The sequence below is a fragment of the Telopea speciosissima genome, chromosome 5 (genome assembly GCF_018873765.1).
Source record: "Telopea speciosissima isolate NSW1024214 ecotype Mountain lineage chromosome 5, Tspe_v1, whole genome shotgun sequence".
Classification (NCBI taxonomy): Eukaryota; Viridiplantae; Streptophyta; class Magnoliopsida; order Proteales; family Proteaceae; genus Telopea; species Telopea speciosissima.
In genome coordinates, this window is record NC_057920.1 from 10,376,147 (window position 1) to 10,428,411 (window position 52,265).

General features: G+C 37.3%; 3 protein-coding genes and 1 long non-coding RNA gene across 4 annotated transcripts; 2 read left to right on the forward strand and 2 right to left on the reverse strand.

Moving 5' to 3' along the window:
- Positions 1-475: 475 nt before the first annotated feature.
- On the reverse strand, positions 476-5,087 carry LOC122662301 (type IV inositol polyphosphate 5-phosphatase 11). Its single transcript, XM_043857890.1, has 8 exons — positions 5,022-5,087; positions 4,749-4,908; positions 4,480-4,610; positions 3,497-3,573; positions 3,282-3,407; positions 2,999-3,186; positions 976-1,113; positions 476-873 (listed from the first exon to the last, which is right to left on the reverse strand). Exons 1-8 carry the CDS (start codon positions 5,057-5,059, stop codon positions 685-687), a joined length of 1,047 nt encoding a protein of 348 aa, XP_043713825.1. The 5' UTR covers positions 5,060-5,087; the 3' UTR covers positions 476-684.
- A 3,398-nt stretch (positions 5,088-8,485) lies between these two features.
- Positions 8,486-13,576, reverse strand: LOC122662256 (BTB/POZ domain-containing protein At3g50780-like). The gene is made up of 4 exons (XM_043857839.1): positions 13,124-13,576; positions 13,025-13,089; positions 12,204-12,871; positions 8,486-9,728 (listed from the first exon to the last, which is right to left on the reverse strand). Exons 2-4 carry the CDS (start codon positions 13,029-13,031, stop codon positions 8,766-8,768), a joined length of 1,638 nt encoding a protein of 545 aa, XP_043713774.1. The 5' UTR covers positions 13,032-13,089; positions 13,124-13,576; the 3' UTR covers positions 8,486-8,765.
- Positions 13,577-23,125: 9,549 nt separating this feature from the next.
- On the forward strand, positions 23,126-24,336 carry LOC122662656. The gene has a single exon (XM_043858359.1). The coding sequence runs from the start codon at positions 23,202-23,204 to the stop codon at positions 24,294-24,296; it is 1,095 nt and encodes a 364-aa protein (XP_043714294.1). The 5' UTR covers positions 23,126-23,201; the 3' UTR covers positions 24,297-24,336.
- Positions 24,337-24,617: 281 nt separating this feature from the next.
- LOC122662657 lies at positions 24,618-26,006 on the forward strand. The gene is made up of 2 exons (XR_006333067.1): positions 24,618-25,314; positions 25,511-26,006. It is a non-coding gene; the product is annotated as an uncharacterized LOC122662657 (long non-coding RNA).
- Positions 26,007-52,265: the final 26,259 nt, after the last annotated feature.

Sequence of the window (52,265 nt, forward strand, 5' to 3'; positions counted from 1 at the left end):
ATTCACATTGCTCGATCTTCCACCTTAATTTTTGAGAATGGTGATATGGTGTCTATGAAACCACCATTCAGATCGGTTAGTTGTGTGGCTTTGGCTATATTTCTCTTCTTGCTTTCTACGTCCAATTCACTTTCTTAATTTGTATGTTTGTTAATTGTTACCAATTTATGCTTGGATCTTTGATTAGAAATACTCCACAATTCAAGGTTCAAGCTTTCATTTCAATGGATACTTTGCCTTTGCGGTAGCTACAGATTTCCACTGAAGAATTTTCTGTATTAATGACAAAATCTGTTTGAAAATTAGGGAAAGTTTGGAATAAGGCATAAAATTTTTCAAAAAGAACTTGTGGGATTGTACACACTCTGGGAATAAAAACATAATAACACTTCATGGATCTACAATATAATGCCGAAGACGCCATCTTAGTTTCATTGCTTGAAAACCTTTGTACTATGAGTATACATAGTGCTAATACAGAATCATACATTTGATTTTGAATAACATTTATAATATTTAAGGGGGGAAAATCCCTAAAATCAATAAAATAACTGAGTGGGCTGGATTGGACAGGTGAATAAGAAAACTAATGGTGTTGATTCATTTGAAGCACTGGGATTGATTCTCAGCTTCATGTCATCTGCTAGGAAAAAACAGAATGGAGAAGTAATTTCTATTTTGTATTTACAGAACTGCTTTAATAGGGGTAGCTGATGGTAGTTTGTTTACTTTCAAGCATAGATGAGCTTTCACTGGTTTATGATCAGAACTATGGATGCCATCAATCGATTGGTAAGAGTGTAAAGTAGCCTCAATGTTACCAAACTTTTCAATCTTGTACAAGATTCTATCAGTCCATGATGGTACTCGTACCTGATAGTAACATTTAAGGAGAAGAAAACTCAGTTGATATAAAAACAGGGAATACTGTACAATGGAAAAACTATCTAAATACCTTAGAATAGTGAGAAGTACCTTGTAACTTGTATCGTAGTTGCTACTCCCAACATTATATTTGTATGTTGGCTTGAATGCTAGTGTCCCTTCAGAATATCCACTGAAAACTTGTCCTCGTTCAGCTTCTTGAAGGAGTTGATCATTACTTGTGAGCAGCTGAGTGTTCATTGTAAGTTTAGAAGATTAATACAAAAATAAAGCACTTGTTAATTAGTATTGAATACCAAGTTCACTGTATGATTGAGGCTAATGATCTACAAACCTAACTTCCACAAATGTTGCACAAGTAACTAAATTCAGTCTTATCCTAACTACTTCTGCCAGTGTTCCAAATTGGGACAAATTACAAATGCATCAATATCAACTGTTTATTCTTATGGATGGGGTAGAAGTTGGACCGGCATCCAACATGAATTCTAAAAACTATATACAATTGTACTGTTCATTCTGTTCATAATTTCTTCCATCTTTGTGCACAGCTATATTATTTGAGCAAGCGCATTAATGTAACAATATCTTGTTTTGCATAGAAGCCATCACTGGCACAAAGCTAGTGAATGACCAGTATAATCTATTTCTATGTGATCAATGTATAGATTCACTCCCATTTTATTCTATTATTAATCTTATGTTTCAATTTCCTACTAGGATGAAACGTGCTTGAGATTTAAATTTTCAATTGTGGTGGTGGAGATGAGATCTCAAACAATGAGATAGCTTTTATATATTTTACCTTTTCCATATGCCTTTCCTACCCATGGAACTTATATTAAGACAAACATGAGTGGTCTTTTAGCATTTTAGAAATTCTAGACGGAGATGGATCACCTTGGCCTTGAATTCTATACAAGCCTTTTGATTATTTAATAAAGATTTGATATTTAACTACACTTCCATTGAACTACTAGTTTCTTTTGCACCCTTTGGCTTTGACATGTTGATAAAAATAACTTTAACCTCTAGAAGGGTGGTGTGGTGCTTAAGCCGGTTTAAGGAAGCTCCCTTGAGCTCAGGAAGATAATGGAGGGAGAGGGTTAATTTTCTCTTAGTTTGAAGTCCTAGCTAATGGTGGAACTTTATCGTGGAATGCCTAGATCAATATCATGTACATTTCTCTATATTTTTTTGCATTGCACAATCGTTGTGGACATTTCACTGTGATGAATTATGTCTTTAGAATTCGTATTGTTGAGGGAAAAAATTTTGACTCCATTTTGAAAGCTTGATCAATGGTGGTCAGTTTGTTTGGTTATGTATAAGTTTATACAAGCAGTAACCTGAATGTGATTCTAGTGGTTAGAGCGCTAAATTTTCTCGAATTTTCTGCAGAGTTCATGGCCTGTGCATCCCACTATGTCCTCTGTCCTCAACTATCTAAGAAAATAATGAAAACCATATTTCTCTACTTTACCTATTCAACAAGGGCACTTCCAGAGAACCTAGACATTGCTTTATTCTTGAATGAATCAGGGTGCCAAAAGAATTACAATTGGGTAGAAGGAAAATTGGAACATGCTTTAAAAAGTATGCTGCAAAAAAGGCTAGTGTCTTTAACAGAAGAAATAAGAGATTAATAGTGGAAGAGAGTGGCTTTAAAAGAACAAGGGGAAGCTCAAAAACAAAACGTGAGTCAAGGAAGACTTGAAGACTTCATCTTACTAAAATATGGAACTCAATAACGTGGAATTCTGGAAAATGATTTGTGTAGCTAGCCTTAAATGGTCGAGACGGAAACTTTGTTCAAGTTGATTTAGTATTTTGTAAAGAGAAATTATTCAGAAAGTATATCGCTGGTGCTATCAAGGCTGACTAGTTATTAGCTTGTATTTGCATGAAGGTCCTTTAAATTCTAATGCATCTGTTTTAAAGGCTCTACATTGCATTTCCATGTCCATTCTAAAGCACTACTCTGTTCTCAAGTATCTGCTAATAAGGTTCATGACTTCCACTAGTTCATCATGTGGAAAGAAATAAAATAGAAAAGAAAAATAATATTTCCCATCACAAGAAAGGGAAACAGAAACAACACATAGAAACTTACCCTGTGAAGGTTTTTCTGAATCAGATTTCTAGCCGGCAGTGTGTCAATCCCATGTATTCTGTAGTTGAGATCCCCCATCCACACTGTGATTTGAGAGGCTCTTGCATAAGGGTTTTGGTTCTTGGAGAAGAGGGAGTGTGATATATGCCTGCATTGAGAATTCCTCTCTTCTACATTACGTGCATGAGCTGCATTGAGAATTCCTCTCTTCACTTATATGATTTCTTCAACCAGTAATAATTTGTTCTAGTGAAATGCATGTTATATCTTATATGGAACAGACCTGACAAATGACAAGATATGAACACCATTTTGATTCCTTTAAAACTGATACTGAGTGCAACAGCCCCCTTCTTTCTTCTAATTAATCCTCCAAATCCCCCAAGAGCTTGCTTGTCAGCCTTGATTTCTACAAATTAAATAACAGACGAATATCAAATGTTCGTTTTTGTTGGTAAGCATAGTGGCCATTAAAATGGAAATGGCAGAAAAATTCACCTTTAATTAAGAGGTCAGAGTCCTTCGGCCCAAACACAAATAATTGCAGAGATTGCATGATGGCTTTGCCTAGAAGGCTTGTGTGATTCAAGAGACATAAGAACCATAAGTTAGTGAGTATACTACTCGTAGGACTAGTGGATGGATAAGTTTAGTGATTCACATTTAGGTGGGATGACAAAGCAGCGGCTCCAAGGTTTTAAAAACCCCGAATTGGGATCCGGATTGGTCCGGTCAATTTCGATCCGGATTGGATTGTAATCGGTCAAGATTGGTGAGGAATTGGTCAGCATAGACCCAAAGTAGCCCTAACCCTAGATTTTGGAGTGGGATCAGCTAATCCAGATCGGCCCAATCCTAATTGACCGATTCCATCCCGGTTTTTATAACCCTGCTGCTTAGATGTTTAATTAGCATTTAAAACTTGGAAGGATCGATTTGATAGTCAGAGACATCCATTGTATTCGCTCAACTAGATTGACTAACGATCTCCTTTTATTTTTTTTAAAGGTATCATTGTGTCATTTTTTCTCTCCTCTAAGGGTGGCTGCTTCAGATTTGGTGAACCAGCCACAGATAATGAAGTTTTCCTCTAGCTGCCATAATCAATACTTGAAGCAATCCCTTATCAATCAATGCCTAACTCTGCCTAATCCACTGACTGTAGTGACCAGTGAGATACCATTATTAGAGTCAATTTTGGTAGTAGGTAACGCCAGAAATTTTTTTTGAAGGGATTTCAGAGTTTGAAGATTTATTCAAAATGTATAGCTAAAGTCTTTTGGGTTAGAGAAGATTTTTCTTGATCCAGAGAGTTGGAAACAATAATCTTAAGAGAATAGATTCCAGGTTTAGAATGCATTTGAAACCCGATTCTTCTCTATTTTCTCAAAGATACCTATAGGAAATTCAGAAGAAGAATGAGGAACATTCATGAAGAAACTTAACCATAGAGAGAAGGGAAAGGTTGGGTGATCTCATACCTATGGGTTTCAACTAGTTCTGCCTGCAACAATCGACCAATGTCGCATCGTGGGACTTCTTGCAGACCAATCACGAGTAGATCAAATTGCCTGTCAACACCCACGAGCTCTGCTAGATCCTGGTATGAGACCTTCTTCACATGCAAAAATCAAACAAAAATCTTCTCAGAAGAGATGGATATAGTCTTTAAGATTTCTATTTTGTACTTTAAAACCAATTGAAAGAAGAAAAAGAATTAGCAAAAATGAGTTTTTGATTTTGGTTGCACCTTCCCATTCATGTTCCATGTCACTATGCTCATGCAAAGAGATGAACTGCTTGAGAACTTGCAAAGCTGCTCCACTGCAACTGTCTTTATGCCTTGATGATGACTTGCAAGATGGGTGTTCATGGTCTGGAACGATGTCTTCTTCAATTTGGATCTTCTTCTGCAGAAATCAAAAAATTGTCATTCCCATTAAAACATGAACAACCTTGATACTGGCATCAAACATCTAACCGAAATGATCAATTAAAGGAAGAAGAAATGATGAATAAATACCCTCTGCTACGACTGGAACAGGAGTTGAAGCTCCCCATTGCCTAGTTAGTTATCTTGGGTAAATAGCGAAGCCATGGATAATGGGTTTTCGTTTTATATATGGACTTGATGGATGCCTTCTCTGAATTTTCTATTTTCTAAGGACTGATGATGAAAAGGCCAGTAGTGTCTCAAGAAAGAAATGAAATCTTCTGGAAAAATCAAAATTTGACCTTTGCAGTAGGTAGAGAAAATGAAAACTTCCATCACTGTTTACAGAGTCATAGCTAACAAAGTACATTGTTAAGTGAAACTCGTAGCAAATTACTCTACGCCCCATTACTGAATCAAACGTGGAGATCAAGTTCATGAGGGAAATACTTTTCGTTTATCAGTTTGGAACTGGATTTATTGACCTGTTTTAGGCTTTCATGAGTCAGGAAGGCAGGGTGGAGAAGCTTTGATCTGGCTGTGTTCGTCATAAATGGAGAGGACTTTTGTGTTTAATTGCATCATTGAATTGACTTTGTGTGTTAAGGTTGGGCTTTTTTGAATTGACCTATACTAACTACGATAGAGATCAATATCAGAGAGGTTTAATCAAAGTTGAAAATGACACAAGACTTTCTTGTCAACTGCAAGAATTTTGTATGATAAATTAGTTCAACAAGCAACTCTCCTCCGCCGTCTTCCTCATGGATCACTTTCCATGTCTCCACCTTCCATCTCCCCAAGTTTGGGGCTGTCACACCCTTGACTCTAATACCATTTGTTACGGATTCAGGTAGAACTCAGCTGGAAAGGGTGACCAAGTACCTATAAACCCCTCCCCCCCCCCCCCCCCCCGCCCCGGTACGTTTTCCATTCATTTTCGATGTGGAGTTATTTGTTTTACCTTCCGCGTGGAATCCCAACAGATATGGTCTATCCCACCAGATCGAGCCAAGTCCTGAGTAAGCATGACGGGAGCGGTGAGATCCTGAAGAATCTGAAATAAGTCGGCCTCTTCCACATTTCAATTATCCATTGCTATCCAAGAGTTTCCAAATCTCCCAAACAATAATAGTATGAGCAATGAAAGACCTATATTACTCTTATTATGTCAAACCAGGAGCACTTCAATCAACTCATGAAAGTCCAGACCCGGGCAAACAGTGGATAACAAATGGGGTGGGACCTTATACAATGGATTCCAGATGCTGTGCTTTGGTTGGTCAATAAAACATCAAAGTTTTTACTTACCCATGTCTTAAAGGTTAAACTATTGTGTCATCATCTGACCAGTCATCATATGTGCATGAACTGTGACAAAAGGCCTAACTACCAGACAACCGACTCTTGTCCCTCATTAGAATTTTCTGTTTGAACAGTTGCACACTTGCACCGTCTCTTGGGGCTGCTGATGACGATGCGTGTAAGTTACACATATGGCGCTTGGTCCTCCTGCGCCAACTAAATGGAGCATTCCCTTTTGCTGGGTAAGTGTAGGAGTGTAAATGAATAGCGAAATTCGTTTCCGTATCTGATAAGGACTATCCAAATCCGTTCGAAAGCTAAATGGATGCAGATACCGAAAAATTACATTTACATGTAAATGGATAAAATATCTGATCCGTATCCGTGTCTGTATTCATTAACACTATTCGAATCCGTCCGAAAGCTAATTGGATACGGATGCGGATATAGCACTATCCAAGCCGAATCCGATCCATTTACATCCTTAGTCAAGGCTTGGGAAATGCAATACAATTTTCTTTCCTTTTTTTTTCTATCAAATCTCCTCATTTTTTCTTGGGCAAGGGTAGGGGAATCTTCCATGCGCGTAGAGGAATCTCTTGCGCCACACAAATCAATGTTTGGGAATGAATTCCACAATATCATGGAAAGAAAAGAAACCCACACTGTCGACGTGGGATCTCTCTTCTTTTTCTTCTTTAAAGCAACTAGCCAAACTCATAATTTCATGCAATGTTCGTAATCTCAGATCGGATTGGCTGACTTTGGGTTGATTGGATCGGTTTCGACCAAGATCGATCTCAATACCGATTCGATCCACTTGTATGGATAAGAACAAAAAAATTATAAAAATTTTAGATTAAAGACAAAAGTGACATATTTGCCCAAGTTTGGGCGATCCAAATCGGATCCACAAACCTTGATTCCACGGGCTTAGCAAAATACCCACACAACTGAACACTCCAAAAAACTAACGTGATTTATGGAAGTTTCTATCTTGTGATTATATTATTTTGACAAAAGTCCCAATATACACAGTTTTCTCGGAGGTTCCTAGTGAGATTTGATCGCAAAATAGAGTAAAATTTAAAGGGGGATTGAAAACTCCCCACAACAACAGTGTATTATTACCCTCTCACATGGATTTTTAACTGTTTTCTCTCTCCTGTGGGCCTGTATGGATTATACTATTCCCCATGCCACCATTGGTGTGGCTTGAAAGATTCTCTCCCCCTCCCTCACAAACACAGACCTTGTGGAGAACTCTTCTTCAAAATTAATTACCGAATTTGGAAAATTTTGAAGTTAAACAATCATTACTATTAATAATTACAAAAAAAAATCTCCATTTTAATTTTGAGGTTCAACCTCATTAATACATCCCAAGATACCCTCTCGTCGTAGATCATGGTTTGAGGTATCGGATCGGATCGGCCAATTTTGGCCAGATTAGATTGGCCGATTTTGGCCGGATCGGATCGGTATCGGCTGAGACCGATCCCAATACCGATCCGATCCAACTGCATAGATAAGGGTAAAAATGTAAAAAAAATTTGTTTTTTTTATAAGAAAATAGGGACAAAAGTGTCATATTTATCCGAGTTTGGGCGATCCCGATCCAAATCGGCCGATCCAATCCAACCAATACCGAGATCACGAACCATGCCATAGATGCATTATATGCAAGTATTTAATTCAATCCTCTACTGTAGAAGTGTAAGCTCCACCAACCCAAAAAAGAAAAAGACAGAAAAACTGTTTGTAGCAGCTGGATATGTCTTAAATATGGCTCATACTTTGCCATGTTGGTTCACTGCTTACAGATTTCCAGATCCTCTCTCGTCACTGTCTGCAAGCTCTTGTGATTCTCCAGCTGAGATATTCACCCCCAAAAAAAGAAAAAATCTCCATCTGAGATAGAGCCCATCTTGTTTGATATTAAGGAGTTGACTTAGACTTTTGTCAGTTCTTTGTTGTTAATCATATTGTAAGATCTCAGAACTGCCGACAATGTTTTTAAATAGGCAACTACTCACCCCAGTCCTGGATTTTTGGATTCTCATGTTACCCCAGATCTAGTTCCTGCTGCTGTGTTGCATTTGATCCCCTTTGATTTGAATAGTTGAATGGATTAGCATTCTTTTACTCTTGCATGTTGGGCCACAGAGAGAGAGAGAGAGAGAGAGAGAGAGAGAGAGCTACAGATGCAGTTTTAGTTCTTGCTAGTAGCAATGCAAAGCCAGTTCACATGAAACAAGAAAGCCCATAATCCATTCCTGTCAACAGATTCCATAATTTTACAAGAAAGGAAATAAAAAAAGATTCCATTATAACAAGCAACTTGAATTACTCTGGTTTACCTTCAGAAAGATTTGCAACCTTTAGTTAATAGATGAGTAGAGACTGCAATTTCTTTATCTCTATTATCCTCTACACTCTGTTTTACTTCTCTTCATCTGCCACAATCACACTCTTCATACATTAGCAGAATCTTACAGATATCTATAACAATCGTATTTATTTGTTTTGCTATGTGGAAGTCATGGAGTTTTCTGACTGGAGCTGATTTTCCTCTTGTTCCATATAAGGCCTAATAAAAGTCCTCCTCCACCAGACCTCAAAGGCTCTATGAAGATTTGGGCAATTATCACCCACCTTCAAGAAACTACCCAACCATGCAAGTAAAATACTCTGCTGGTCTTCCAGTGGTAATGTCAGAATAGTTCGACCAATTCCTTCCTCCACCGACTTTTGATCAAATGATCTACAACCATGCTGTAACCAGTTGTAGTCGTCAATCAAAGGCTGTAACCATGTTTGTAATAATAGCAGTCGTGTATCCTTTGATGGAAGGATCTCCCCTCTCCCTATTCCGATGAATAACCTTGCTGTTATGCAGCTAACAAGATGGCGAGACACTGTTGGCAACCTTGAGTGAAGTGTTGCTAACTCTTGCTGGCTGGCCCACATCAGCACAAACTCATCGGCTGCTCGTCTGTCGGATAAAATCTCAACCAACCATAGAAGGTTATCAGCTTCTAAAGCTATCTGCTTCGCAACAGGACCTTTGCTGTCCATGGATTTATCAGTAAATCCTGGTTCTGCAGCTTGCCTGAACAGAAGCAACAGTGCATCCAAACAGTTTCTGCACAAGTTGTATGTGTTTCCATTGCAGACATCCTCTGAGCCGTCATTGACAGAAAGCTTGTTATTCTCCCTCAGGAGCCTCAGTACTAAAGATTTCATCTCACGCCGGCCTCTCTCCTCATTGCTCTTGAGGACCAGTTCCATTATATGGAGAAGTGTGTCACTGGGAGGGTTGGAGACATCAGAAGACACCCGTTTCAATACTGGGGTGACTCCTATACTACCGCTCTGGAGGCGTAGGACTGAGGAAACCACCTTTTCTTCTTCTTCCCCAACCCAAGGGACTGCTTCAAGATATTCCAAACATGACTGCATGCATGAATTGAACCCAAGTAATTCAGCGACCTGCAAAACATTTTTATTAAGATTGATTATGTGAAGTATATGTGTGGATATATTTCATGCTGTTCAGGTGTTCTAATTCAAACATTACACAGAAGAAACATTGTGTGATAGTATAGAGAGACCCTGCCACATAATAACTCCTTTAGCAGTATGAAGTATAAACCTATACTGGCAAATATGAGGAAGTTCCGACTGAGAAAAAGAGAGGACCTCAGAAGCAATGCCGGCATCACATTTAGCTTATTGAGTAAGTTCTTAAAATGTAAACCTAAACAATCAAACTCCAGAAGCATCTGTGCAGGTCAACCTTCTTCAATGGCATAAACATAATTACTAATTTGGAAATAGGCCAAGTGTGACAATCAACTCCCACATATTTACCTGATTCAGAAAACTGTCAACCACTGGATGTGATAATCAACTAGAAAATGGATCAGTGATCTAAGAGATAAAGGCGAAGTAAACCCTGTTGCTAGTTAGTAGTACAAAACTAGCGTAAGGGTCTCACTGGAAGGTGTTGCATGGATGTCATTGTCAGGGAAGCAGTCCTACCAGTCAGTGCAATCAGGTCTAGGATTAGATGAAACTTGCTCATGCAAAATCCACTACTCCATTCATTCTTGAACCCATTGTTTCACTATTGCAACATCCCCATCCTAACTTAGAGTGCATGAAAATCCCATTCCATCAAACTCATTTTTCCATGTATTAGGAAAAAAAGTCTCCTATCTCAGGTCAATCTAAAAAAGGGAAGGATCAGTGTGAAGTTGGGGACATATTTCCATAAAAATCAGAAAACAGAATACAAATGAATGTCTGCCCTTTTATGTTTCAGAAATAGCTTACAAAACTTGGTAGCTCAAAATTCAGCTCTTCTATGCTACATATAACATAAATCCTTGTCTCAGAAAATTAGTATGAACCTCTTGGCCTATCATTTATGGTAGTAGTTCATTTACAAAATTACTTCTCTTTCCATTTCGCTGATTGAAGGCATTTCATAATCAATTATCTTCTACATATAGGGAATTTAGTTACATCAAATATCTAAGTCATGATCTCCTGATTGATATGCATGATTTCTGCAGAAAAGACAAACTGCTGAGCTCTTGTAAAGCTTTCTAGGTTAGTTGTTTTCAGCAAATTTCTCCACTGATGTTTCCTCTGTAGAGTTTTCACTTCACCGTTCAACAGATAAGGTAATCTCTATGGACAGAATAAACAAGAAATTCAGGACCCACAATCCATCATTATCCACCACCCCTATTTTACATTGATACACTTTCTCTGCAACGAAATGATTTGGCAATTTCATTTGCACAACTTTTGTGTATACCTCTGCCTAAAAAATCAGGTCAACATGGAATTTTAAATAAGAATATTTCATGATTAGCTTATTCAAACTTGAGAGACACTATTTTGATGATCTAGAACAAATTAATAGTCTTCCCATTTCCAGAATCTAGTGTTAGCTTTGGTATACTTTAGAAATAAATCTTGAAACCACCGATTCACCAAACAATTTTAGTTTTTTATGAAAATGTATCCTCTATAAATAAGGTTAGCTCCAAAAGCATAACAGACTTTCCAATGTGCCCAACTGTAGAATACGTGAAAACTGTATTAGATGCATAGCCATATGGTATCGCCACACAATTAGTATACAGCATTACTAAGGGGAACATCCCCATCCATGGAGGGCCCCTTTGACCATTCTGCATTAAGAAGCAGTGCAACCATGTTAATTGGGGAAAAAATCCCTTTAACACTGCCATGCTCATGAGTTCAAAGATACACTGCCCGGGGGGGGGGGGGGGGGAATACAAGTGGTTTCCTCAGTATTTCTCATTAAACGCAAGAACTGCTGCAGCAATCCAAGGAGGGCCCCTTTGAATACACCCCATTAAGAATCAGGGCGATCATGTCAACAAGAAAAAAAGGATTGCCAGAATACTGACAAGGTTCAGAGTACAAGCATATCAAGGGGAGGACAAGGGATTAGGTTTGCATTATCAGTATTGTTATTTACATATAAGTACTGCAACATTCTTAGGGGATGGAATGCAGAATGAATGGAAAATATAAAAAATTAATGTCATATAAGTAATGGATAGGAATCACAGGTTGCCTGATGTTATACTGTGGGTTCAGTTTTTAGAAGTTTTAATCTGCAATTAATAGGTTAATACTGAAAGACTCACATTTGCCAAGCAGAATTCAGACAACTTCATAAAAATGAAATAATTTGAAGTAACCAGAATTTCTGGGAAAGAGAAGCAGAAAAATAATTCATATCAATCAAACAACAGTAAAGAAGAAAACTAATATTTTTTTCATATGAGAGGAAAGGACACCTACCAAATTAATGTGCAAATCAAACTTAGGTATACTGGAAAAGAACTTAAAGGTCATTACAGGAAACCAAAACATTTAAGATAAAGGAAGGGATCTACAGGCATGGTTCTCTTAGAATACCTTGAGAATACGGAGCACCCGTGAAACGCTTTGTTTGATCAACCTCCGCTTCATTTCTTTGCAATACATCAATCCCACGACCTCCACATAAATCTCCACATCTTCACAGTCATCAATTTCAAGGCAACGCAAAGGAGACTGTTGTTCGGAAAGCTTTTGAGCAAAAAAACTGCTATTTTCAACTAGTACATTCTTATGAACACTCATCTTCACAGAAAAGACCGGTTTTCCAGATAAGATCACCTTCAGATCACTGGTTCCAGGTTCTCCAAACTCAATTGCCAGCTTCCGCTGCAAATTCTCAACATTGGGTTTTGGTGCTCTCTCAGTAACCACAGATGGATTAAGACCAGCGGTATCTGAGATTAATGATCTTTGATCATCAGGAACAAATCTCATTCTTGATGGGTTAGTAGAGAGTTTCCTCTCAGTCAGGGAGGTTTGCTTCTTCTGAATGGGCACTTTGGGTGGAGGAGGGGAAGGTTTGGGTTTGGTCTGAGGATTTTGAGCTTTGAGGGTCTTCTGAAACACAACCGGAGAGGGACAACACCAAAATCCTTCTGGTGTTACAGCAATGGGCACACTTCTGATCCTGGTCTGACCCTGTTCTACTCTTGTAACTCTAAAATCGGCCATACTAGTACCAAAAGTGGAATTTAAAGCAGCTCAACTTCAAAGCAGCAACCAAAATTTAAATTTCAAGATACAGTTCTACTTCCTCTGCTACCACCAACCCGTGCTGTCTTGCAGTAAAATAAACAGTAAAGTCTCGAATGGAAGAATCTATGTTAAGAGAAAAAAAAAAAAAAAAAAAAATCTTCGAAACATCTACCTCAATCTCTGGAACCAGGAAATGGGTCTCTCAGAAGATGATAGGAAAACCATCCAAAACCGTGAAAAAGGAAATTATAACACTGATCTCTTATGCCCAAGTATGAAATGAGAATATAGAAACTCTTCATCTATGAAATGAGACTTCTTAAATACCCAACACGAAGGATCTTAAAATCTCAAAAACAACAAACACATTGAACACAAACTGGGTACTCTTCATCATGTCAAGCACCACATCTCGCTCTTTATCTGATGTTCCATTCTCTTCTTCCCCCTTATCACGAGTGTCTCAAATGATTAAATCGAGCTTCGATGTCAAGCATCAAGGAAACCAAAAAATAGGATTTGGACTAAGATATGATGACTGATGGGTTGTTTTGTAATCCTTGCAAAAGAGTAAAATCAGGGGGAAAACAAAAGGCACAGGTGTGCTGTGGGGTCGTTTAACTAACTTTATCTGCTTGGAATGTTGGTGCTTTAATGGGGAAAGTCTGAGGGACATGTCTCTCTCTCTCTCTCTCTCTCTCTCTTTCTCTCTTTCTCTCTCCTGCAAAAATTCCCTCGGTCATCGGTCCATGGCCTCCATTCTTCTTTTTTACTCTCTGTCTCTGTATTTTTTTCTTTTCTTGCCTTTTCTGTCCCAAGAGGGAACAGTTTTGAAAGAAATAAAGGTTACAGATCATACCAGCGTTTAAAAGATTGAGATCGGATCAGTAGATTTGAATTGGAATCGGAATCGGCTGGAGGCCGATCCTGATTCTGATCAATCTGTACTGGATATCTAGGGTTATGGTATTTTTGGTGTACAATTCTAACTTATTCCTGAACGATTCAGGTCTATTCCGATCTGGATTGGGGCTGATCCGGATCCCAATTCCATTCTTTTAAACCTTGATCATATGGAACTAAAATTTTATGAATAATTGATCCGAAGATTTCGCGTTCATATTTTAAGTTTCAACTGAATTTTTTCCAAATAATAAATGTGAATGGGGCAAACATACCATCTTCCTTTGAGTAATTCTAGGGGTTGTGCCGTAACGAATGAAATGAGAATAAATTTTTGGCAATTTAGTTCATTCTAGGAATTGGAGAATTTAGCTCGTCTCCAGGGAGCCCAGCATGCCCAAGATGTTGCAGCTATTGGACTGTGCCGCACACATCCCTAGGCATGCACCAAGATGTGTGCAGCATAGCTTGACCACTGGATGCCCCCTGACAGCATCCTAGGCGCTGGCCACTGAGCTCCCCAGAGACGATCTTGATCCGAGAATTAGATGGAATAATTATTCATGGAGGCAATTTCTCTTCATCCAAGGTGAAGGGAGAATCCCTTATAGGTTTGGGTAGACAGTTGAGAGGACATTACAAACTTCGTATGATAGGAGACAAAATAATTATCATCCTACATGGGTGTACTTTTCCTTCACGCACAGTGAGTGGAGTAAAAATTTCTTTATTGTTAATTACAAATTTTCAAGTTTAAACACTAACATTGCATTGCAATTTTAAAAAGGATTTGTGGTTCCTACACTTGGGTACGAGATCCAATCAACACCCCACCCCTCTTTTAATATAATCTATAGGGTAAGGAGGTCATTTTACAAGAAGAAGAGAGGGACAGACACAAGAATGCTGGCACGGAAGCCATGTGAACAGGAGTGTAGTTAGCCCACACATGAAGAATGAGAAAGTGTTTTTTTTTTTTTTTTTTTGGGGTAAAGAGAAAGAGTTGTTAAGGTTGGACAGAATTGATAGGTGTACTTTAGTGTATGAACAAAGAGGTATGTTGAGTAGATAGGACCTTTCTAAGGCACCCACTCCAAACTTTACTTAATAAAGAACATTATTTATTGTTTAGGCCCTCTAGTATTGATGAAAGTGATGAATTGTCCTAAGCTATTGCCCTATAAGAAGTTTAAAACTATCCCAAAATTTACATAAAGGCACCAATATTGGAGTAGTTGAGACTCAACCAACCTCACCAGTCCCCCTACCCTTTCCTAGTACCATAAAAAAATTTGTAGACAGCCATTGAAATATAAAATCTCTGAAAGCTAGACAGACACCTCATTCAGTCAAGTTGTAGGAGTGATATGGTAATTCTAGTCATTGGATATGTATAGAATTATGTAGACTGGTCACATGTCGAAGTTTAGATCCAAATTTTTTTTGGAATTAGATCCTGCTCTTTGTCCCCCCTCTTTACAGAAAATGGTCATATACCCTTCTATATATGTCCACAAATCCTATCAATAGTCGATGCACATTTTTTATAGTATTTGCAGGAGAAAGTTTTTCTCCACCAGACTGGAGGATTCTCCACACCATCCTAGGGTTCACAAACCCCTATTGGGTTTTAGAATGTTCCCTTAAAATTCCCTCCCAATACTCCCCACACACATCTAAATCTGCTGCGGTGAATGAGAATTCATTCACCGCGGCTGAAGGAAAACTCGGTCCTTGAACTTTGGAGAAAGTTTTAATGCTTTGTTTTGTTAAGTAGTTAATTTTGGTTGTTTTGGAACTTGACAGATGAGTAAGAAACCTTGGATCTACATATTCACAAAATTTTAGCTCCATCTAAATCTCCTACATGGAAAAATCGGTTGTTCCTAGGCTATTGCCTTCAAGAAACACGACTCTAATAGAAAAAAATGGTTTTTTTATTGTATCCATTAAATTGTCAAATAATTTGTAACCTTACTTTTTTTACCTTTATAATATAAAATACATTTTTTTTTTCAACGAGAGTAATAGTATTATTTCATATGTATACTCGAAAAATATATATGACAATGACTTAATGATATGTCATTTTCAAATCATTTTTGAAAACTTTTTTACACTCTCATCTTTAAAAGAACTTTGGGAATAAGACAAGGGGCAATTTAAAAAATGTGTCAAAGTTTAATTACACCAATAGAGGTGTTGTTCATACACTCCCAATAAAAAAAAATTCCCTTTAAAAGAGAGAGAGAAGATAAAAGTTTCTTTGCACAAGCATAATTAAGAAGGTATCCCTGAGTAGAAATGTGATCAATCTAACTATTAAATAGATTAAAAAAAAATTAAAAGCCTATACGTTAAATTTTGTGGCTTATCTCAACTTAATGGCTCACGATTTAATAGATTGTTTTTGTATGTACAGTTGTTAAATCAATGGATATCTACTTTAGCAAATCTAAGAGAGAGTGTGATGCATGAGTACAGATGATTTTGTATGGTTTGTGTTGTTATATAAGGTTGGTTTTGTCTCATATTAAGTAGACAGACTATGATTTGTTGTAGAAAATTAAACGGTTAGGAATAGAGAGTGTGATTAACGAGTAGTTAGTGAGGGTTTATTGGTTTTTTTCTTATTAGTATTAGGAAAAAAGATCTCTGTCAGGTTGTGTGACGTCTGTGCCCAAACACAGAGGATCAAAATGACAGCTTCAGCCCCTATGAAATACCAAAAAAAAAACCCACCCATGTTGATTCCCCTGCCTGTGCTCTCATTGACCAGTGAGAGACCATGACTATCCATCAAATTTAAAATTTTAATCATTATTCTCTACTGTTTTTGTTTTTTTTTTTTTGGTAGAATCATTATCTCTATTAAAAGAAAGGAAAAAGTATTCCCACGATGCCAAACTCTTTCAGAGTCTCTTTTCTCCTTGAAACTCTCTCTCCTCTATCCCTCTACCAATGAAACAAATCGAATTCTTACCATTGGTGTGGCTTATCCACTCTCGTATCGTAGGAAACCCTTTTTATAAAAGAAAATAAAACCATAGGTCAAAATAGAAGCTCATCACAATGTAATTAAACTCTCCAAGAGCTGGAATAGAGAAAAAGAAATATTACAAGTTGCCGTTTTAAAGTGGATGGAAGGATGTGTATGTGAATAATAGAAAGAAAGGGTGACACGAATTCACATAGAAACATAAATAATAGAGAGGATGGAAGCAATGAAGCATAGAACTAAACCAGCAAAACTTCTTTTGCATAATCATAGTTTCTTGACCCATGTGAGTGTGAATAATTGAAGCTACTAATGATACTCCCTTGTGAGTCATGGCTCATGCGGTCATGCCTGTGGCCCATGGAAAGACTTACAGAGACTAGAACATTGCCCCATCTCTTACTTACCAAAAGCAAAACCCAAAAAAAAGGAAAAGGGAAAGCACAAAAGTTAGATGATATGCAGGCCCGCACCATTAAAGTAGTGTCTCAAATGGGTCGCAAGTTACAGTTGCTCCACCCACCCATTGCCATGGCCTTCAAGTGTACTGGACAGCAGTCCCAGCACCAAAGGGGGGGGGGGTGTTTGGTTGAAATAAGTGTTGTTGTGATAAGCTTAATTGATTTATCCCAATATTTCTCTACCATAAAACTAAGACATCTTTGGTTCATATAAGAAATTCCAAACTATCTCAACTAAGGGTGTCAATTGTTTGGTTTGATTTGGTTTCAATCGGATTGAATCAGTTTTGTTCAGTTATTGGACTAAGTCTTAAAGGAAGTTTTTGGTTTTAGTGTGATTTAGTATGGTTTCTTATCGGTTTTTTGTTATTGGTTTTGTGATCAGAACACTATCATGTTCGGTCCAGTTTGGTTTTCGAGTTTACATGTATACATAAAGAAATTAATGGAAAATTCTAGTTTTTTTTTTGTTTTTCTGTTTTTCAGTTTCTTATGAGGATAATATCAATCCGGTCTCGATTTTTCATAAGATTTAGTTGGGTTTTCAGCTTCGATCAATCCAATTTGGTTTGGTTTCTACTGGTTCTATAAAAATCTAGCCCAAAAGCAAACCGGTATGGGTTTGGTTTGACATGTGCTGAACCAATCGGTTCGGGTGGTTCGACTTATTCATGCTGAACTTTGACATCCTTAACCCCAACTCTGACCTTTTTTTTTTTCCCCTTAAAATGAATGATGCATTTTATGAAATGCTTCCCAGGATGGTACAAAATTGGGATTAACCCAAAATGCGTGTCCAAACAGGGGAATCACAATGCGACCCACCAATTAGGCTTTGTGTGTAGCCAGGCCAGAGACTCCCAGAGAGAGACATGCGATTGGTTCTCTTTGTGTGACTCTCTCTCGATCTCTCTCTTTTTGTCTGCTCTCTATTTCCCTCTTAAGTGTGCGAGTATCTCCGATGACATTCATCATGGTTCTTGGATTTAGAGTGAGGAGTTCCTGTTGAAGGAAACCTGATGAGATTCCCATGGAATCATTCGAGAATGTGTTTTGATCGAAAGCTTTTGCATTAGACTTGTAATCTCACGTAATCGGGATCCTCATGTTACGTATTTGTTTTCTAACGAAGTAAAACCCTAACCCGAATTTGTTAACACAAGGAAAAAAAATATATTTAAAAAAAAAGGGTTTTACTTGGCTTGGTGTAATAATGGTTAGCACAACAGTGAGTGAGAGTTAATGATGAACCAATAGTTCAATCATAACATCATCTCACCTCACCAATGGTAAAGAGATTCTCTCTTCATCTAAGGTGAAAAACTTTATCCACAGGAAAACGTGGGTATTTCAACCTTGTAATTCATGATCAAGTAATCACATAAGCAATAATACATGGTAAGCAGGTAAAGATTTATTTTAGCATCATAAGTAGTTAAGTACATTAACTAAAAGAGTTTTGTCAATTTCCAATCACACCAAAGGGAATGAATGACTATATATACATGGGTAGATGGTTTCATTAGAAGGGAAAGATTAGACATCAATGCTCTTTTGAAGCAATAGCCAAGAAAATCCCCTACTACCAATTTAGACCACAATGGTCTAGAATTAGGTGGAACTTTTGACTTGGAATACATTTCCTCAAACTCCTAACAAACAAATTCAAACCCGAAATTAGTGTCCACACCCTTCCCCCAAAGGAAGTACGTTAGTGTCTCCATGTGTCTATCTCTCTCCTCCCACAATAGAGAGTAGATATATCATTTTATAAAAAGAAGGAGAGAGAAAGGTAAAGGGAGTTGCTAGCGTAAGCTATGCAGCCCGGCAACATTCTTTCTCCTAATATAGAAATATTCAATTATTTGTCATAATTAACAATAATGAATTTGAAAGATCAATTTCAATTTAATGACATATCTAGCATATGGTAGGTCAAATGATACTCAAATTTAATTGGAAAAATAGGCTTCGCCCTCCCATTCTCATGTTCCAAGGTAAAAATAAATGGATTATTTCTACCCAAAAAAAAAAATAAAAAATGGTTTATTACTACTTGTCAAAGTAAAGTAAAAGAAAATTAGTAGAGAAGGCTAATTTCTTAAAATATTTTAGCCTTTAAAAATACAAGATTAAAGGTGCAACATATATAGTATTGAATGTGACAACTCTGAATTTAGTATTGGATGTTTAAGAAATGACATGGATTGGTACATATCAAATTTTATAAAGAAATTCAATATATCTTCTCATCCATAGCTATACCCTCCCATGTATGTCCATGCACCTCACAATAGTCTATGACTAAATATATCCTCTCATCCATAGTCTCCGCTCCCTTTTTAGTACATTTCATATTTCATTCTATAAAAAATGAAAGTTATACCAAATGTTGTCGTAGTTTAGGGACCCTAAACGTTAGGTCTAACTTGGCGTGGACCTTTTCTTAGCCAAGTTTAGACTTGGCTAGCCTAATGTTGTTAATATCTTTTCTCATTTTATAAGTGAATGAGTGAGCGGAGTCGTTTTGCACAGCCAAGCAATACACCTACTTATAGCCATCATATGAAATTGTTCAAAAACTAAATGGCTTAAGTTGGTTTCTTATTAAGAGGTGGAATAGAGAGGTTTTTGGTAACATCCATGGTATGAAGTTGTCCCTCCTTACCCAGTTGCAAGAGGCTCAATCTCTGGAGCCTTCACCAATTATTCTTACCTTCTTTTCAAATTTGGAAATTCATCTTAAAAATTCTTTACAACAGTAAACCCTTTTTTGAAGCAAAAATCTAGGCACAAGTATATCTCTTGGGATAGAATACTAGTTATTTCCACTCTTTAACAAAGTGTGGACAAATAAATAACAAAATTCTTTGCATTAGTAATGTTTTACTTCATCCAATCCTATAGAACCATCATGTCTAGAGGGTCTCTTTTTTAATGCTTTAACCCCCAAGCAAAATGTTGTGGTCATTAACCTCTTTTCATTGAGGAAATTAAAGAAGTAGTTTTTTGTATGCGACCCTATAAAGCTCCAGGACCTGATGGTTTTCAAGTATATTTTTACTGAAAATGTTGAAACCTAGTTCATCAAGATATCTCTAAGTCAATATTAGATATTTTCCGCTTACGACATCCTTTCCCCCTAAGATTAATACTACATTGATTAAAAGCAACCAAGTGCCAATAAAATAGATCTTTATAGACCCATTAGCCTTTGTAGTGTAGTTTACAAAATAATATCCAAAACCTTAGCAAATAATTAAGGCCCCTCTATAGATTCATTTCACCTCTGCGCATTACTTTTGTCAAAGATAGATAAATTTTCGCCAATATCATTTTAACTCAAGAAATTTTGTTATAGCACTAATGGAATTATTAGGTTTTAAAAACCATTGGTGTGATTTACTCATACTTTGTGTTGTTTGCCAACTAAAAGTGAGGAATGTAATATTGTAGCATTGTTGCTCAAGTTATAATGGAATATGTTGAAAAATCCTTCTTTCTCTTTGTATTCAGGTTTTAAAGGCTAGGTGTTTTAGGGATTCAAATTTTTTGGAGGCTCCCACACCTACAATTTGCTCAAGATTTTGGAGGTGCATTCCATCTATTGGACCATTGTTGCAGTAGTTGCTTTGTAGGAGAGTTGGATCAGGCTCAAACATTAAAATCTGGTCTAACCTCATTCAAAGTTTTAAAATCCTTCGTTCAATTGAGAACAACTGCCTAGCGCAGTTGGTAGTAGTGTCGAGCGTAAGAACCCCCCCTATCAGGACCCTCCCCCTACCTCCATAGTATAGGTACCTATCTATAAAAATAAAAAAAAATCCCTAGCTCAATTCAAGCCAATTTAAATTACACTTAGGTTTTTTAAATCATTGATCTCTTGGTCACCCCCCGAACTGAATTTTTAAGATAAAACCCTTTTAAGGATCTAATTTGTGATAAGTTGACAAATGGGAATTTTCCAAGAGAGATATTAAACATATTTTATCAAATCCAAATCGAGAGTTAAACCTGATAATTAAACAAATGGGTTAGTTTTCCGTTTGTCAATCATTCAGACCATTACCTCCAGGCATCTCAATAAACACCCTTGGCTTAAGTTAACCATAGTTTAAGCAAGGGTGTTAATGGGCTGGGCTAAAAAGCTCTCTTTAACTCTGCCCGGGCCCAGCCTAGCCTTAGGTTGGGCTAGGATATCTCAGTCCAGGCCAGCCTTGTTGGGCTCAGCTGAACCCAGCTGGCCCTGTTGACCTAGATTGGGCTGGGCTTTAGTCTTTAGGATGGCTTTGATTCTTTAAAATAAATAAATTAGTAAGTGGTGTATGTCGGGGATTAAAAGACGAATAATGTGTTGAGTGGTGTACATCGGTGATTAAAAAACCAAAGAATGTGAGGACAAGTGAGTTTTCATTCACGGTGGGAGAAGAAAACACCCATGAATCTAGGGTCATTCTTATTCCCCCTTCCCCCGCTAATTTGTTGGATGTCCAAAATGCCCTCCACTGTCTCTGTTGCCCATCCAAGCCCAATGATGGCCATTGATGATCTACACTGTGGGTGAAGAAAAACTCATCATAATCTATACCATTTCATTATTTTTAAGCAAAAGTTTTCCTTCACCTAGGGAGATGGAAGAATCCCTTCTCCAATCTCTAGTAGTGATTTGACCATTTGATTTAAGTCGTATGACCTCATTAACTCTCACCCTACAATTGTAACTTCCCTCTCTAACACAATCAGATGAGCAATGGCAATGGAGAAGGGATTCCTTCTTCACCATGGATGAAGAAAAATTGATCCCTAATATTAAGCGTGTCAATTTGGTACCAAAAGAGGAACCATTCCACTAACAACCTGGTATCAAACTGTCCCATTAATAAACAAGAAGATATTGATATCTGATTTTGGTATCAAATAATAAATAGAATGGAATATTTCTAGGATGGGATTCCCAACAGTATTAGTAGTACTGAAAAAAACAAATTAGGTAATGGATGGAACCAGAACCTCTAGTACTCTTTCAAAGGGTATATTTCATATTCTTGTGTTCAAGTTTTATGTTTGTAGTTTGATGTATTTGGATAGTATTTTCTCTAAGGGAGGTTTCAATGGATGGACCTGTAGTTCTGTTTCTATAAACTTGTTTAATGATGACACTAAACTATACATGGATTTATTTATTGGGTCTTCATTAATTCTTGGTTGTAAGTTTGAGAAGCTTACATGTGATCTTAAGGAGTTTGAAGAAGTATAACCATGAAATTCATCATGATTTCATAATCTAAGTTGTTTTCTAAAGTTAGAAATACCTTAGCTCATATGATAATGAAAAGATCCACAACACTAATAATAGAACCATTGAAGTTCATCACCATTTTCTACAGTGCCTAGAACTGTTAGGAGCTGGTGCCATCTCGATCCATTAATAATCAAGACTGAGACCTAAGTTTAGTCTCGTTGACTAAACATAATGGTACAATTGACACCGTTGGTATTGATACCAACACGGATCCGTCTCAAACACCGAGAATCGTCCCAATTGACACCTTTCCTATCTACAATAGGAGTAGGGCATCAACAACTTGCCATGTGTTGATGGTCAACACCCCTACCATTGCACGAGTCAAAATTTAGTAAGATTCGATGGTTGAACAATGTCTGATCTATTCACTAGAGTTGGTCTTTGATGTTATGCCATTTCATTTCTACAATCACAGAGCAATAATCTCTATGAAACTGAGAATTTATAATTTGAAAGGGTAATTTGGGAATGACAGAAGGATCATTAGGGGATTTCCCGTAACTCATTGTCCTTCTATAAGATTTTCCCTAGTTAGTAAACCTCAGATCTCGGCGAACGCCTTTATCGGTTCAGTCGATCATGCCCTGCTTAATGCCATTAAGGATGGTAGATCAGGGCTTATTACAATGGATTTGATGCTACGTGTTGTCTGAATTGCCGAATCTGTGAAGATGTCGAGAGACATGGAAGTTTCTACCGAATATTGTCGTAAATTCGAGTTGGATTGCTCTAACGATGGAGTCTCTGAAGAGTCAAATCCGCAGGACCATGAGGTGGAATCATCGGATTCTGGTGTCCGTAGGAGCTTTGATTCCGACCAACGGTTCCATTCTATGAATGCACTGGAGATCTTGAGAGAAACTGTTAGAATCCTTCGGTACAATTCGTCGGCTTTCATGTTGATTGCAGCAGTTCTTATTTGCCCAGTTTCTGCTGTACTTCTCTCCCATGTCTTGATTAACCAGTCAATCGTAAAGAAACTGACTATTAGGCTTCTTTTAGTGGCACAGTCTACTGGAATGCCTTTGAAGCCTTATACCAAACAGTGGTGCCAACGTTTATCAGAGATGGCACTTGCTGCTGCTTTCTACTTCCCTATGTACATTACATTTTCATTATTATCAAAAGCTGCTGTTGTGTACTCCGTAGACTGCACTTACTCCAGAAGGAGGTTCGAAGTGTCGAATTTCTTCCCAACCATTATCAAGATCTGGAAACGTCTCATTTCGACTTATATATGGGCTTGTATGGTGATTGTTGGCTGCCTTGCCCTGTTTCTTGTTCTGCTTCTTGTTGTCTGTAATATTTTTTCTTTAGTAGGTTGCCCATCGGATCTGATTGTATATCCTGCAGTGATGATCGGATTAGTATTCTCAGTTGTTTTTGCCAATGCTATTATCATCTGTAATCTTGCAATTGTGATCTCTGTTTTGGAGGGCATATCGGGCCCACAGGCTTTGCTTAGGTCGAGCATTCTAATACAGGGCCAGACTCAGGTTGGTCTTCTGATATTTCTTGGATCGACTGCGGGGACGACATTTGTGGAGGGGTTATTTGAACATAGAGTGAAGACACTGAGCTATGGAGATGGGTCCTCCAGGATATGGGAAGGACCTCTGCTGGTGATGATGCATTCGTTTGTGGTGCTTATTGATTATATGATGAGTGCAGTTTTCTATTTCACGTGTAGATCATCTAGATTGGAATCCTCGGAGGGAGAAGTTGAAGTCATGGCAGTTGCCTCTGAATCAGTGGATATTCAATGACTTATTGCACAGTAATGCTGTTTCAGCTTAAATTTTCTACGATGAGGCATGTTTGATGGGAGTATGTAATGCTTCCTCTGCAATTTGTACAATCTCCAAGAGTTGAAGAAAGCACCTGAAAAGGCAAGTAACTGCAGCAGTGGTGTACTTGTTGATCCTCATGTTGGAGAAATTTTGGCACGGTTAATATTAAATTCTTTACATATCATGTATGTTGTTATCATTTAGAATTGATACAAAATTACTTCAGATTGTTCAACAATTCTTCTTTTTTCCCTTATGTGTTTCGGTTCCGTAGTTCGTAAAAGTACAAAGTAAGCATACTACAATAAACAGTTGGATTGGCACAATGTGGTGGCAACTTGTGAGTTTCAAAGTTCAGATGATAGTTGTCATTGCGGCTGTACACTTCTAACGAGTATCTCCCTGTTCTTGCAGCTTTGGTGATTCAGATTGCCTTTGGCTTACTAATGATTAAATTGATAATTCATGACTTGCAATTTTATTTTTTGGACCATGTTGCTTGCCATGTCCACAGGAAATGAAGTGTCCGCAAAGGAAATTTTTTGACTTTGGTTCTCATACATACTTTCTATATTATGGTAAAAAATGGTTAGGAGTTCCATTATTTGGAGGAAATAACTCTGGATAATTTGGAGAGATGGATCAGAGAAACTGTAACCGACCTCAAATGATTCTGGCAAAACTTTGATTCTCTTTTCAGGATTAAAATGTGTGGCCCAGTTACATGGATTTGATGCTGAGAGTCATTACTCAAATAACTTGGGCTACTTCAACAGGGATGAACTAGTTATGAATTGACAATCCTGTGGATCTATAGTCAGGTTGAGTCAGCTGATGTGCATTTTGGCTATCTCAAATGCTACTTGGAGAATGCCAATAGTCATTCACTAGGTTGTGATTACATCTGCTGTGACATGCTGCCTAAGATTGCCAATCTTTTCAAACAGGACACATTTATGTCAACTTCGGCGGAAAATGGGTGTTCTTGCTGGAGGTATTCAAAATTATGTTTCTTCATTTATTGTGTCATCTTATATTGGTTGATTTTCATTTAATCAAGTGTATTAGCGAGCAGAAGAGCTTTTACTGTCAAATAATAATAGAGTGTGGAAATGCTTCTAACATTGGTACAACTTTTAAGAAGCCTTTAGATTCTTTATGTGTGAACCTAATATTTTGATATTCCGCAGATTAATGCTTTAGCATGACATCTATTTGAGAACATCCTTCTTTTGAAGAACATGAAGTTGTCCTCCTTGAGGAACTCCACAACAAGGCGAGTCTTCTCTAAGAAATTTCAGTTTATTCATGTCCTCCTCTTAACGTATCATTGTTGGATGTGATCTTGATTCTACTGTGAATGTTCAGAAATCTTTACATAGCATTTACTCGACAAGTTTCCTTCTTCTATAAGGGTCATTCCTCTACTTGCTGAAGGTGTTATACATTATGTAGGTGTAATGAATTTTTTCTGTTTAATCAGAAGAAGTAGGTTGCTAGAGTAATGATATTAGATTGCACAGTTGGTTACCTGTCCACATACAAACACTTGTTGTTTATGTTGTATAACTAACATTTTATGGGCCTAGCTTATGGAATCTCCAGTACCAGAACCTTTTCAGTTGGATGACTGTCAATTCTGTGAACTTTTCCATTGTTGGACCATCAAATTATTTTATGAAATTGGCTACAGGAACATCGTCAGCATAATACCATTTATGCCCAAGAAATTTGAAATCAGCTGTTAAGAAGGCTAAAATTGTCATTAAATTGATATTTCCCTGGCAAAACACCCTCCCACCTACTACAATTGTAAAACACTTCCAAAACCAACGTACTACTCTTTAGCCAGGTATTGTCCAAACAAAAATAAATTCTATTTCTCTGATCAACTTTGCCAAAAATTGGAAATTCAAAGTCATGAGAAAAATCAAACACCAAAAAATCCTTCTATTCAAGTTCAAACCTTGAGGAACTCACTCTTCGATTGAAACTCAGTGGATCGAGGTTTGCTAGAATCATCACTTTGATTTCACCTTAAAACAAGATTTCTGCTCTGTTCATCATTCTGGCTGTTCAAATTTTAGGTGATTGATTTTCTTGACTTTTATGTTGCTTGAATTCGTTCTTTGTTGTGCTGTAAATCTTTTCAATTCTAAGGTCGCCTGTTTCTACATCAATTTCCTAAATGGTCTTCATGTGCCGGTAATTGCTTCTTTGGCATATGTGGTGTACATAATTGATGGTTACCAGCAATTTTGAATTTGTTTGGCTTGGGGTTTTGATATTGAACTAAGTTTCTAATACACATGCGGTATATTTTCAGAACCTGAAGCAAGTTATAAGCATATATGTTTCTTCTTGCATTTAGTGTACACTTGTCAATTAACATTTTCCATGTCGACTGGGCTACTTAACTGCCTAGTATACGTTCATTATCTTTACTTCGATGTAGTTGATAAGTTCTTCTCTAGTTGAGTAGATTTGACTATTTCATGTTAAATTATCTTATCCCTGGACATTTATTTCCATTATTGATATGGTAATTGCTGGTGAATGAAGGAGCTCTGATGTTTTTCGCTTTTCTAGGATTGCCGGGGTACTTCTTTCCTTGTTTTTCAGAATCTGTTTTAGAGGAGATAAAGGCTGCAGGATAAGCATAGATCAAGAACTCGTCTCAAGTACAGGTTTCAACCTGGCCAAAAGGCAAGTTGGGTCGAGATCTTGCATGAGTTGGGGTTTTTTTTTTTTTGGAACTCGATGGCTGGCTTTGGTGGGTTTTAGACCTAGTTTGGTCATGAAAGTTGGTATACAGCCTATTATGGGCCATTTAAACACAATGGCACTTTTTGAAAAATCAAAGTCCAAATAGGAGTTTCACTTGGTGGGAAACCAAGACAAACATTTATGCCAGAAACCAAGACAAACACTTATTTATGCCTAATATCATTTAAGTAAAGCTTTCCAACAAGTCTAAGATTGTTTGAATTTGATTTATATTGAAGGAGTTATGCATCGGTCAAACTTAATTTGGTGTGCACGAATGTTGTCAAAATCGGTCTGAATGAAAAAAATTTTTTGGACATCAAAACAAATGAATATTTTACCGCACTTTGGGTTTTTAGAAATGTTTTACCATATTAAGGTTTATGAAATTTTTAGATTTGAAAAAAACCCCAGCATTAGAAATTTGAAAATTGCACCTACAGCCGAAAATCTAGTTTTTATTCTTGAACTGGGGGGTTGACTTTTTTCCTTCTGCAATTTGATTTTTGAACGATTTTTATTGGATTCAAATAGGGGTCGTGCATATTTGCTCATTTATGAATAATTACTTAAGTAAACTTTTACTTAAATGATATTAGGCATAAATAAGTGTTTGTTCTGGTTTCTAGCATAAATAAGTGTCTGTATACCAAGGTTTGCATGGATAGGTATCTGTATACCAAGATTTCCCATCAAGATGAGCAAAACCACCGAGATCTGGCACTCATATAAAGGAGTTTGGGTCGAGATCTCGACCCGACCAAGATCTTGCTCGAGTTGGGGTAAAATATCATATTGACCTCCATCTCATCTCAAGGTCCTGAAAAAACGAGATATTTGCGAGATCTCAACACGCGAGTTTTAGTTCCATGAGTATAAGTAGTATTTGCCTTTAAAAACTGCATCACTGAACGACTTGACTTTAGGTTTTCATTGCTAACAAAATCTTTGTACTTCATTGGTATTGAGTGAACGATTTTCTTCAAAGGCCCCTAATGAATTGTATTAATTGACAATGGATTTGCATGTGTTTGACTCTAATGCTCCAATTTAACTTCTACATACATTACAAGGGGAGAGAAGAAAGCATAAGAAGAAGAGAAGAGAAGGGAAGGGCGGGGGGGGGGGGGGGAAGAAGAATGCACATACACTACACGCCACGCAAGCATAACCAAACTTGATTTCAATTCATCTTTTCAATCTACTTCAATCGTTGGTTACACATGTATTTATAAAACGTAAAAAAAAATCAAGACAAATTGGAAATTTCCCTACATGTCTAATTGCTAACTAAAATAGAAACTCAATAAAACTCAAATTGGAAATTTCCTTATGTCTAATAGCTACCCAAAATAAAAGATTACATATCTTTCCCAAATAAAATAAATCCTAAATATCCTACTCATAGTTGTCACAGTGTCACGGCGATCCAAGTCGGTGGAGGGGTGTCACGTTGATATATCGACATGTCTCCCGCTATGGTGTTGCCATGGCGAGCATGTCGACCATGTTTTATTTTTTATTTTCTCTATTTTTAATGTCATTTAGTATGATATAATATATATCCTATAACATCAAAATCAACATGAAAGTGTACTACTAATATACTATGGTTTAATTCATGAAAGTGTAATATCCATTAGTGTATATGAAAGTATGAAAACATAGATTAGTATGTGCAAGCCTGCATGCAAAGCAAGAAGAATGGAAAAAAAAAAAAAAAAAAAAAAAGAGAGAGAACTACTCTGTCAAATCGTAATAAATCCCTACCCCCACCTTCTGTCTCTCTATTCTTTCCCTGTCTCTGTGTGTGTAATTGTATATGTGTGGCTGTGTGCAGGGCAAGAAGAAGGGAAAAAAAACACCTTCTCTGTCTATGTACAAGCCTGCAACTGCAAGGCAAGAAGAAGAAACAAAAAACCGAGAGGTCCATGATTGTGTGCAAGCCTGCAATCGCAAGGCAAGAAGAAGAAAAATGAAAAAAAAAAAAAACAGCGATCGTAAGCAAGCCGCAATCGCAAGGCAAGAAGAAGAAGTTAAGAAGACGAAGAAGTGAGAAGAAGAAGAAGAACTGACGGAGAGAGTTGCCGGAACTGAAGAAGACGAAGAAGTGAGAAGAAGAACTGAAGAAGAAGAAGAAGAAGAAGAAGACAGAGGAGATTGGAGAAGAAGAAGAAGAACCAAATAAATAATAAATAAAAAATTACTTACCTGGAGGTTGCCTGAGGGGTTCGAACTTGCCGAGAGTTGCAGCTTCAGTTCTTCTTCTTCTTCTTCTCTCTTCTTCGTCTTCTTGACTCCGTCAGTCTCAGTCTCAGTCTCCGTGTCTCTGTCTCACGAAGTCTCTCCTCTGTCTCGACAAATCACTTTGTGATTTCTAAAATCTCCCAAATTCCAATTCCAATTCCAATTCCAATTAGGAATTTAGGGTATAGTAGTAAAGTGTACTGTTTAATGTTTAATGGTTTTAATTTTGTATGTTAATGTGACCAATACAAATCAAGGAAAAAGCATTTAAGCTTTTAAATGGTTTTAAAAAAAAATAATATTAAAACCTAAGTTTTTACACAAATATCGACCGATATGCCCATATATCGTGGTATGGCGTCCATGGCGGCACCATGGCGACACCATGGACGCCATATCGGGCGATATTTATACATAAGCCATGTCGAAGCTCGATATGCCATCTTCTCCAGCGCCAGGACGCCACGGCGACGCCATGGCGACGCCGTGACAACTATGATCCTACTAAACCAGAACAAGGTTGGGACCCTGTTCATCTTGGTTTGGGTTCTCAAATGGGTTCGGGTCGATCCATGGGAGTTCACCTGCATCAATTCCCCCGGTGTTGAGAAAAACATGACACCAAGTTTTGTAAAATGAGAGAATCAATACCCACTTGACTAGTATCCACAAACATTGGCTTTGATGGGGTGACGATCCAACGCATCTCATGATCAATCGTCACGATCTTTCGATGGTCGTTAGTAAACGTCTTGTCAATGTGAATCTGATCGATGGGTTTCACAACTGAAATTGGACCATCGATCAATTCTTCAATTGCAACCTTGATCGGACCGAATACTTTAGTTTGATTGTCACTTTCATTGACCACATTTTCTTCCACATCTGATCCGCCTTTTGAAGATTGTATCATGCTTGACATCTTATCATAGAAATTGTTGTTAATATTGACAAGCTCTTGAAAACCTGTGGTCAAATTAGAAAGTTCTGTCTGCAATTTATGGAACCCATCACCAATCGAAAGGAGTAAATCGTATCGATCAACCTCCATGATGTAGTGGGTTTATAATAACAATGTCATAATTGTAATTTATTGGACTGCAAACTAAAGAGAAGAAAAGTGTGATGTAACGATGGGTAGGGAGGTGAAAGAGAACTTTTTTTGTTTAGATGAATGAAAAATATATTCAACGAAGTAAAAGAAGCTTTCCCACAAAAAAAAAAAAAGAAAAGGAGAAAGAACAAGAAAACAAGGAGAGAGCTCTAAAACAAAACCACAGACTACTCTACAACCAAATCAAGCTGAAGGGAGGCCACCCAAAGAGGGACAAAAGGATAAATCAGCCCCAAACTATCAATCACATGAATATAAAATTGACCTTCTTTCCATTGACCTTCTTTCCATTAGGGTTGTAGGGAGGAATGGGAGGAACCATCCATCTCCCACTTTGATTCTTCGAAACAGAGGAAGGCCCATAAGACGGGCCACTGTATATTGCTTCTGTAACAGCATCAACGGGGTTAACTTCAAGCATTACATGGATCTCACCTCCTCGAGCTACAAAAACTTCATTGAAGTCTGGGGCATTGTGCTTCTAAGATTGTAAAAGCCTTAAGCTTGAATCGTTGGTGACCTGCACTTGGCTTCCAGCGTGGGTAGGAGTCCTATGCGTCATCAGTTGAGCCTCTCCAATTGGAAGGAACTGCTGACCTCCAGCCTGGCAGTGGGGTTCGCAATGTCCGTTCACATTTGTAAGTTGAAGCACCTGTGAGACTGAGGTGTTCACATTGGAAGGAGTAGGTGGGTCTGAAAAAGGGTCTTTCCCTCTCTTACACAAACTGTCGGACTTGCGGATATCTGATTGGGGAGGCAAATCCACTTGCAAAGGATCTGGTCCCTGCGGCACTTCAGCAGCTTCAACAGCAGGATGTTGACTGGCATCCACCCACTTCTGTAGCATTAATTCTGTATCAGTCACACCCTCTTCACACGCAAGAGCTGTAAACTGTAAACCTATTGTTGCTATAATCGGGCATGACAGCTAGCTCTTGGTTCAAATGAGAAGGTTGTTGATCCAAAAACATGCACGCTTGGGTCTGCAAAGATCTGCATTCTTCCCATTGGTGCAGCTCATCCACCACTCCCACCCTCTCATTCAACATCAAATCAGACGCAAGAGCCACATCAGCAGCTCCTTCAACACCTCCTGCACATTGAAACGTACCCTGATTTCTCCGGCATCTGAGTAACACCTTCATACTGCACATGTTTTTCCAAAAAACTATCGACTTCCAATCTCTTGAGACCATTAGCCTTCCAAGTCTACTGCCTACGCCTCACACAAGGATTTGAGAACCCCATTTCATTAGAGGGTCGATTAGAAGATACCCCCTTCTCATTGCCGCTTTAGAAGCAGCTAGAGTAGATGGACCATTGCGAGAGCACTGGTTATTCCTGTGCCCAAACGCAAGATAGTGGGAGCAGTGAGATGTCCACCACTCATAGAGCACCGATTGTGTAAAACTCCGGCCATTTTCATCGGCAATGGTTGTAGAGGATGGAAGATCACTAGCCGCTGAAATTTCAATACAAATCCAAGCAAATGACAGTCTTGCTTGTGATTTGGTCCATTTATCCAAGTACAGTGGTACTTCCAATGATGCTCAAGGCTTTCTCCGTCCACAAGTGGAAGGGGAGGTTAGGTAAATTTACCCAGATGGGAACCGAAGAGAAAGAAATCTGGGATAAGCAAGAATGAGGAGACCATGGTCTAAGAAATATTTGTTACTTTTGAATGAACCAGGGTCTCTCCTCCAAAGCACGAATTTTATCATCTTCCATAGCAAATTTGAAGATGTAGATACCACTCTCCAGTAAGTAGACTTCAACGGAGTCTACAGCCTTTCATTGCCTAAAAAGGACATCTTGAGTAAGAATAAACGGTGATTTTTGGCCCAAGAAATAACCGAGGAGAGTGTTGTTCCATTGGTTAGCTCCCTTCTGTAAGATAGCCTTTGGGCATATTGTTACAAGCTTCCCTTCCATCGACGTAGGTGAGACAAAGTGGAGTTTAAACCCTCCTTCTTCACCAGAGCTTCGAAAGATCAAGGAGGACCAGTTGTTTCCTCCACCACCAACAATACCAGAGTGGGGGAAGAAGAATCCAGCCCAGCCCTGTGCAGCAACCTCTCAGCAGATCCAGAAGCTTCCACCCCAGAAGCCACCTGTTGGTTTTGAAACGCATCACCCCCATCCTGCACCTTACTGTTAATTGCAAGCTCAGCTGTTTCAGAGTTAGGAACATCAACACCCGCAAGGGGAGGAAAAGCAGCACCGTCAGTAAGGATCTCTAGGGTGTTCAACCCTTCCCCCGTGAATATGGACTCTCCCTCCTTCACACCCTCAACTTCCTCCTTCACATCAGGATCTCTAGGGTGTTCAACAACCCCACCCAAAACTGTTCCCAGTTCCAACCGTTTGGCACCCTTCCTGCCATCAGCACTCTTTTTTTTTCTTTCCCCCCCCACCCCCATGATGAAGCCTTAACCTGAGTATTGCATCTACCTTATCAGGTTAAAGAAGAAGTGAATAGTCTCTGAAGATGATGGAACTACCATTGAGCCATTGAGCCATGTCTGTTAAAAGAGAAAACTTGTCGTGATTCACAGGGGAGGGGTGGAAGACATGGAGTTGTCTTCTACCTCCGACAAGCGAAGAACCTGCAGTGGATGGGTGGGTTTCAAGTTTGAGTTCGACCAGGACTTCAACGAAATCAGGAGGTTCAAATCACGCCGGAATGATGGAAGATTCGAGCTACGATGACGACTTGCCAAAACTAGGTATGAGTTGTTTCTATTTCTTTTGTTTATTTCTCTACCTCTCGCTTCTCTTCTCTTCGCTCTTTCTCCTTTTTTTGATGGCTGGTTAGGAGAAGAGGGAAGCCTGGAAGAAATCAGAGTTGCAGGGGAGAGAAGAATGCATAAGAAGAAAGAGGGGGGGGGGGGGGGAAGAAGAATGCACAAACACACACACCACACAGGCACAACCAAACTCGATTTCAATTCATCTTTTCAATCTACTTCAATCGTTGGTTACACATGTATTTATAAAACACAAAAAAAATAAAGACTCCTACCTACTTCCTAAAACTTAGACTAACTAAAATAGAAACTCAATAAAACTCAAATTGGAAATTTCCCTACATGTCTAATAGCTACCCAAAATAAAAGATTACATATATTTCCCAAATAAAATTAATCCTTAATATCCTACTGAACCAGAACAAGGTTGGGACGTGGTTCATCTTGGTTTGGGTTCTCAAACGGGTTTGGGTCGATCCATGGGAGTGCACCTGCATCATACTATTTTCGAACCAAACTGAAAAAACCCATGTACATATATATAAGTCCTGTCCTATAGAAGTTCGGTTAGAACTTCTCTCTTATTCTTATTAACACCTGCCATTTGTACCATTGAGTTTCGACAGCTTCAACCACAGATATGAAATTCTTCCTATTTACCTCTCTTCATTAGTTGCCATCGGAATAAAGACTCTATGCATTCACCGCCCATGTCCTTTACAATCTTGTCACAGCCTGTTGAACAGGGAAAAACAATATGCCCAATGCTTTTTTGAACATTTTGTACTTGTACACTACAGTAGGGCTCCCCAACCCCTTCCACTCAATAGATGATTAGATCATCAGTTGTATAATATAAACTCTCCTGAACCAGTACTCACAGAACAAATTCCAGAATACTAAAAACTCCTCCCATTGGTTCTTAAAATGTGTTCCTATTCTTGGTCCTGTTTGTTTTTTATTTTAGCATTTTATATCAACCGAACTGAACCAATTGACACCCTCTGTTTTTCATAGATTTCTTGCCTTCTGTACAGATTTCTGTGTATGGTCATACTTGCTTGTAGGTGCTTTTTATGATCCTGTCCATAATGTTGGGTTCATTGCAGCAGATCCTAGTGCTTAATCTGTGTAGGTGTATATAAGGGGTGTCCAATTGGAACCCGATCCGAAAACCGAAACCAGAACTGGACCAAATATGTTGAACCGAACCAAATAAAATTTGGTTTTGGAATGTAGGAACCGTATTCGTTTCGGTTCCAGCATAGGCACTGTCAGATCAAACCGAAACTGAATTGAATTGGGATAATAATATATTATAGTATATTACCATATTAGAATACTAATATATTATGGTATAATAATATATTATAATACTAATATATTAATAGTATATATTACTAATATTAGTATTAATATATTATACTATATATATAGTATATTAATATAGGAGAAAAGAACGCTACCTGGTTGCATGTGGCGCGCAGCTCCTGCACCTACACACAGGGCCAGGCGAAATGACCGCCACCCCCCCATGGAAAGGTGGAAATCCCTGAGGGCGCGGCAGTCATTTCTTGCAGCCCTGTGTCTAGGCGCAGGAGCTGCGCGCTGCTTGCAACCTGGTAGCATTCTCTTTCCCATTAATATATTAATATTTTATAATTCTACTATATTATAGTATATGACACGAATATAGGAACCGAACCGTGCAAGAACCGGATGTCAGAATAGAAACCGGACCGAGCAGGTTTGGTTTGAGTCTATTATCAGAATTGACTCAGTTCTCGGTTTTGTTTTGGTTCACACCAACACTCTAGAGCCAAACCGATTTACACCCTTGTCTATATAGCTTTTTTGGAGCTGTTGAGAATGATCTGTTTGGTGAGTTCACTTAGCGGGAGGATCATACTTATCCAGAATATCATGCTATTACCATTTCAATGGTTCTACCAATTGATCCAATGATTTTGATATTCTTAGTAATGGTTTTCGGGTGAGGTAATAATGGATAATTGGATGCATGTCTCGTAAAAATACTGAGAAACTAACCCAATCTCTTGTTCAACAAAATCTTGGTTCCAGATTTTGGAATTTTCTTTTGGCTTGGGAGAATAACAGAGTAATAGGTCTGAAACTAATTCTTCTGATTAGAGTACACTCTCTTTCAATACATTTTACAAGTTGAATACATGAAGTGAAAAGGAGCTAGAATTGCTCTTTCGTCTATGAATATTCTACTTGTGCTAGCTTATATTTGAACAGTAAATTGGTTACGTGATGTTGAATATGTTCTGTAGATTTAGCAAGTCTCTATTCACTTATGGAATTATTCAAGACTAAAATGTGCTGTTTTAGGAACTGCCTGACCATGGCCTACTAGAAAATATACTAGTTTTCTGGTTACCAGTTCAACCATTTGGTTGACCCTAGCCATTTGGTAGGTGACTAACTTCCATGCCCAGACAGAACTGATAGGTCCCTTCTGTTTTTCTTTGCAGTAATATTTTTTCTCTTAACTTTCCTCAATTGGTGGAATCTAAATGCTTGGTTCTTAGCTTTCTTATGTCATAATTGCTAAATATAAATTCTTTGAAGTACCAACAACTTAGCACTTTTCTGTTTTTCCTGTCTGCTTTTGGTCTATAATTCCTATTTATTTTTCACATATTGCACTTTTGTTTCTACAGTTTGCGCCCCTATTCTGTTTTAGACAAAATTTCAGCCACATTTTGTCTGGAACTGTGGTGTTATCTCCACATCTGACCATCGATTATCCACAGAATTTTGAAGTGTTAATCCATTGTTAGTATCTTACCTTCGACCAAGGTTATAGTGCCATCTACTGGTCAGTTTCTTAGTTATTAATAAGTTAAATTTGTGAGCTTGCTAATTTTAGTAAATTTCTCATATGTCCTATTCTGACCATTGGATTGCAGCCATACTTTGAGGGATTGTTCACATATACTAGGGTGATATTAGACCTTAGTTTCGTAACCATCAGATTTCTGGGTTTTCAGTTATTGTTAGTTTTCTATTCTTGACTTATTCAATACTCCCTACTTACTAATATAAACTCGGTCACTGTCATCTACCGGCTGGAGGTTTCTTTCTCTTGCCCAAGGCACTCCAAATGCTAATAGAGCAAATTGCATGTAATCCCTGTGATTTTCTCAGATCAATTTGTAAGTTCCAGTAATTATTTTTAATTGAAAAAGATCATCTCAAATCAACCAACATTGACAAAGAGGGAGGTCTGAGAGAATTGGCTTGAGGAGGGGGGGGGGAGAATTTTGGGTAGTATTTCACCTGATTGCAAGCTCTTTCAGAGTATGACATAGCAAAAACTTATTACAGGACAGATGGCTTTGAAAGGGCTAGGAAAAAATACAGGAAAGATCTATGGAAAGGGCACCTTAAAGTCCATGTGAGTGGGGCAAGAGACAATCTGGAGAAGACGAAGTACAATTTCATGATTTTTTCAAGAATTTATCAAGGTACTGGCTCAAGTGGGATGACAGTGTCTGGATAGTCAGTTCTCTGCCCAGCAAGGGACTAGTAAGCAAGAAATTGGGCTGGTTGAGATGTTTGCCTGTGGAACTCGGAAGAAAAAAAATTGGAAATGTGGTTGTTTAGGATTTATTTGATGAGTTCAATTGTGTTTCAAAATCTTAGAAATGTTCATCGTACTGTCACTTAAAATCTGTGTAATTGGGAATGGCTGACATACTTTTATAAATGTCTCTGGTGTCAAGTTTCCTTGCTATTCTAGAATTGTATTATAATCATCATTTTCATGTTGTCATCCTTAACTTATATTGGTGTGGTCCTTTAACACTGGGACCTTTCCCAATTAATATGCATCTCTTTTAATTCCATTCTATTTTGTCGCTGCACTTTCCTCGTTTTTTGTAATTGTTATTTTTCAGTTGACTGCCTGGTCTGCTTTATAAATTTACATTTTCTGGACTCATCCTGCAAATATGCTAGTAGATTTCAATATTTTATTTACTAGGATAAGATTCCTTGATGATACAAAGTATTTGAAATATAGGATGAGTAGGATTTTATGGCATAACAGTACTGTCATAGTTTCTCTTCACTTAAAGAGGTAGATCAGTTAAGCTAAATGTTTGTGGTGTTGCTTTTTCCGCAGTTATTAAATGATTACTGATGTAAATGAAGGTTTGAATTCTAGGGGATTGATATTACTATATAGAAGAATGCCTCTGGTCCGATATTCTTCAACTTGTGGTGGAATGTTCTAATTGTTCTCTTGAATTCATTTACTGTTTCTTGCTTTCCAAATCTCTACACCTTTAAGTGGAGAGAAACTATGACTACTTAATTTAGATTTTACTGCATTTACCAATAAATTTTTTCTCATCATTCTTTTGGTTGTTGGTTGTGCAGGATCCAAGTATTACAGGTTTCTAGATTGCTTGCTACCATATTTTTACTTACCACATCTCCTGGGTTCTGTTCTTTGCATATTTGTATTGGCAACACCCTCTTTGCAAGTCAGTGAGCTGTGTATTTTCAACAAGCTTCACTTGGTACACATCTGAACCACCAGTTCTTTTCAAGTAAGAACTAGGTTGCCTTCTTCCTCCCCCCCCCCCCCCCACCCCCACCCCCACCCCCTACATTTTATTTACACAAAAGGTATGTATCTAATTCAGTAGAGTGATATGTTCATGGGTTCTGCAGATTCTGGTCTCTTTTTGTTCTATCGACTTTGGTGTTGGCATTTGTTTGTGCAAGTCACTCTCTTGGTTTTTGCGGTTGGTAAGTAGGGTTCTCTTTTGGTTTGGTATTATATGCTAGCATTTAATAACTCTTGCAAGCATCAAGTCCCTAGTCGCATGAACCAATGTACTATTGCTATCTTGCTCAATAGGGAGTATTATCTTCATAGCTGCAACCTCCCCTTTTTATATAAGCATAGGTCGGCAGCCAAGCTTGTGTGTAAGAGAGAGTACCACTCCTCTGGAATATAAGGAAATCGCAGTATGATCTCTTTCCTTAACCCAGAAATTCTCAGGTTCAATTCAATCTCCTTCCTGTAAGGTAGCTCAACAACCTTACTTTAGAGGATCCTCTGTCTTCGGGTTTACTCTTAAAATTGATATCTCATTAAAAAAAGAGTTATTATTGGCTGCCATAGTAAACATGGGATTCCATTTATAGAGCTAGAGACCTCCTCGGATTTTGATCTATACTTATCACTCCCTTGCTGTACTCCTAAATTTTAGATAGCCGCAACCCAATTTAGAATTTATAATAGATCAAATCGTTGCTGCCCATGAAGAATCCCAGCTTACTTCTCCTCACAGACTCTCAAATCTGATTTTCTATATATATATATTTTTAAATACCATGCAAGAAGATTCCCATTAAGGTCTGGAATCTTTCTAAAAAAATAAAAACTCCAACAAAGTAACTTGCTAGACAGGCTGCACTAGTGTTCAAAGTTGCATATACTTCAATAACATGTGGCATCCAAATTCTAAAGATCCATGTGGCAGCAACAACTCATACACTACTACTCTTTTTTATTTTAAAACAAAACACCTATTGTTCATGTGAATGTCCTACTCCAACTCAAATACATCCAAGCAGTGACAGTAACAAATAAATATACTATTAATATGCCCAACACAATCTATTGCACATGTCTGCAAGAGTCCCTTGCACCTGGTGATGAACCACCATTTGTGAAGGTAAATTAGTTTATTTATTGTGTCTATTTACACAAGTGACATTGTTATGTACATTTCTAAATCATTCATGTTTAGTTTATATATCTTTTTGATGGTTTTGTGCAATGTTATGAATGTTGTGAAATGGGAGCTTGCGGCATTTTTTTTCGAAGAGTGCCTCGATGTCACATGACCGGTTTTTCTTAGTCTTGTAATTAGTTTATATTGCTATTTGATGGTTTTGTGTAGGATGGAGATGGTGTTCAGGTCTTGGAATTTCAGTTCTGATCCTGTAGGTTTTTCAATGAGTAGTGTATAGCTTTTGTGGCTTTAGATATCCATGAACTTATACTGTTTTACTAGTTGGGTTAGGGATTTTGTATATGAAGGGATCTCTTCGTGCCTTTCTCCTGAGTATTTGCACCTTAGGACTTTTGATACTATTGTTATTTCATATTTAGTGGATGCTTGGCATTCTTTAATGGATGTTGGCATTAGTAAAATTATTACTATGTGGGATGAATGTGAAACAGGTGATTGACAGAATTAATATGGATGAATGTATTATATATGAAATAGGTGACATGATGAATGTATTATATTTGAATCAGGTTAATGAATTTGATATAGAAACAGACTTTTTTTTTTTAAAAAAAATATTACATTTAGTGGTCGTTAAATGTAGAAATTCAATATATATTGTAGTATATTTTTCCTGGTGTTAATGAAAAAACACCACAAAAAAGCTCGAACTTAACAGTATTCCTAATACACCAGCGACATTAGAATAAGCACCATTCTACAAACTACTATAACGTGGAAAAGGTACATACAAGGACAATTAAAAAATGCCGGTGTACATTTGCGGCAATACTTTTAACGACGTATCTGTTGTGTAAAATATAAACGCTGCTATATTCTATTACGGTGTTTTTCTTACTTATGGCGGCATTTAAAAATGCTGCCATAGACCCTGTTTCTTGTAGTGTGGATACAAATCTTCCATTACTCTTAGAAGAGCTTCCATCCCAGGAAGATGTTTATAGACAACTTCTAAAAGAAATCCAGATATGTTACATCAAACCGTTAACTATATGTTCCTTTCACCTCAGCTCTGAAGATGAAAACAAAGTCGGTCTTCTTTTCCATTCTCACTATGGCAACTCAGAGACTAGATTATTGTTCACAGTGAGATACTCAATAAATCTTAACAATTTGGTTTTCCTCATTGCAATTTGCAAAGGGCATCTCATGCATTACAAAGAATTGGAAAACTACTATTGTTACCAAAATTTCTTTTCTAGAACATTTGTTGCAAACTAGATTTTTTCTTTCTAAAGTTCTGTGTAGAACTATATTATCAAAATATTGATTTGAATATTAGTGAGTTTCATGTGTTTCATTGATGTCAATGATAAGTTGCAAAAACCTCATGAATTCTGAGTTCTATATTTGCGGTCAAAGTATGTTAGTGTTAGCCAAGTCTCTTCGAGTGTGCATGTTAGACTAAGTTTAATTTTGTTGATTGTTTCAAGAAATTCTTAGACCGTATCAACAAAATGGTTCTATGCCCATTCCAAAAAACAATTTTGTATTACCTCTTGAAATTGAAGTCCTAATTTGTTGTTCTCTCCCTAGGAAGCTCACAAACTCTTAAAAGCATAAACAAGTTCACGTCTTCGTTGGTGCTTTGATCCTACCTCAATTCTCTGATACTCTCTCTCTCTCTCAAAAATTTAAAATTAATATTTAATTATTAACTTAAGTAATTAATTGCTTCAATGGATCATCCGATCATATATGATTGAAATGCTTTTGATTTGTTCTAGATATTTACTCACTAGTCTCTATGTCCCTTAACATGCCCACACGTGCAAGTATGCAAACAATAAAGGTACTACATTGTACATCACGCGCCATTATAATAGAAACTATTAGTAGCATTGCAAAATCTAGACAGTAGTACCTTAGTTATTAAGTTTGGGAACGGCAATTGAACGGGAACGGATACGTACAGTAATTAAACGGACTAGATGGTAATAATACTTTTCAAAAATCCGGCTTCATAAAATACATACGGTAATAATACAATACGCGTTTAATACGAATATAATACGACATAGACGGCAATAATATTTTTTAAAAAATGGATATATATTAATTATATAACATGCATTCATCACCTAATAAACAAAATAATATCATGATTTTATGAACTAAAATAAACACAATAATATAATATGCTATATAACATCTCTAAGATTATCATTTAACATACCAAAATATCAATAATCTACAAGAAATGAATGTAGATTGTCTAAAAATGAGATGAGCAAGTTGATTACCTTATCATTAAATCATTCTTCCAACATTACATTTCTTATTATCTACAATGAGATAACCATATATTTTTAACCAGATGTGTTCTTGTGAAAGGGGATGAGTTCCTACTAATTAACCAACACAAGACAAGAGAGAGAGTTCCAAATATAGATCTCCACTGTACACATTAGTTACAAGGGACAGAAAAACAAGAATAAAATATAATAGAGATTGAGCCGTTCTCACCAATATCACACCAGATTCATTTGCTTCACTACCACCATCAAAGTTCAAAGACCAGAGAAACAAGAGGAAAGTACAAGACTTAAATGCCGTTTTGTTGAACAGAGATGAGGAGGATGATTGGAGATGGAGAGCGGCTACTGTTGCCTGCTACGGTTGGATGTTCAACGCAAATCGAAAGGAACGAAAGGGAAAGTGAAATCGTTTCCCTAAATTCTAATCTTTTGGGTATTTTTTTTTAAAAAAAAAACATATAATACATATAATACGCATATTATACAAGTATAATACTCAATCGATTAAAAAACATATTTTTTTTATAAAAATATAAAAAAATACAGAGACGAAAATATTATACGTTTAAAAATTCAGGTACGCATATAATACACATATTTACTAATTAAGGACAATACCAAGGGAATTGAAAGCATATACTACTATTTTCACTTCATTGCAACCTATTGTTATACCTATCTAATATAGAGGTTAACATCTCCGAGATATTCAAAATAAAAAAATTTTGCATATAAGATTATAAGGCTTGATTGACGCACTTTTTTGCTTTTTTTGTTTTTTGGTAAGACACTTTTTTGTTTCATTTTATAGACACTTGCTGATTAACCTCACAACTAATTGTATAAGAAATTGATTTTTTTTTTTGCAGCACTATGGATAGTGAATGAATTCGTTTCACTATCATTTTATCTACCTTTGTAAGTTTTTTATTGAGTTGAAGTAGAGCAATAGTTTTGTAAATTCCTTTCAAGGAAAATTACACGTACAACCCATGTACTTTGCCTTAAGTGCCAATTGACCCAAGGCTTCAAAAACTCAAACATGTACACCCTCTAAACTTTTCAAAACACCTCTTAAATTCCGTTAGGAACTGACTGTTTAGTGATGACACAGAATATACCTTGAACTTGAAATGATTCTTATATCCTTGTCACTGAGAATGGCTCTACAGATTGAGCATTCTTGAACCTATGAACTTGAAATGATTCTTATATCCTTGTCAGAGAATGGCTCTACAGATTGAGCATTCTTGAATCTATAACACCAGCTCAATCGGCAAGAGCTTTCTTATGCCCTGCAAATAAATCTTTTTCCGCCATAGCCAGAAGATTGATGATGGTGTCTAAGATTTCATAAACACAACTGAAATGAAACTAAGAAAATTGGATTTGGATTCTTAGACCAGATTTTGTAGCAAAAAGGAAGCTGAAAAATGGAATATTTTTTCCATACAAAAGACAAGATTAAGCATTAGGATCGGCTGCAATTAAAACTATAGTAGCAACAGCACACCTCTTACCAAACTTGAATCTACAATAGAAACAGTGCAAATTTTGATGGAAAAAAAATAATAACAAAACAGGGAAGTAGGGAGATTGATATAAGAGAGACTCAGCCCATCTTCTTAATTTAATATTTGACACAAAACAAAAATTATGAAAAGAATAATGCTCTTCTACTACACTTTGAAGTATAGAAATTATATTTGTATCCATCTTTTTAACTTAAAATTTCAGAAACAAAACAAGTTACAATAATAAATTATAGAAAAGTAAGAATTTCAAAAATCCAACCCTTAATTTTTCCCGACACCACCCAAACCCCGCTACTTTTCCGACCACAACCATATTGCAGCACTTCTAACTCCTCTCATTTTCTGGGCTGCAGCTTCAAAATCTGGGTTCATTGGTAAAAAAAAATAACTCCCCCCAACAAAAAACTTAAAAGGTATTATATCGAGAAATTGCACTATATTATAGGCATGATAATCAAAAACTTTTTCCTCCGAGTCTGATACGCTCCAGGATTAGATCCAAGACAAAGAACTTCTCTCCCAAACCTCATTAACAGAAAAAGAACAGCTCCTGCAGAACTAGCAACAGTGGAGTGGAAGAGGCTTACTCACCTCTTCAGTGGCCACGATAAGATGCACCAGACAACAAACTACGAATCCATAACCACAACTACATGAACAGAAGATAGATGGATAGAGAGAAGGAAAGAGAAAGAGAGACAGATATAGAGAGATCAGATCTAGGGACGATGAAGAAAAGGTGGTCGTGAAGGGACTTACAAAGGAGTTTTTGGGAGACCATCTCAAGAAAAAGAAAAATTGCGCATGGGAGAAACATCGATGGCTGGGGATCATCAAATTGTGTTATAATCGGAGCGTCGGTATTTAACGGTAAGGGGTTCACACAGATCGCTGACATGGATGGGCAACTCTCTGTTTTTTATTTTCCTGTTGGGGGATATACACAAGAATTACCAATATTATACCAAAAATTGAAAAACCAAAGTTCAACTTATTTCCGTAGGCAGTAGTAAACCCAGTGGTCCCATTTGGGAAAGAAGCAAAGAACCGTCATAATTGCATAGATTTATATGCATTTGATCAAGTATTCTTCATCAGATAATCTAAACCGTCTGATCTGCCACTGATTAGGGTGACAGATATCACAAGCAAATGGTCGATTGGTTCAACAAAGAGGAGTTTAGCTGGCCATGACATTTTTTATTTGTGGTTTTGTTTGAAATAAAACTTTATCTTATTTTTTTTATTTTTTTATTTTTAGTCTATCTACCTGCTCAATCATAAGAGAGAGGGGGAGGGGAGAAATGAGGTGCCTTTTGGCTAGGAATGTAAACGGATATTCAAAAATCCGAATATGATGATTGCCCACATCTCCATTTCCCGACACCACCCAAGCCCTTTTGGCAACAGAGTGCAATATTTCAATCTCTAACAACAAAACTCTCATTTTTTTGGTTGAAGCATCAAAATCTGGGTTCACCAAGCAAAAAACAACTCCTCCTTTGCAAGAAACCTAAAGAGGGATTATGTACCACTTGATAACCAAAGACTTTTGCTTCCCAAGGTTGTTTCAAATGGAAATTTCAACCGTGGGATGAGTATCTGGATCAATATTACATGGACCCCTTTTTGTGCATCTTGATCTAAATATCTATTTTGTATTTTTTTTACGAAGAGAGGGAGTGAAGTATAGGGTTTGCTCTTACAAGACCAAGACTTTGTTTTTATTTTGAAGACGACTATGTAAGTGTGTCAATTTGGCCCAATCAACCCAAACTCACCCTAATGGCCTAACCATTGTATCGCTTAAGTCATATAGGAATTCCTGAAGCCAAGAATTCAGAATGACAAGTTTTTCATTACCCAGAATAGAATAACCACTTCGAATAGCTAATGAGATTATATTTGTGGAGAAGCCGTCTTGAGCCCGGACAAGGTTTGAGATGAGCTTTTCAGCCTGCATGGCAGTCGTGGGCTGAGTTTTTCAGCCCCAAAGCCGAGCCCGACCAACTCTTTGTATAAATGTATACAAACACCATCCACATTTATTGTTTTTAATTCATCCATACTATTCACACTCTTTATGGGGTCTATGTTTTCTTAATTTATTATAATAACGTTAACATTTTTTTAAAGCATGATTAGTGTTAGTAATGTTTCATTTTCTCCCTTTTTTTAGTGCATATTGATTATTGGGACACAAATGACAATATGCAAAGGCAACCAGGGTCAGCTCGACCCTGAAATAGCATAAAATAAGGACTAATACAATCAATATTCAAGGCCAACCCGACCCAACCCAGTCCAATCTGAATCGATTTGAGTTAAATTGGGCCTGGGCTGAGATATTAAAACCCCAGCCCAACCCAACCCACTGACACCCCTAAAGACCATGTCTCTCTTTTCTTACATTATGGTGTGACAGACAACTTTAATAAACGTTTTTATTTTGATTTTGATACTTATATTTGGTTTCCTTTATTTTACCCCTTATTTGCCCGACCCTATATTGATATCATACCATACGATACCGATTCGATATATAGTTTTATTCAGTATATATACAATATGGTATACGGTTTTATTCAGTATATGTATAGTATAATATATAATTTCATATATTATATTTACTAGGTTATATTCTTATAAATATATATACGGTTACAGCCCATACACCACGATTTATTTGCAGAAATAAAGAAAGGCATTATTGCTGTTTGGGTCTGAGGATTCAGGTGTGGATCAGTGAAGTCTGAGTGGGCTGCTGTGGATTAAGCGGGTGTAATCTGGAGGAATCCTGATTGCATTATTTCCTTATTTCCATTGTCCATGATCTTACGTCCTCCAATCACATATTAGGTCAAAACTAGTTATTCAAATCCCACGATTTCAATATCTTACTTTAATCTTTAATTTCAATTCCAGCTTTAGTTACAATTAGGTTATGTCAATGATCAGCTTTAAGTCGTTATTTATTTGTGTGTTGTGACAGTTTCTGATCCAAACTGCGGTTCACCTGGTCGGATCGACCTACACAGGTAGATAACAGAAGACAAGGAAGTGTCGGCCTAGACCGATTAGTACACTCTGATGCCTAAGTCAGACCTTTGCAACAAATAATATCCCAAAGTTAGGAACTTAACGAAAATGAATCGTTTTTGGACCCCTTTACCTGGGTTAGGTGCGTCGATTTATAGATCTTAGATACTAGATCGATGTATGTGCTTGCTTGATCCTAGATGGAAATGTCGGCTCCATGTAGTCCTCGGTGGAGTGATTTGTGTCTGACACGTGTCAGGCTGGTAGTCATGCCGAAGGTTTGACTTTGACCTGATCGGAGCCCCTGGTTAGGTTAGTTAACCGTACCATCTCCTGGCCGTGTCAGGTGGACCCGAGGCCATTATCCCGACCCGTCCTGGGCTAGTATGTTAGTTGTTCGGTTCTCCACATTTTGCTTGGGGACTGGTCGGGGTGAACTATGACTCATCATTGTGTTTATCGTTGATGGGTTTAACCAAAGACATTCAATATGAGATTTCTTGGTATATACTTTTTGTTGATGATATTGTTTTGATATATGATACAAAAACAATGATTAACATCAAGTTAGAATTATGGAGTTCAACCTTGGAAATCAAAAGGTTTTAAGATAAGTGTAATGAAGACGGAACATATATGGTTTGTAATTGTACTTGCACTAGGATAGATAGTGAGATGGTGAAAATTGATGAAATGGAGATTCCATAAAATGATTATTTTAGGTATTTGGGTTCAATCATAAATAAATAAGGTGACATAGAAGATGGTATTTCACAGAGAATTAAAATAGGATGAATGAAGTGGAGAGGTACGGCCGGAGTGTTGTGTGATCAACGTATTACTTCAAAACTTAAAGGAAATTTTTATAGAACACTGATGGAGAGGTACGTCTGTATGATGTAGAATGTTGAGTAGTTAAGAAGCATCATGTAGATAAAATCAGTGTAACTGAGATGAGGATGCTGAGATGGATGCATGGAAGAATAAAATAAGGAATGATAATATTAGAGCTAATTAGTGTGAGTAGCTCCAGTACAAGAGAGTTATTTGATTCGTATTGAAGGAAACTGCGTGACTACAGGATCTTACTTAAATTTTTAGTTTCAGGTTCAGCTTTAATTTGATGAATCCTGTTTAATGCTTTAACTCCCAAATAATCTGATTTATTTCTCTATCCAATTGTTTGTTGAATCTGATTATCAGTTTCTGATTTAAGTTCTGTTTCGTATAGTTAATTTTCCAGGATCCTAGTTCATTGCTACTACTTCAATTCTGGCTTTTCTGGATCTGATTTTAAGAATCTGATTTCTGTTATTGTTCCCATAACCCTGCTTATTCTCTAAATCAGATCACCATTAGCTCACTGTTCATGCCCTTAAATCCCTGCTATCAATTTCTGTTTCCGCCAGACAGGATTTCAAGTTTTCTAACCCTAGTAGGAAAACTAATCTGCCCATTGGAGCCAGAATATATCTCAGGTGAAACCTAAGAGAAAACCATCAGATATAAGGATTCTATGCCCATTCCCAAAAACAACTTCAACAAGTGGCAAAAGAGGCAAGCACATTCTTGAGGATCCCCTCTGACTAGTAATAGGTAAGCCTCGAGAGCCAAAGGCATGGGCTGATTGAAGGAACTTAAAGAGAAGCAAACAAAAAGATAAGAAGCTGGATTAAGGGTCACAGAGAATGGCTCTACGGATTGAGCATTCTTGAATCTATAACACCAGCTCAATCTGTAAGAGCTTTCTTGTACCCTCAAAGTGCAAATAAATATTTTTTCCACCATAACCAGAAGATTGATGCCTATGTCTAAGATTCTATAAATAGAATTGAAATGAAACCAAGAAAATTGGATTTGGATTCTCAGTCCTGATTTTGTAGCAAAAAGGAAGCCAAAAAATGGAATATTTATTTCATACAAAAGACAGCATTAAGCATTAGGATCTGGTGGAATTAAAACTGTAGTAGCAACAACAGACCTCTTACCAAACTTGAATCTATAATAGAAACGGTGCAAATTTTGATGGAAACTAAAAAGTAATAGCAAAACAGTTTAGTAGGGAGATTGATAGAAGACAAATTCAGAAATGAAATTATATTTTTACCGATCTTCTTAATTTACTATTTAATGCAAAACAAAAATTAAGAAAAGAATAGTGCACTTCTACTCCACTTTTCATAGTGAAATATGAAAATTACATTTGTGTCCATCTTTTTAATTTATTTTAAAATGCAAAATTAGAGGTAAAAAAATAATGAACAATTTCACTTCACTCTTAAGAGTGAGATATAGAAGGATAAGCTAGGAACATTAGAAAGACTAAACAAGGTAATGAAGTACCAACCTAGGGCCGTGACCGAACAAAGCCATAAAACTAGGGCCGTGACCGAACAAAGAAACCACGTAGGGACAATTAGTTAAATATAAGTCAACAGCTACAAGTAAGTAACCGCAAACAATTGTAATCATGGCAAGTGGGACCCGCCACAGCCACAAATAGTGGCAACGTAGGAACACGTGGCCGGGCATTTAGCATTTTGAGAAAATATGACCTCAACATAAGGAGGAACATGGAGGTGCCGAAGTTTTTTGGATTTTACTCCTCTGCATTTCTCAATCGATAATTTCTTGTATTTTTCCCTCTACCTACGTGACACATGGCATTGTATAATCTAATGGTCTATATTTAAAGCCCAACTTTTAACCCGAGTTGGTGTAACCCAACCTAAACCTAACCCATGGGTTAATATAATCAAACAACCCAATCTAACCAAAGTTTCTCTCTCCTATTGCCCTCATTCACGCGAACCAGTCTCCCCCTCACTTGGTCGCCCACATCTTGTCAGAGACATCGAGGGTAAGAGGAGCACCCTCCACTACTGCGCACATCTCTCTCCCTCATTTCGTTTGGAGACACCAACCAAGTGCGCCATCCTTCAACTACTGTTGTTGGAGAGGTTACGATTGAACGAGAGGGAGCTGCTACCTTCACTACTTTGTTCGCCATTGTCGGAGAGAAAACAGACAGTAGTGTTATTACCATTAAACATCAACTTTCTCATATTTTGGGCATGCCAAATTTGATAAAATCTTTAACATGCTAGAGCCACTTGAATATGGATGAACCCATTTTTAGGAACAAGGGGAATATGGGTTGTCTTAGAGGTAATCTCTCATATGGGCTAAACTTGATTGGTTTTTTTTTTTAATAACAAAATTGTTGTGGTAGTTCACTAATGTTGAGTTTTTTTTTTCTCAAAAAAATCGTTTAGATTGAACTACACCAACTCGGGTTAAAAGTTGGTCTCTAAATATTGATACAATGCCACGTGCCGCATAGGTAGAGGGAAAATTACAAGAAACTAAAGATCGAAAAATAGAGAGTAAAATCCAAGTTATTTGGTAGGAGCACTGCATCTCCAACATTATTACCAAAACCCCATATTTGTATTAGAACCAATATACATTTGTTTTTTTTTTTTTGATGATAAAGAAAGTAAATAAACTAAAAGGAAGATACAAGAGAGTTAGAGTCCAGGGCCTTAATGGTCAAATTAGAAACTATTGCAAAACACAAAGGATCTCCTATCGTACTAAACTTGAGGTCCAACTCTTGGGCTACTAAGTTGATATCCAAAAGATACTGAAGGAGATGCCACGGCCACGGATTAATGTTTGGAGATGGAAGAATATCGGAGATCTACTGATTCGAACACCAAACTTCTTTTATCTTCAACCCTAAGCTGAAGGCATGAACAAGCCCGATACAAATACAACATAATTCTAGCTCCAAATTGTGGGAAGATTTGATTGAACCTGTGATAAACAATTTAAACTTGCCATCTCCCAAAAGGAGATAAATCCATCCTGCATTACTTGATCCTAGGATTTCAAATCCTGCACATATTAGAACGTGAAATTTAAAGTTATAACTAACACACCTCCCCAAACTGATCAAAAATTTCAGGGGATGAGCAAAAAGAGGGATAATTTCAAGTCAGCTAACCATCATTCAATATTTTTCAAAACCCAAATTAGATCCAATTTTTCATGTCCATAGACTAACTTGTTCCGAGCGGACCAAATAAAGTAACAAAAGATAATGAAAACCCCCAAAGAACCAAGAAAGGGAGTGTTTATACAACTTCAACCATTTCATTTTTCCGATACCACCCAAACCCTTATTTGGCTATTCTTCCAACCACAACCATAATGGAGCATTTCTAACTCCTCTCATTTTCTTGGCCGCAGCTTCAAAATCTGGGTTCGCTAGGAAAAAAAAACAGAACTCTCTCTCAACAGAACTTAAAGAAGGACTATATCGAGAGATTGCACTATATCATAGGCATGATAATCAAATACGTTTTCCTCCGAATCTGAGACGCACCAGGATTAGATCCAAGACGAAAAAACTTCTCTTCCAAATCTCATTAACAGAAAAAGAACAGCTCCTGCAGAACTATCAACAGTGGAGTGGAAGAGGCTTACTCACCTCTTCATTGCCCGTGATAAGATTCACCAGACAACAAACCACAAGTCCATAACCACAATTACATGAACAGAAGATAGATAGATGGATAGAGAGATCGAATAGAGAAAGATAAGATCTGGGGAAGATGAAGAAAAGGTGGTCTGAGCTTGAAGAGACTTGCAAAGGAGTTTTGGGAGAACATCTCGAGAAAAAGAAAATTTGCGTCTGGGAGAAACATCGACGGCTGAGGATCGTCAGTATGAGTTATAATCGGAGCGTCGGTATTTAACGGTAAGGGGTTCACACAGATCGCTGACATGGATGGGGAACTCTCTTCCTTTAATTTTTCTAATGTTTTTTTAACGTTAATTTCCTATTCCGTATTTCTACCAAAAAAATTTTCCTATTCCATATACAACTATACACACGAATTACCAATATCACCCCTTATCTTCAAATTAAAGAAATCAAAAAAAATTGAAAATCAACTAATTTCCGTAGGCAGTAGTGGACCCAGTAATCCCATTTGGGAAAGAACCGCATTGCTTCGTATTGAGCCTATAATTGCATATATATATATATATATATATGCATTTGACCAAGTGTTCTTCATCAGATGATCTAAACCGTCTGATCTGCCACTGATTAGGGTGATAGATATCACAAACAAATGATGAATTGGTTCAACAAAGAGGAGTTTCGCTGGCCTGTGACATATTTTTTGTAGTGTTGATTGTATTGAAAGTTTTTTTTTTTACTCTTTTTTTTTATTTGATATCTAACTACTCAATCATAAGAGAGGTTAGGGAGGGGGAAAGGGTTGCGAAATGTAAACGGATATTCAAAAATTAGAATTTAATTAGCATTTGTATTCGTTTAGGGGAATCTAAATTTTTATTCGAATAATTCAAAAAAAAAAAATTATCCCATCCGAATAATTATTCAATAATAATAAATAAATTAAATAATTAATGATCTTGAGGATTTTTGATGATTCAACATGTTCTAAAGAATTAGGAAATGAGAATTATGAGACTGAGAAACATGGATTGAGAGTGAATCGTATCTGTTGAGGGGTGGAAGGTCTAGGTTACACAAGTCAGAGATGTAAACGGATAGTCGAAAATCCGAATTCGATCCGCATCCGTATCTGTTTAGGGATATCCAAATCTGTTAAAGAATATTCGCATCCGTATCCGTTTAGGGATATCCATATCTGGGTAAAGAATATTCGCATCCGATCACATTCGATTCGTATCCGATCCATTTATATCTCTACTTATGGCACAAGATTGAGAGTCGAACCCATGAACTCCTAGGAGCTTGCACTCATTCATTCTGCTTTAGTTATCAAAGAAACGGATTAGAGCACGGTTTTAGGTATTGATATTGGATGGATGTCTTGGCCGATTAATATTGGTATCAATCATAATCGATAATGATACCTGATCAATACTGATCAGCCAATACAGTACGAGCATCCATTTTTTTTTTGGCTAAAAAACATTATTTTGATCTAGTTTAGCCTAAAACGGCTAACATGCCAATACTGTGAACTGAATCCTTGGATCAGATGTAGAGATTGCTCACTGCTCACTAACTAGCCAAAATGATTAGAAGGAAGAAATATCTTGGTGTCACTATTGTGGATTTAAGCTTTGTGTTATGATGTTTAATTGATTACCTAATATACATATTGGGGAAGGTTTTGGTGATCTAAATAGGATAGGGATCCTCTCTCGATGTATGCCCAATCAACCCATCCGTTGGATGTACATTGGGCACTCAGTGGGGATGCCCTCATTGTAGAGGATCCAGTTCCGTCAGAACAGGGGAGGGGGTGGGGCTTGCTTTTCTTGTGTAGGTGGTATGTCCTCTTGGGAAAGCAGAAACTTCAAATGTTATTCTGATTTGACAATTTTTTTTTGGTACATGTATGATTTGACAATTTGATGGTTGAGTTT

Coding starts and splice junctions, on each gene's coding strand:
- LOC122662301 (XM_043857890.1), bottom strand. CDS start 5,059: ATGGGGAGCTTCAACTCCTGTTCCAGTCGTAGCAGAGG. Junction 3,408..3,496: donor CTCTGACCTCTTAATTAAAG/GTGAATTTTTCT, acceptor TTTAATTTGTAG/AAATCAAGGCTGACAAGCAA. Junction 874..975: donor ACTACGATACAAGTTACAAG/GTACTTCTCACT, acceptor TGTTACTATCAG/GTACGAGTACCATCATGGAC.
- LOC122662256 (XM_043857839.1), bottom strand. Junction 9,729..12,203: donor GGGTGCTCCGTATTCTCAAG/GTATTCTAAGAG, acceptor AATGTTTTGCAG/GTCGCTGAATTACTTGGGTT.
- LOC122662656 (XM_043858359.1), top strand. CDS start 23,202: ATGTCGAGAGACATGGAAGTTTCTACCGAATATTGTCGTAAATTCGAG.